General features: G+C 42.4%; 1 long non-coding RNA gene across 1 annotated transcript; it reads left to right on the forward strand.

The window, feature by feature from the left end:
• The first annotated feature begins 17883 nt into the window (after positions 1–17883).
• LOC115460136 lies at positions 17884–40972 on the forward strand. The gene is made up of 5 exons (XR_003940386.1): positions 17884–18116; positions 18878–18941; positions 27247–27310; positions 39427–39536; positions 40529–40972. It is a non-coding gene; the product is annotated as an uncharacterized LOC115460136 (long non-coding RNA).
• Positions 40973–72089: the final 31117 nt, after the last annotated feature.

Consider the following 72089-nt stretch of genomic DNA (forward strand, 5'->3'; position numbering starts at 1 on the left):
GGTAAATTTTAAAACGGCGCCATGGGTAGGCACCTACTTTAAAAAATAAAATAGTAACACACGTGGCAGACAGTGTGCCTTGAACGTTGGTTGGCATGATCACTTATATAAAGATGGTTTAAACAAAGGCATGTACTTTATTTATTTATTAGAACTTACAACCTGCATAGGCTGTCAAGTAGAGCTCAGTGGTTTACAGACTAAAAAATGTAAACATAAAAAAAGAGAACTACAAAATTGGATAAGAAAGATAGACAGACATTCACACACTAGAGAGGGTAGATATACAAGACAATCAGGGAACACTGCGCTGACAATCCTGTTCTCACTCAGGTTCGAAACACCTGCCAGAAAAGCCAGGTCTTAATAACAGTTTTGAATCATGGGAGCAAGCTCCAAAGTGCAGGAGCAGTAAAATAAAAAGCAGAGTGCCACTTGGATTCATGCTGGGCCACACGAAGTCTGGGCAATATCATGCGATGGTCATTTAAAGATCTAAGGACTCGGATTGGAGTGTAGGATATAGTTAAAAGGGAAAGGTATGCTGGAGCCCCAATCTTAAAGACCTTAAAGGCAAGGAACAAAATGTTAAATTGGATTCGATGTTCTACGGGGAGCCAGTGGTGGCTCTTCGGTAGCGGGGCCACACGCTCTGTTTATTTATGTATTTATTAGAACTTACTATACTGCATAGAACTACTATACTCAAGGCTCAGCAGTTTACAAACTAAAAAATGTAAACATATAAGAAAAAGAACTACTTTATGCACACATACACATAGATTAAGGTAATTCATAATGTATGCGCTAATTCCATTTATTCCCCACCCCAGCTCCACCTCTGTTCTCACCTACCATGCGCCATCATGTCATGGCGCACAGTTTTACACCACTCAGAAAGGTATATTATAAGGGATCATTTATGCACACATGCAGCCATACACTTGTGGCAATATCTGTATAAAATTGCCTCAAATCCAGCTTCACTAATCTACCAAAACATTCTGCTGAACAAACTAGGGCAAAGGGTACTATATGTTTATGGACGAGTAGCCTAATGATTAGTGCAATGGGCTGAGAACCTGGGGAACTGGGTTCAATTCCTACTGCAGCTCTGTGTGACCCTGGGCAAGTCACTCAAGCCTCCATTGCCCCAGGTACAAAAGACTTACATTGTGAGCCCACTAGGGACACAAAAAGCACCTGCATATAATATATGTGAACAGCTTTGGTCGTATCACAGAAAGCAGTATAACAAATCCACACTCTTTAACTATATAAGGAGGAAAAACTTGCCAAGCCTTAAAACTGACTGGTACTGCATACAGGCATGGAACAAGTCCTCAAGAGTCATTAAAGAAAAAAAATCCTTCTTAATTTCTATTTTCTTACTATGTGTATTTTTTGTATATTTATCAAAATATTTTCTGTGTAAATATCACTTTCCATATTCATAATAAGTTGCTTAACCGAATGGTAAATGAAGAAAGAAACTAGAACCCAATGGAAGCCATCATTTTACTCTATCACTAAGGGCCCCTTTTATTAAGGCACGTAACGGATTTAGCATGTGCTAAACACTAAGACGCCTATAGGAATATAATGGGTGTCTCAGCGTTTAGCACGCACTAATATTTAGCGCACACTAATCCCCCTGTTTACTAAGCCGTGCTAGCAGCTGCCACGAGGCAATGCTGACACAGCCCATTCAAAGTAAACAGGCTGTGTCAGCAGAGCACGGCTTAGTAAACAGGGGGGTAAATCTGTTAGTAAAGGCGGCCTAAGTTTCTTGAGGGTAACTACCTCAAGAAAATCAATGTAAATACGGAAGGGGTCATGCTTATACTAGTTTGTTCAGTAGAGGTTTTTGGTTCCTTAATAATATATTTCCTCCAGTAACTAAGCATGTGCGAGAAAGCCAGCATTGGCGGCCGAAGCGTGCCTGCTGAATGAAGTGCTTGCTGCTCGTTCAGCACAGGTGGAACTGTGCAGGAGACGTCTTCAGCTGGCAGTTTTGGCATCCCAGCCAGTAAAGGTAATATTTTATTGTGGTGGTGGTGGCGACGGCGATGACAAAGGGGGGGGGGGGGGATACTGAACCCTTTCAATCCACCTTTGAGAACCCCCAAAAATGAACTTCTGGCTACATTCCTGCAAATAATCAGGAAATCACATAGCCCTATCTCTTTTCAATAGTAAGAATGCATAATGTTTATTCACTGGATACAGGCTTTATTTTCCCTGATCGGGGATAAGGGAAGATGTTTCCAGAATTTGAGATTGGTGACAAGCCACACGTTCATGAATATTGACTCCTTTCCTTCACTAGCAAATAATAAAGCCACCTAGAATCACAGATAGTGTGGGATGTAATTTTTTTTTAATAAATAAAAGTGAAACCTTTAACTAATTACCATTATATGTTCTGCTATGCCACATATTGGATAAGATTTCTTTAAAAAGTAGGTTAAATTGATCCTCCATGCTACTGTTTCAGGCTGCTATAATTTGCCTGTGAATGGTGGCGTCTTTTTCATGCCATTGACTATTGACAGCAATGAACTCTGTGACATGAATTGCATCTGACTGATCACCTCAATTTCAGGGCAACCCTTTCATTCCAACAGCAAACACAGAAGTATATATTTAGCCTTGTGGAAGTTTATTAAATGCTACAAAAATTGTTTATATTATTTTTTTAACCTTATGAATATTAAGTCTAACTATACAGTATACGGAATTATGTAAGCCACATTGAGCCTGCAAATAGGTGGGAAAATGTGGGATACAAATGTTATAAATAAATAAATACAGGATGGAAAATCTTTCTGATTGGTTAAGAACACTTACTGATCACATATGTCAATCTCTACAACTGCACAGGCCTACTTTTAAATTACCATCCCTCACATTCAGCATTGGAGGCCCTAATAGTCAAAGCAGTAACCGATTATGGTGGCCAACCTTCTATCACAGAACATCCAGCAATCATCTTGGAAACCTATCTGCCTGAGGGGTCCTTTTGCCAAGCTGCGGTAAAAAACGCCCTGCGGTAGATGTTGTTTTTTTCCTGCGCATCAGGGCCCTTTTTACCATAGTGGGTAAAAAGTCACTAAAAGTAAAATGGCAATGTGGTAAGATTACTCTTACCGCATGGCCAGGAGGCGGGGAGCACTTACCGGTTTAGCGTCGCAGTACAAATAAAAAAATATGGCGCACTGGGCAAACGGTAGTTCCAGGTTGCTGCACGGCAACCCTTTCGTAAAAGAGCCCCTCAGAGAACAGTGCAAACAAAAACGGCTCTCTTTTTTAACATTTATTTACAATGTGATTTTCAACCTGTGCAGCTTAATTTCAAGTTCCTTTTCGGAGTGTTTTTTCAATGCACTGGGTCGTCATTAATTAACAATCTCTCCAAAGTAATTTCTCATGAAACATAATTGTGTATCACTGGGAAGCTGAAGCATATAGTTTCCAAATGATATGATATGTACACCTGAATGGCAAACAAGCCCTGAGAAACTGTCTTTGAAAATATCATGGTGAGATCAGAAATTACAGATACTGAAACAGAATGCACAGAGCTATCATCCAACACAGCCATTTTTAGGGGGGGGGGGGGGGGGGGGACTGAAGTATATGAGCTCTACTTTCTGGGTTAAATGGGAGGTGGAAAACCCTCACCTGGGAAAGTTTTACTTCAGTTAATAAATGTAGATGCTGATGGGAAAAATGGCTCTGTGAAAACACAGGGCAGGATGCTGTACATCACAGTTTATCCAGCAGTCTGGAAACAAACTGTTAAGAACAGCACACAGACGGTTCAGGCTTTAAAAAAAAAATCAAAGGTAAAAAATTAAGGGGGTCTTTTACTAAAGCTTAGCTTGAGTTATCTGCAGTAGGGCCCATAGGAATAAAATGGGCCCTGCTGCAGATAACTCGAGCTAAGCTTTAGTAAAAGACCCCCTAAAAATTAAAACACCAACTCTGTTGAGCTTAGGTTCCTCTTTGCTGACATTTGTTTAGGCAAAATGGAGGTCCACCATATAGCAACAGGATAATGTAACCATGAGTGAAACTGGAGTGAAATGATGGAAAAGACCATTTTTGAGTAGTTAGGTAGAACTCATAAGAGATTCAGCTAGGAGTAGCCTAGTGGTTAGAGCATCTTGACATCCAGAGGTGGCTGGTTCAAATCCAACTGCTGCTCCTTATGATCTTGGGCAAGTCACTTAACCCCCAGGTACAAACTTAGGGGTCCTTTTACAAAGGCCCACTGAAAAATGGCTTGCGGGTTTTGGCCGCGCACCGATCTATTTTTTAGTGTGCCTACAAAAAAAGGCCCTTTTTTTGCTGAAAATGGATGTGCGGCAAAATGAAAATTGCCGTGCATCTAATTTGGGTCTGAGACCTTACCGCCAGCCATTGACCTAGTGGTAAAGACTCACACGGTAACCGGGCGGTAATGACCTACATGCGCCAAATGCCACTTGGTGCGTGTCCGTTACGCTTGCCTGAAAATAAAAAATATTTTCAGACGCGCATATCGGACGCGCACCAAAAATGAAATTACTGCAAGAGCCACGTGGTAGTCGGGTGGTAACTCCATTTTGGCACGCATTGGGTGCGCATAGACACTTACACGGCTTAGTATAAGGGCCCCTTAATTGTGAGCCCTCCAGGGACACAAAAATACCCAGTGTACCTGAATGTAACTCACCTTAAGCTACTACAGAAAAAGTGTGAGCAAAATCCAAATAAATATATAAAAATAGTTGCACAGAGGTAGGCACAATCACACATGCACCTCAGCCCTTACAGTTAGCAACATCAGGAGCCAATTTAACATCTTTTTAAGCAAAAATGTCCATCACAAAGCAAAAATGTACATCACAAAGTAAAATACACGATGCTTTCCTATAGGTTAAAGGTTTCATTTTTGCTGCTCTCAAATGATGGAAGAAATGTCCCAAACTTACATCTTTGGCATCCCTAAGCTGTAGACAAACACCCCTCCAGATTTATAATTTATGGAACCCGTGCATTAATGCTTATCACAAACCAAAACCAGCATGCTCTGAACCATGGCCCTATTGTATGTGCCACACCAGGGTCAGAAGATGTTAGCAGGTATCTGCTAAAATTAGCATGTGCCCACATGTAAATTCAGCTTTAGTTGGTGCTCTGGGTGAAACGTATGCCTTCACCTGCTAATATGTGTGTGCTTGCTAAGGCCAAACATTTAACACCTGCTTCAGACCAAGTGTTAACTTTGTGTATGTGCACACCACTGAAAGGGCACAGCTGCCAGATGGCATTATTGTGGCTGAAAAATTTAGGTCATGCAAAAGACGACACTTTACCCACAGGCCCTTGAGCTAGAACACATTTTCCTGCACTTCTCTTTGGAAAATAAAAAGAATATCCTGCCTTGGCTTTTTTAATAACTTCCTACACAAAACCACATTTATGTACACCACAAAAATGTCTTTGTGAACAAATGGTTAACACATAACAACTGACGTTCAAACATTGCTCTACACCCCACAATTTAGAAGCCACAAGGGTTTCATTGTCTGTATTAATTTCCCAAGGTCACACAAATGGTAAGACTGTTATGAGCATTGCTGTTAGCCAACCTAGTTTGTTCAAAGACCACTGTAGGCATTCTAAGGCTTGACCCGAAACAGCATCTGAACCATATCAATGACCCAACCTTTCAAAGATGTGCGCATAACTCATAAGAACATAAGAATAGCCATACTGGGTCAGACCAGTGGTCCACCTAGCCCAGTATCCTGCTTCCAACAGTGGCCAATCCAGGTTACAAGTACCTAGCAGAAACCCAAATAGTAGCAGCATTCATGCTACCAATCCCAGGGCAACCAGTGGCTTCCCCATGGCTATCTCAATAGCAGACTATGGACTTTTCCTCGAGGAACTTGTACAAACCTTTGTTAAATCCAGATACTCTAACCGCTGTTACCACATCCTCCCGCAACAAGGAAGATGGATCTACATTCCCTCGATATTCTGACTGCTGCCATAGGGCACCCTAGGACTATAGCCAGCTTCAGTAACACTACAGGGAGTATGTAGAAGCAGTAGCATAGGTAGGTGGGGCGCAGGGGGAGCAGTCGCTCCCCCAAACAGATTTTTAGAAGAGATGGCACCTAAACGCCAAATGCCTGCAGTATGGCTTTCTCTGCCTCCTCCCCTCTACCGCATGAGTTTTACACGTACACCGAGTCCCGTCTGTTCCGCCCGCTCTCGCCCATCCACGTGGTCACTCGTTTTTAAAGCCCTGAGGCATTTTCCCTCCGACACCGGCGATTCACATAACCAGCCTTCTACCAGCATCGGGGCCTCTCCCTCAGACGCATCCCACCTCTGCGGAAGACAGAAAGTTGCACTGAGGAGGCGGGATGCGCCTGAGGACAGACCCCGATGCTGGCAGAAGGCTGGCTATGTGAATCTCCGGTGTTGGAGGGAGAACGCCTCAGGGCTTTAAAAATGAGCGACCACGCGGATGGGCGAGAGCAGGATGAACAGACGGGACTCGGAGTACGTGTAAGACTCACGCGGTAGAGGGGAGGAGTCAGAGAAAGCCATTGGCACTGCAGGCATTGTAATATATATGGTACTGTCTTTTCATAGGTAGGTTAGGGCTGTTATGGTGTGGTGAGTTTTGTGTTCTAGGGCAGTGTTTCCCAAATTAGTTCTAGAGTACCCCCTTGCCAGTCAGGTTTTCAGGCTATCCACAATAAATATGCATGACATTGGTTTGCATATACTGCGTCTATTACATGCAAATCTTTTTCATGCAGATTCATTGTGGATAACCTGAAAACCTGAATGGCAAGAGGGTGCTCCAGGACCACCTAGGGAAACACTTCTCTTGGTCCCACTGTAATATTTATAGCACCGTCTTTTCATACGTAGGTAAAGGCTGTTATGGTGTGGTAAGTTTTCAGTATAGGTTTTGGGTGTCTTTTTGCAGGGGTCTGTGTTATTTCACAAAGTGGCTTGCCCTATTTGAATGTAGGCTGTGGGGCAAGGGCCACCTTTGGTGGCCTTTGTCACCCAAAATAAAAATGCTCAAGACTAGTGTTCTTCACATCCTGTACAGTCACCTCACAAACAAAAGCACATTTGATTTAAACAAGGTGTCTAGCAGTGGAAGGAATGTGTGTGCTATTCCTGAGGTGATGGTCACGATTTGAATATTTTTACTTTGTAGTTAAAAAGGCAGGTTGCCTGCTCTGGCCAGTCCAGGGACCTCTTCTGCATCCTGCCTCCTGATGCTGTTTCCTTGTAGGCAGGACACAAGGGAGACAGCCTGTATTAATCCGTGCCTGATACAGCCCCTGAGCAACAACACAGACGCTGTTGTCTAGCTGATACCAACCGACGCCTATTTTATAAAACCCGTAATCTCCGCTCTCAAGACAAATCCCTCCTTTCAGTACCCTTCTCCACCACCGCCAACTCCAGGCTCCGCCCTTTCTGCCTCGCCTCACCCCATGCTTGGAACAAACTCCCTGAGCCCATACGCCAGGCCCCCTCCCTGCCCATCTTCAAATCATTGCTCAAAGCCCACCTCTTCAATGTCGCCTTCGGCACCTAACCACTACACCTTTACTCAGGAAATTTAGACTACCCCAACTTGACATTTCGTCCTTTAGATTGTAAGCTCCTTTGAGCAGGGACCGTCCTTCTTTGTTAATTTGTACAGCACTGCGTAACCCTAGTAGCGCTCTAGAAATGTTAAGTAGTAGTAGTCTAGCTGATACCAACCGGCGCCTATTTTATAAAAGTCTGATCCCCCTGAGATCAAAACCTGGCTACGCCTCTGTGTAGAAGGTGTAGAGTTGGATGGGGTGCTTCTCCGAGTCAAACCTGATGTCAATAGAATGGATGCTCTGTTGCAGGAATGCACTAGGTTTATACATGGAGTAGATCTGACTGTAGAAATTTGAGGAGTTATTGGAGATGCAGTGGATGGACATGGAGGAAATAGCAGAAGGGGAGAAAATTACAGAGAGACAGGAGGAGCAGCAGAGGAGAAACACCAGTACACGTTTGAGAATTTAATACAAATGTCTGCCACCATGCATGTTTGGGAGCTCATCATGCCTTTCTGGAAGCTGTCTGAGCTTTCATGGGGAGCAACTAAAATGTTAGTACCTTCTCCTAAGTCTCAAATGTTATGCCTTAGTGGGCAAGCTTGATATCAAGCATGGAGGATAACATATGCTATTTCATGCATTCCTGTATACAATGCATCATAATTTATAGGCAAGTAGGCAGAGAGTTTATCATATACCCAACTAAGATTTGTGAGAATGGTTGGTATGCACACTAAGTTTTATTGAATGAGTCCCTATGGGTCTTAAAGTCCTCTTTGCCTTTAATGCCTAGCTAACCCTAATGGCCAGTCAGACCTCATGCCTGGAACATGCTCAGTGGCACCATGACATTCTTAACATCCTTGGGGAATAGAAGGAAAGTTAAAGTGGGCAGAGAAAAGTGCTACTCTGAATTCTGTGCCTCTTGCTATTTTTATTTTTACTTCTTCAATTTAGAATTATTTTCAGTGTTTTCAAACTGCATAATCATTACAGCAGGTTAGCCAAAGAAGAGACTGATTCACCAGTAAAAAATATTCTATAATGTATCAATACTGATAGAAATGTATGTTACAGAGCCAACCCAAGAGATGCTTGCACACTGGGCCTCCATTTTCCACGTCCTGAGTGATCATTCCTAGATGATATGAGGGAAATCTTTCCACATACAAAAACCAGAGACCATATTTTATAGATTCTTCTCAGTTTAAGACCAGCAGAATCACAATACTTTGGATCCTGTTTTAAAAGGAATAATGGCTCAGGCTTAAGGCTTGTGGGGACTAACTCTTCCTATTCTTGTTTTGTTCTCATACCTCCTCCAGTTTTCTGTCCTGCTGGGCCCCAATCAGGGCCGAATGCTCCACTGCCTCACCGAGAAATAATCCACTCACCCAGCTAACCTATAAATTCCCATACTTAAACCAATGCCAGGCACTCCACTATAACATCTACCCAGCCCCCACTGCCATCCATATCTGTTTCAAACATATTTAAAGTTCACCCCCCTGTAGGCCATTCCAGACATTGTCACCTGAACCCATATGGCTTGATTTGATAAGCTTTTATCATCAAAGATAAAGAATGGGAAAGAAGGCTTTGTAAAGAGGGTTCTATTTTCTAAATGGGAGCACCACAATGATACTCAACCAAAGATGAAATGAACCTGCTTCGTTCACGATCAGTTCCAAGGTACGAGCTCGTTTTGTCAAATACTCCCACCCTCATCATCACAGCAGAACAAATTAACAGCGACAACTTAAGACAGGGCAAGGATGGCAACTGGGTTGTGCTGGGGAAGGGGGAGCACACAAAGGTATAAGAAAAATGAAAGATTGCTAGATGTTTATCTACATGTTAGAAACAGGTGTCATACAAAAGAAAAAAAAAAGAAGCAGCAAGTCAAAGATAAACTTTAACTTGCTAGAGCCCATCTGTCATGTCTGAATTCATACATAATAGATTGCATGGGGCTGCTGAATTCCATCTTTCTCTAGCTTCACACAGTTTTTCTAGATGCACGCCACGCAGGTACTAAATCATCCCCAAGCGCGACTAGGCTGCAAAGACAGCAGGGGAGTACGTGAAAAAAAATCTCTGCATGGAAAGTTGGCAAGACCTGGGAATAAAGCTGACCTGTGTTTAAGGGAGACAATTTTAATCATGTGCAGATTAAATATTCATGCTATTCTATTATTGTTATTACAGGGGTTAAGCAGGCTTCTCTGTGCTTCAGGAGAGGAGTACAAGCAAGGGTGGGGAAGAGTGTGAAGAGACACAAGGTGAGATGAGAGGAAGAGATAGAGAATGTGTCAACAATAAACAAGAGGAAACGATAAAGAAGGAAAAGAAGAAGGTGGAAATTAATCTCTATGTGTCACTACAACTGCCAGGGATCACTGGCAGAGCCCTGGCATCCTTTTATTTCAGTTTTAATCATTTCTGCATTTTAATGCCCTGCTCCTTTTGTAATTCTCCTGGCATTCCTCGGATGCAGCCATCCCGGCCAAAACACCAGTGCAAATTAAATGGCACACAAGCACATTGCTACTGCTGCTGCCCTTCTCCCAAAATGAGCTGATCAGTGACCAAAAGCAGGAAAGCAAGGTCTATCCTAGGTCTTTGTGGACCCATCGCTAACCCCCCCCCCCCCCACCCCCTCATTCCACCCATCCAGTGTCAACTGGGTGAGTTGACTTAGATTTCTTCACTCAGATATGGAAAAGAAGGCAACCGGCTAGGTAATGTTGAGTATCATTTTTTTTTAATGCAAAATTTAAAACAAGCCAGTTGTAATACAATAATCAGTGACCATCAGGGCCTGGAAAAATGAGTTTGCTCTCACTGGCACTAAGGAGCATCACATGATTATTTAATTACAGCTCTAATTTTTGTCTGGTGGATGGCAACATATCAACAATTAATAGGGCAAATAGAGGAGACTGCATTTTTAAAGAGACAGACCCCTGCTGGAATAGAGCTTGGAAGTACAGGATGTCAGTGCACAATGCCTCCATAGAGAGATATTGCTTTATACTGCACAAGTAGATCTGGTGAACGAAGGAACCAGGATTCTTAGTGACCTCCAGGTCTGTAACTTTAGTAAACAACATCATGTCCAGAGTGTCTTTTCTGATGTGAATAAATTACTAGCTGGCTGCTCTTCCGACCACGGCTCCCTACACTGCACATTTATAAGAATGGGTATTAAAAATGTCACTAGTGTAGAACAAGCACGACAATGTACAGACAAAATTATTACAGGCAGCTTGCTTAGATGGAAATGACAGCAGAAACCCAGAGACCGCGTGCACATTTGGTGTCGTTTGTAATGCTGGTCTGCATCAGTTTGTAGCTGTTGTTTGATGCCATTAAGAGGTATAACACTGTACATGCCAAGGGGATGTGTGTGTGATGAAAGTTAACGCAAAGGAATTAATATCCAGGAAAGAGAAACTTCACGTGTTCTCATGCAGTCAGCTAATACATTTGTGCAAATGCTATTGAATGCCTTAAACTATCCATAAATGAGCTGCACTAACAATTGAACCTGTTAAATACACCATGCCACACTTGCAAAGAAACCTTCACATTGGGTCCAGTTTGATCTGACTAATAACTAAAAGTCTGCCCTTCTAAAATTTGGAACAAACAGCTTACAATTGCTGTAGTAAATACCTACCACTGCCCCCCCCCCCCCCCCCCCCCCCCAACCACACACCTCTTTTTTCTCTTCCTTAGATATTGCAGGTGAAAGAGCAGCTATAATTGTAGAAAGTCAAGGGCAAGCTGACAGAGCAAACCTGTCTTGGATAGAATTCTTTGCAAATTCTGGACAGAAGGGCGACATAAGCTGCATTCTTACATGACAAGATAAAAAGGCTGGCAAGCAAGAGCCTGTTTATAAGCTTATATATAATGCTTTTTCATGCACCCTTAATATACATCCCATGTAAAATGTTTCAGAAAGGACTGTAATTAAGTGTATACTATACTAATAACACTAATAAGCGTACAGTATTATTATGTAACAATGAATCCTTAGAACTGAAAACTTCTAAGATAATGTTTTTCATTGTTCTTGGTTTTTTTTTTCTGTTTAGCTCAGGAAAAGAGAAACCCACCTATGAATATAGGTAGGTTAAAGAGTCACTTCCGCAGAGTGTTCTCCAACAGAAACTGCACTTCACTTTAGCGCCATAGGATTTATTTGCGTTCAACATTCCTCGCTCACTGGTATCCAAACATAATACTTACATTTTATCTACTCAAAACTCTCCGGTTGTGGTGGACCCCGAAAGCTGCAACTGCTCTGAAGCTCTCTCACTCATGGTTCTCAAAGGGTGGAATGTCCTTCCCTGAGGGTTTTGTCAGGTCAGAAGGCAGACTCCATCACCTTCTGGAAAAGGATTACGGCTTTCCTGTTTCCAGAGGATGAAACAGAATGGGTAGATGAGGATATAGGCTGATTATTTTGGGGTGGTAGTGGGTAATGAATTTTCATAGCATCCAGCCATCCTGGTTTTGCTTCCCCTTTGGACCTAAGGAATGTTTGATATGCATTGTGTATATTAATCGCATTGTTATGTATGTTTTATCTGTGAACCACCAACAGTGGCCTAGGGACAGACAGGTATGATAAACAGAAACAGGTAAACTTAGAGCTTGTTAATTATATGATTGGGGCAAGGCCTTCACAGTTTTAAGTTTCAGAAGGCATAGCATAACTGAAGGGAAGCAGGTCTCAGATTATGAATCCACTGGTCAGGGAGAGATTCTGCAGTTCAGTCCAAACTGGTATTATTAAATCTCTCTGTGTCTAGAATTGCTTGAAAACCCTGAACTCTGACAAAAGCCTGAAACACATGAAAACTATAGCTGGCCTGACAGGGAGTGTTGATACAGTGAATGCATCCTACAGAGGCATCAAACTGACAGGCTAAAATTCAAAGTGCAACCCAAATATGCAGGAACATTACCAAAGTGGCTTCAAGATGCTGGAACTACAATAAGATCACAGCCTGCTGAGTTGTACGCAGACAGTGTTGCTGGTATTAAAGTTACAATGCTTTGGCAAATAAACTTAAAAGCTCATCTGGATGTTACACCTTGCAATGTTTGTTTTAAAGGGGCAACACTGGCACGGATATCAAAGGGAACTTTGCAGTGACAGCTCATTGCAGCTTTCTTTACAAATGCTAGCAGTTTGGGAGAAGGCAAGGGGGCAGTTCAGGAGAAGTTTGAGTAGACAAACTATTCCAGTTTGAAAGCAGTGAGAGATATGTTGAATGCAGTTATGGAGAAGGCACGGGGCAGATCAGGAGAGAAACAGAATACAGCAAATCCGCAAAGGATCCTCAAGTTTACCTAACAGGAAACCTATCTCGATATGGATTTTTTTTTCCCCATAGGAACTCCATGTCAACCCAAGCTTTCCGAGCGCATAGACAAATCTACTGACAAATGATCATCCCACATGCTGGCAGGAGTTCCCTGCATATACACATCTTAAGTGGCATGCTAGGCATGAATTGTATAAATATGACTTTTTAAAGTTGCTTTTGCCTTTTGGTTCTAAACCCATGTGTGCAATGCACAAACAGCTACTATATCTTTAGAAAAAAAAAACTGGTTTGTGCATGTCACCCAGAGAGAGTTTAAAGTTCCTCTTACACTGGAATGAGTGGAGGAGTGGCCTAGTGGTTAGAGCACAGGTCTGGTAATCCAGAGGTGGCCAGTTCAAATCCCACTACTGCTCCTTGTGATCTTAGGCAAGTCACTTAACCCTCCATTGCCTCAGGTACAAACTTAAATTGTGAGCCCTCCTAGGACAGAGAAATATCCAGTGTACCTGAATGTAACTCACCTTGAGCTACTACTGAAAAAGGTGTGAGCAAAATCTAAAAAAATGATAACATGACTTTAAAAAAAAACCCCAAGGAAGAGTCAGCTGCTTAGATATCAGCACAGGTAGATATTAAGAGGGAGACAGAGCCATCATTTAGCGGCGACAGGAATATAGATGCATGCACAAACCTATAAACTAGTATTTACTTTGGGCAAGTAAGTAATATTTTTGCTCTGTTGCTGAGCTGTCGGTTTAATGCAGTGTAAATAAAATGGAAGTGCTTGATGGTTTCAGGTAGGAAGTACTCATTCCAGGAGAAGGACAGAGATTACTGGAGCCTGAAGCATAACATGGCAACCAGGCAACTTTATATCTGCCCGAAATATCATTTCTCCCATACTGACATCTGGGCAAATATTCACAGCACTGGGTGTCTATAGAATATCCAGTTCTGTTGCTAAACAGCTGAAATTAGAACTGCAAAATCTTACTATTTTTTTTTTGTTTTACAATTGTCTTCAGGAGGATTAAGGAAAGAATTATAGAAGCAACTGCGCATCTGTAATTTTATCACCATTTCGCTCTTAATGCAAACTTCATGTAATTATCTTAATCTGTCTTCAAAAGCTCAAATGATGTAGAGTTGTCAGTTTTTAGTCATCTCATTCTTGCTAGAAGTTACTGTATAGTCTTTGCTTAAAATATGTATATATTTCCTGTCAAAAGACCAAATACAGGGAAAACACTGCAAACCCTTCCCAAGAAATTAAATTCCATTCCCACAAAGAAGTGCACTCAAAAGACCGAATAACTATTGCCTGCAAAGCAAAGCAAAGCAAAAAAAAAAACGTATTTCAAATCACTGAGAAATCTCCTAAGAGACAAGTTTGCAAATGATACCTTCTAGGAAATGGAGCCCTTTTGAAACTAGAAGTGACAGATCTCCTTTGAAGAGAATCTACAGCAAATCCACTGCAGTGATGAGAGCCCTGTGAAATACTACAGCTGCCACTACCCTACCCTACATCTGCAGTGTACATGAGCTGAGGGGCCGGTCTGGATTTAACACCTATTGCACTTCCCCTAGGACATGAGGAGAAGTAGGAACCCATGTAGTCACCATCACAGCTTGCTCTGAACATGAGACAGCATCAACAAATAAAAAACGAAAGGCTTGAAATTAATCTTACAGTTTTCTGTCCAAGCAGTACATGGACGGTCACTGTTTTTACCTGGAAAATATAGAAAGTAGACACAGTTTCTTAAAGCTGCATTTTTTTCTAGAACACACTAGATGTAAGTTCTTACACTGGCAGCCAAACTCGGATGCATTTAATTCCTTTGGAGACCAAAATTATTAAGGCAGCTGAAGCTGTGGTTATTCAAAACTGCCTACGTGGAATAACCCCTTCTGTAGTTTCAGTAGGCACACCTGCCTATGACGCCATTTGAGATTTTTATTTTCTTAGTTTACATGATGAACAATTGTGCCTCTCTGAATCTATACACAGAGTATAGCATAATGGTGTTTGTAACCCAAAAACACCACTAAGATACAAGAACACATAAACCTGTCAGCTGTCCACACAGGCCCTGATTATATAAACCATTAAAAAAAAAACGTAGCCTACAATTCATTCAAAAGCCCACCTGTCTCTAATCAAGACCACACAACACAGGCAAAATTAACAACCATTTAACCCAAGTCGCTCCTGCAGCATCAGACTTCCTGTCAGCTCCCTGTTTCTGGGTTGTAAGGGGCAGGGGCCAAAAGTTACTAAAATAAGCCAGGAGAGGAAAAGTCCTGTCTGCAGTTAGCTAGCCACAAGTATTCCATAAAGCAACAGGACTAGCTATAAAAAGGAAAGAGTGTCATATTTTAAACACACAAGTAACAGCATTCCATTCAAATACTTTGGTTCCAGTGAATTCATTTTGCATACAAAGAACTATTATTTCACACATATTTCAACTTGTGGGAAAACAGAAGGAATGTACTGCTACTAGAACCGATTAGATTTAGACTGCTGGACTGACTTTGTTTTTTCTTATTCTATGTGGGTTTTCTTTCCCAGAATATTGTCATGCAACAAAAATATGACTTCTTCAATCAATCCTTTATCGTCTATATACAAGCGAGTGGGTTAAAAAAAAAGTGGGCAAGTAATTCTTCCACATACAACCTCTCTTTCTGCATGTTTCTTTATTCTGTATATACTGGATGTAAATACACACTGATGCACTTTAAAATATTGTGTTCAAAGAGAAATCATTTAAAAAATGAAACATTCTAGTGCTAAACTGAAATGAGAATACTGGGTATGAATACATTTTTAAGTCAGTATGTAAGCTTATATATTAGAAATGCACGCACTCATTTGTACTTTGCTACACTATACATACTGATTATAGTTTCTTATCAGATGCCTAAGTAAGCTAATTTTATATGCTTAGTGATTACTAAACATTTTAAGATATAACCAGTTCCTTATTCTCACTGCTGCTGAAATTATGCAGCTACTGCAACCTTTTCTAACAAAGCAACGCAGCACAGTGCATTAATATTAAGCTTGCTTCACAACACAAGCTTAAGGATTTTTTTTTCTTCATCTTATTTGTTAATATATTTAAAGGTGGCCATTCAGGCAAACTTCATCTGAACATCTGTCACAATGGAAAACTTGAATTCTGGCATTTTGCTAGCCGACAGAAGCTGGTAGTCCCCGAATTTTGCTAATAACACAACAGTTTACAATATTAATCAAGATGTATTGCTAAATCATATATTGTGCCTAATAATGACCATCACCATAAAGGCTCGCTTGAATCAAATTGGAATCGTGTTTTTTTAAAAAATATCCTTCGAAATGAAGCGATTCACTTGTATAGAACAAGCTGTCATCTAACGCATCTGACTGTTTACCCTCTCCGTTTTCTATTTAATTCAGTTTACATACTTGTGCAAAACAGTCTAGTTATGTTCACAGTGGGATACGTGTTTCTCTGTCAATAACAGAATATTTTATAGCCTCACTGATCTACCTTCGGAAAACCTGGCGCCCTTATCTGACGTTGTACTCCGAACTTGCCTTGTCCTCAGCACACACACAAAATAGATATACCCTAATTTGTTTTCTCTAAATACTCCCAGGACCCCCTCCATCACCAACCCTAGGCACCGATATTACAAAACTATGCTGGGAGAATAATCAATCCCCTTGATGGTGTAAATGATCTGACATTTGAGGTTCGGGAGGATTAGTGTGTGACGGTATGAGCTGAGGGATTGCCCTGGAAAGTAGTGTTTTTGGGAAGCTTTGCTTTCCCTTCCCAGGAGGGCACCTCTGAACTACCAACTTTCCAGGAATGAATCTTAGATCTCCGGGTCGGGTGTGAGAATAATAGTTGCAAGCCCCGCTGGATCTTCTCTGTCACGGCTGATACACGTTCTCTGGCAGCTCTCGAAACAGGAAAAACGAGAGACAGATCTCATTCAGGTGGCGAGATTACAAGCGCTAGGGCTGCCAGCCGTGAGTGACAAGCCAAGTGCCTTGAGGCTGGAGGCTGCAAGAGCTACTGTAAGTTCCTTTCAACTATCACCCTCAGAGTCATTCAACTGCAGCTTCCCCGCACCATCAGGTGGGGTTCATATATCTAAAGTTATCAACTCTTCCTGATGCTGGAAACCGAGCTGGGAAAGAATTTACAAGACACATAGTGCTAAATGAAGAATGCTAAAACAATTTAAAAAAAGGAAATCAAACGCTATGAACTTCTGAGAGAACTTTCTGTGGCTGGCATTTGCTCGCGTACAGCACTTCAACTTTCAGCAGCTTTCACTTCTTTCCGGTGCCCTAGCGCACCTCTATGCACTTGACTTGCTCTTATATCTTAACCGGGGGGGGGGGGGGGGGGCTGACCCCCTCCATCACCTCTGAATCTCTAGACCTGACCATCTCATCTAACAAGCGAGGGAGGCAAGGTGCTTTTGAATGGGGTTAGGGCAGTGACCCATCAAGAGCGTAATGGACCTCCCCCTCCCCCGCCCTAGATACATCAGTAAAAGTAATGAACATGAAAAGGCCGAAGGCGACTCAGGAGGAAGGGCCGGGGTGCAAAGGGGTCTCCGGCCGGCCGATCGGTCACTCATCATCATACTCTACCTTCAGCGCAGCCGCCGGCGCCTGACTCACTGGCACGCAACTTCCACGCGGTTCTCTTCTCTCATCAGAAGTGCGGGCTCCAAAAAGAAACAAAGAAAGAAAGAAGGAAACAAGCAAAAAAAAAAAAAAAAAAAGGAAGAAGAGGAAGGCAAGAGGAGAGAGACCCTCGATTAGCCCTCCCCAATCTCGGCTTCTAATCCCTGCCAGTGGGCGGGGGGTCGGTCATTCAAGCCCGAGCCGCTGGGTGTCTCCTGTGACTTAGCCGGCTGTGCGCGTACAGATAGATATACGCGTGTGTGTGTGTGTTAGGGGGGGGGGGGGGGGGGGCTGCGGCTTGCACCGCCCAGGATTTGCCTCTTGGCTTTCTGTGTGTCTGCGAGAGGGAGAGAGAGACGGCAGCAGAGCCAGAACCGCCGGGCATCAAGGGGGAGCGCTCTGCTTCTTCTCCCTTCTTCCCCTTCAGTTTGTGGGGCGCAAGTAAGTCTTTTTTTTCTCTCTTTTTCTTTTTCTCTCTGTTTCCCCCACCCCTCCCTCTTTCCTTCCTTCCTTCCTTTCTCGGAAGGAGGAAGTCAGGTGAGAGGCGGCGATGCCCTCCCAGCCCCTGCTTGTTGTTGTTTATACGATGCTGTTAGCTCTCAGGCGGCGCCTTGCCCTCCCCCTCCCCTCCCGTAGCCTGTAGATCGGGGGGGAGGAGGGGGAGGCACACAGCCCCCTCCCTCCACTTTATGATAATATTTATGCGCCACATGGCTTGCTGTCAACTAACTGCACACTGTGCCTAGAGTGAAGAAACAGTGAGGAGCTTCTAAAGCAAGACACCCCCCCCCCCCCCCCCCACACACACACACACACACACACACACACACACACACCTCCGCTCACCTGCAAAGCTCTGAAATACGCTGTCGGCCCTAAATTGGTACTGACAGTCCATATCTTTGCTTGCTTTGTAACTTCGTTGTTTTGCATCCTCACCCCCCGCCCTTGAGATCAGGGTTGTGGCGAGGCGCAGCACAGACTGAGGTTGTGGCCAGTGGGTGCCAGCATGTGGCATTCGAAGGTAATATAATTTTTCAAGCTGAATATGGAAATGTGAGCAAAGCCACAGTGCTCTGCAGTTTAGGACTAGTGAAATCCGCTGTTTCTGGTACTGCTGCTAGTACTCACTTGGCGCAGGCTTTTTTTCCGTCCCTACGATGTCACAGCACGCTTTATAATATTATGGTTTTGCATTACAGGAGTAGGTGTGGTGGTGTCGCCACTTGGGTGGTCTTTTTGGATGTTTATATTCTTTCAAAGCAGGTAAGAAACAGTATTAATACCTTGCCCCATCTAGCTAGATCTCATCTGCTAGATGGGCATTCTCTTGAAAGGTAGATGACATCTGGGCCACCAAGGCTACTAATAACATAGCCTTTATATATATTTGGACAAGTTGGACAGGGCCATTAAGCATGATTTAGCTGGATAGCGCTGGGCATCTCCACCTGCCACTTCTGAAGTGAAATGGGCTTTCCCATTTAGGACCAAGGAAACAATAGGGCAGATGATTCATAAAATCCAATATGCCAAGACAAAACAGCAGATCAGAATTACTTTCTTCAAAACTTTACCAATAGGTAAAGTACAGTCCATGCTCGATATTCATTACAGTATGGTTCTGCAAAAACGTTGCAAACCATGAAATTGCAAATACTGAAAAACCGTACTTATGGGAAATAGGGGTTAGGTTTCAGCAATACCAATTTTCCTTCAAAACAGTGAAAAGTGAATTTCATATCCCTATAGGAAATATAGGGTTTGGTTCCTGCATTGGACAACACATAACAATAACCAGAGAAACATGGTGTGTTGCAAAAATTATTTTTATTTGCTGAACCATTTACAGTATATAAGTATTGCCATACTGGGACAGACCAAAGGTCCATCAAGCCCAGCATCCCGTCTCCAACAGTGGCCAATCCAGGTCACAAATACCTGGCAAGATCCTAAAAAAGTACTAAACATTTTATACTGCTTATCCCAGAAATAGTGGATTTTCCCCAATTTAATACATACTGCAGTAACATTCTTCAATTAAAGAAATTACACAGAACAGTGCTGGAAAATAAATACTGTACCATGCAATGAAGAAAATCCCTCTTGGCTGCTCTAGGATGCTTGGTGGCAGTTTCCAGAAGCATACAAGCAAACGCCAAAACCGCAAAAGCAAAAGGTGCATGTCTGCAAATACGCGAACACAATGATGGCGAATGGCGGTTGCTATTTGCATCTCTGTGGATGAGCGAAATAGCGAATGCGCGAATAGTGCGGACTGTATCACTAAACAAGCCCAAGGGGCTGATCTGCTGTTTTCTACTGCCACTTTCCTATTTAGGATCCATACTGGTCCATTGTCAGGACAGGATGCTAAGTCAACAGGGTCTGACCCAACTTGCCACATTGTATATTCTCTCCAAAGTGCAAAATCAGGCACTCCTCTCTGCAGAAACCAATGCTTTTGCAAATCTTCCTTACCATTTATTTATTAGGATTTATTTACCACCTTTTTAAAATAATTCAGCGCAACAGGACACCTGTGAGAGGGTCTAATGAGAAATCAGAACAGCAAAGTTCTCCTGAGGTTTCACATGGAAAGACACGAAAATGCTCTGAAACATGAACAAAGAGCAAAATACTGCTGTGTGGAAGCCCCACTTGCAAATCCTGGAGAACATTTGGCCCTCGCAGTAGTAGATTTTCAAGCAGAGTCTGCTACCTGCAAAAGGTCTTTGAATTCATTTAATAGCCTTCTGTGATGCAAAAACATACAAAGTAGCTTATTAATAGTGCATTTTTTGAAAACAGGTGTGCAAAAACTTCCCATGATGATTTTCTTAAAAGATAATTACACCTCAGTGAAGAGTAGTTATCATTTTTTTTCAGACTTCGCCACAAAATTTCTTGGAAAAAATGCTACAAAACTCATTTGCATTTGTAACAAATGTTTGCAAATATGGTCCTCTAGCCTGCGGAAGATCCTGCAGGTCAGTACATTAAGACCACAAGATAGGCATTTTGTGGGGGAAAGGCTGCATGGCATTCTTTACAGGCAAAACTTTACAGGATGCAAAGTTATATTAGCCTCATAGATGCTGTAATAGAATTCAAATCACATGCGAAAATCTCTCGGTTTTGTAGGGGACAGTAGTAGGGAAACTTGTGTTTGATTAATATCTTATGAAACAAAGTTGTGAGTGCGAATTACACACTTAGAATATTTGTTAAATGTGATTGTCAAAAGCTATTCAATGAATTAAGGGTGAAAGCGTTTCAATTGTGCAGTGGAAACAAGGCAAATATTTCATTGCTCATGAAGGGGTCTGGAGAAAAAACTGCAGAGTAAAGGACAGCTCTGAGTATAAAACGACATGTATTCAATTTCAAAAGCTTTTCTCTATAAGAGCAGAATAAGAGAAATCTATTCTCCTACTTATCATTTCTTTAGTGCTACTAGACATACCCAGCGTTGTACACAAAACACATAAGAGACAATCTCTGTTCGACAGAGCTTACAATCTGTTCGACAGATAAACAGAACAAAGAAGGGATTAGGGAGTTACTTATTATGGGAATGATTAAAAACAAAAACAGGTACTAGACAGGTGAATAGGGGGTTAACAGTTAAAAGCAGCTTATTCAAAGCTAGGCTAAAAGCCCACCTTTTCGAGGCTATTTTTAACTCTTAACTCCCTGTTCACCTGTTCAGTACCCCAGTTTGTTCTAATCATTTCAATAATAAATAACCCCCTAATCCCTTTTTTGTCCTGTTTCATTGTCTTTCAGATCTAGCTCCCAGATTCTTTCCTAGGTCATTTTGTCTAGATATATTAATAGAAAGTAAAGACGGCCCCAGCTAATCTCAGATCAATATATTTTCCCTATGCAGGGGCACATGGTGAGGAACAATCTTAAGTACTTTTTACATTTTATCATGAATAATTATTTAACTCCATATCCACTCTTTAGTTTGCAGTGTGTGCTGGTACACAGGAATAAAAAATAGGTAACCAGTGTCAATGAAAACTTATACTGTTAAATCATTAAAAAAACAAACAAACTTGAACTTCTCATCTGTCTCCTGTGGGAACTAATGAACCAGAAAGGAACACTTTGAATGTGACTGACCTGGGTTGACTTCGATATGACACATTCAGTCATACATCCATCCAATTAGCTAAACTCTAATCTGTGACTCTTCCAAGCTGGTCCCAGAAAAGTCATTTTCATTTTATGCACTTATGTACTGCGTAGACCTAAGCAGTTTACAGTTTCATTTTAGAGGTACTGGGTCTGTCCCTAGTGGGTTCACAGTCTAAGTGGAACATTGTACTACTGTTGTACCTGGGGTAATGGAGGGTTTAATAACTTGCCCAGGGTCACATGGCGCTGCAGAGGGAATTGAACCTGGTTCCCCAGAATCTCAGCCCACTGCTGGCCATTAGGCAGCAATGAGAATCAAATGCAGTTCCCCAGGTCCACAGCCACTCCTAGGGGGTATTTTATATAGCCACTTTCTTGCATTCATGGCCTCTTATAAAACACTAACTAGCATAGAAGCACACACTTGACATGATGGCACATTCTTTGTAATAAGCATGTATGGGAGTGGAGTATGCATATGCATGTGTAAATTATAAAATACATTAATTTACATGCATATAATAGTGGTTGGATAATCGAAAAATTGGATAATACAAAAAAAGTGGATAAGGGATAAAAGAGAGGAATGTTGAAAGCATATTTTTAAAAAAAGAAGCATTAACAAGAGTTTACAAGCTTAGAGGTGAGTTCTCTAAATTGCGCCTAAAAAGTCGGCACTGAAAAAACCTGCTTAAGTCTGGGGGGTCACGCAAATATTTAGGCACGTCCATTTCCACCAAGGAAAACACGGTGCAAATGCCCCCACCTAAATTTACGCGCATGCATAATTGCATGCATAACCCATAATCACACCCACAATCCATCCCGAACCGCCCATGACCCTCCCATTTTCATGCCCCCTTTTTTGGGGGACATGCATAAAATTTAGGCATGGATCATGCACCTAAATATACACCATGCATACATTGATTCCAGTTAGCGCCAATAATTGCTTGTTAAAAAGCTAATTATGTCACTAATTGGCTCATTCAATTTAAATTGTGCATGCAAATTTGGGCACATGCACAATTTATGGTGACTTGAATGCAATGCCTAGAAAGAGAGAGAAATGATGCTGTGATGTCAGATAATCCAGAATGTTGGATAAGGGAAGGTTAGTTAAGTGAGACACTACTGTACTTAAAAATTATGGATGCAAATATTTGATTTCATAGAGACGAGACGCTGCTCTGTTCTTTTCTGCTTGACTTTGTTTCAAGCATTGTTTTACGCGATAGCATCAGGAAAGAGACACAGATATTCCTTCTACAATTTGGATAGTATAAGAAATCATCATACGGTGAGAAGACTCCTGACGCAGGCCTGTATGGCCGAAACACAGCTGTGTCGAGTCCCTTTCTCCCTGCTATCCTTTGGTTAATAAAGTTTATTTTTTAATTCTCACAACCAAAGTGTTGTCCCCCCTTTTTATATGATTTTTATTATATTTTTAAATACAAATTTGAAGATTTCTTATATATTTTTGTGTTTTTATTTTTTATTTTTATTTTTATTTTTGTCAGTCATCTTCGCTGTTTTGTTTGTTGCAAATATTCATACCAGCTGTAGGGTACAAGATAGAGAGAAGGATGACCAAATTAATAAAGGGGATCGGATGACTTCCCTATGAGGAAAGGCTAAGGCGGCTAGAGAGATGGCGCGGGGGGGGGGGGGGGAGGATATGATAGAGGTCTATAAAATACTGAGTGGAGTGGGATGGGTAAACGTGAATCGTTTGTTTACTCTTTCCAAAAATTCAAGGATTAGGGGGCATGCAATGAAGCTACTAAGTAGTAAATTTAAAACAAATCAGAGAAAATATTTCTTCACTGAGTGTGTTATTATGCTCTGGAATTTGTGGCTAGAGAATGGTAAAAGAGGTTAGCATAGCTGCATAAAAAAAAAATGTCCATAGACCATTAGTAGGGTAGATTTGAGGAAATCCACTGTTTATTCCTGGGATAAGCAGCATAAAATCTGTTTTAGTCTTTTGAGATCTTGTCAGGTACGTGTGACCTGGATTGGCCACTGTTGAAAACAGGATACTGGACATGATAGACTGAGTCTGTTCCAGGGCTGCAGTTCTTATGCATTTATGTACTTATATAGGGCAGGCATAAATGTCTGTGCTTATAGTGTAGGCCTAGATTTCTGCCACTTACTCTCGTATTTTAGAAAGACAAGCAGGCACCTACTGGTCTATATAAAATTGACCTAATATTAGCACCTGAAAATGCACTTACACCATGCACCTCCTTATAAGATTAGCCCTGGGCAGGGCAATTCTGTAACAGGGTGCTAGCAATTATGCACACGTAAGTGCTGAGATAGAACATGTGTAATTGCACTACATGCTATTCTTTAACCCCCCCTGTTTATCAAGCTGCGTGGCAATGCCAACACAGCTCATTCAAAATGAATGGGCTGTACTGACATTGCCACACTGATAGCCGCTAGAACTGCTTAGTAAACAGGGGGATAAGGTAGGACGAAACTGCAAGGGAGCATATATATATATAGGCAGAGCATGAGAGATTCGGTGAGAGTCCGCCAAGGCGGAGGAACGCCGAGATTTCAAAATGAAGCAACAGCATTAAAAAAGGAGTGGGAAATAGGCCAGGCTAACCAGAGATAAACAAGGAGACTTAATTTAGAACCCATGTGTTTTCTACTCTAAGGTCTTTTTAAAGACCACATTGTTCCATTCTATTTTGTCTACGTATATTGACCATTTGATGTTGTTACGTATTTTATTTAAAGACTCCTGATGCAGGCTACCAGCCAAAACACGGTACTGTGTTGAGTCTTCAACAATAAACTATCTACGATTGACTGAAGTCTCTTCGTTTGTCTATGGTTAGCCTGACCTATTTTCCACTCCTTTTTTATTGCTGGAGCATGAGAGAGGCATGGGCATGGCTCTAATTTACATGTTAAAAAAAAAAAGCTGATATACCCCCTTTGCAAAAACCAACCAAGGAGAAACAACAGAACAAAAAGGAGAACGACCAAAGAAATACCAAGCAAGGGATAGTTATTAAAAATCAAAAGACATACAGTCTAAGCAGATCTATAAAATCCATAAAAAATGGAATATCAAGACTCAATGCAGTCCTGTGTTTCAGCACGCAGTGCATCTACCTCAGGAGTCTCAACTTGTAAATCCCTTGAACTGTACAGAAACAGATATATGCACAACAAAATATGTGCTGTGGTGGCAAAAGGACACCAACTGCTGAAAGTAACACAGTTCTGTGGTTGACCTGGTGGGGCATTTTCAAATGGGGCTGGCCATCTCTAAGGGCGCCCATCTCCGAGGACGGCGCCGTGAAGGGGCGGGGCCAACCATATTTTTGAAACGAGATGGGCGTCCATCTTTCATTTCAAAAATATGGTTGGGGGCACCCAAATCTCAACATTCGGTTCAAATGCTGAGATCACCGGCTGTAGAGATGAGCGCCGTCGGTTTTCAGCCATAATGGACACCGAGGGCGCCCATCTCAAAAATGAACAACTCCAAGGCATTTGGTCATGGGAGGGGCCAGGATTCATAGCGCTCTGGTTCCCCTCACATGCTAGGACACCAACCGGGCACCCTAGTGGGCACTTCTACAAATTAAAAAAAAATTGCTCCCAAGTGCATAGCTCCCTTACCTTGGGTGCTGAGCCCTCCAAAACCCACCAAAAACCCACTCCCCACAACTATACATCACTACCATAGCCCTAAGGGGTGAAGGGGGGCACCCACATGTGGGTACAGTGGGTTTCTGATGGGTTTTGAAGGGCTCCCATTTTCCACCACAAGTGTAACAGGTGGGGGGGGGGGCCTGGGTCCGCCTGCCTGAGGTGTACTGCACCCACTAAAACTGCTCCAGGGACCTGCATACTGCTGTGATGGACCGGAGTATGACATTTGAGGGTGGCATAGAGGCTGGCAAAAAAAGTTTTTGTTAGGGTGGGAGGGGGTTAGTGACCACTGGGGGAGTCAGGGGAGGTCATCCTCAATTCCCTCCGGTGGTCATCTGGGCAGTTCATGCACTTTTTTGTGAATTGGACCTTAAAAAAAAGGGACCAAATAAAGGGGACCAAATTCTCGCCAGGGACGCCCTTCTTTTTTCCATTATCGGCCGAAGCCGGCCATCTCTTAACCACGCCCGGCACGCCCCTGTCCCACCTCTGCTACCCTTCTGACACGCCCCCGGGAACTTCAGCCGTCCCGACGAAGGAAAGCAGTTGGGGACACCCAAAATCAGCTTTCGATTATGCCGATTCTGGCGCCCCTGAGATTTGTGTCGAAAGATGGGCGCCCTTCTCTTTCGAAAATGAGCTGGCTGGTGTAAATGGTCGCACCTAAATATAAGTCCACCAATTCTTGGTGCACAGGTGCTGTTATACATTTGGCGCTCAGCATGCGGCATTGGCGTGCCTAATTTAAGGCACCGAGTTATAGGATTGCCCCCTTAGGACCAGATTCTATATATGGCACCTAAAAAAAAAAATCGATGCCGAAAAAAATGTGCATAGTGCTAGTCTATAAACCTCACCTAAAGTTAGGCGCAGTTTATAGAATATGCATAGCACCTGTTCCTGTGACTAAAATTTAGGTGATTAAGTAAAACCCAGTATAAATGCCTGCACCTATCTTAGGCGCGGATTGGACACATTCTATAACATTGCGTGTAATTTTTAGGAACGCCCATGCCCCTCCCAAGGCCACACCCCTTTCGAGATCCACATATTAGAATTTATGAGCATCACTTTACAGAAGACGCTTAGAAATTCTAATTAGTGCCAATTGCTCGTTAGTAGGCAATCATCAGTCCTGATTGGCTTGTTAATTACGTTGCATACATGATTTGTCCACGTGGCCAGCTCATTAGACGTTTATAGAATCCATCCCTTAATGCCTAATCCCATGTATTTATGAAGTCGTGCACAGTACATACAGGGGCAGGTCTTCCTTTTTCCAAACTAATTCATTTAACTTGGAAAATAAATTCTTCTCTCTGATTTCCTGGTGGTGTATTATGCTGTAAGTTTCCTGAAAAGCATACCTGGCACAGGGTTACTGTACCTTTCTCCTGGAATCTAAGACAAGTTTTGTTTTTTTTGTAATTTATTTTTAAATGTAATTTTGTTTGCCTGAAGGGCAAACCTTTTCTTTAGTATCAGTCAGTGGCAGGTTTTATCACTAAAGCCCCAGCAATAAACAAACCAACACATTTCTTGTTTAAGTTCCAAGTGTTTGGAATGAGGAAGGGGAGCTGATCACAGCAGTGCAAGTCAAATCAGCTTAAATAGTGGAGTTTTCTTCTAAAGGACACAAGGTTATTGAAATCTCAATGTTTTGGACTGATTTTTGTTTTGTTCTTGAGGAGATGGAGGAATAAAGGGTGACAACTAAGGTGATGTCTCTTTATTGCAGGGATGGGCAGCCTGCGGCCTGAATGTGGTGCACCATTACATTGTATGCAGCCCATGAGACCAGGGTAAGTATACACTGAAAATGTCATTAACTAGAGTTTGGGTGATTGGGTGATTTATATTTTGTAAATATTTTCAGAGAAGCCACTCTAGCAGTTCGTTTCCATCGTTTAGTTAAATTTTTACTTATTTATCAGAGGTCTATGGAGTGCTGTGCATTTCCAGTTCCAACATTACTACTACTACTAATAGCATTTATATAGCGCTACCAAACGCACGCAGCGCTGAACATTACATATTGTTGCAGCCTGCCAGGGATAGTACTGACATTCATGCGGTTCTCTGTGTATAAAGGTTGCCCTCCTTTACCTTACTGTAATGTCATTCACGTACAGAGCTCTGCTTTTTTCATTAGGTCAGATAGGAGGTTACCTGAATACAAAAGTGAATTATAGGTCAGATGACAATGGTGGCATGATGGTATTTGTTTTCAAAAACTGGAAAGAGCTAGACAGGAAAAGGGTGATGGCTTGGAAGGTGTGAAAAGGGACAGAACAAGACAGCAGGAACTGCAGCTGCAGGAGCAGTATCCCCTAAATTCTATATATCGCATCTTGATTTCTGTGAAGGAATTGAAGCATATTCTATAAGAATGCGCATAACTTGGCTAACTAGCTAATCAGCATTGTTAATTGGATGTAAACAAGTAATTATCAGCACTAATTGGCATTAATTGAGATTTACGTGCACAACTCACTAAGCATATACTGTAACATGGTGCGCCTAAATTCTAAGTCATGTAGTTGAAAAGAGGGCGTGGCCATAGGCGGGGCATGGGCATTTCTACAATTTATGCATATTATTACGGAATACACCCGCTGCGTGCCTAATTTAGGTGCCAGGATTTACACCAAGTAAAACATGGCCTAAATGGACGTGACCATATTTGGTCACATGGAGAGGTGCTAACTGCTGTTACTACATCTTCCAGAGCTTAACTATTTGTTCAGGTGGTCTTTTACAAAGGTGCACTAATGATTAGCACACGCTAAACACCAGAGACAACCATAGCGTGCCTTTGTAAAAGGACCCCTGAGTCAGCCTCCTATTTATTTTAAAAGTGTTTCTATGTAACTTCATCGAGTGCCCCTAGTCTTTCTACTTTTTGAAAGAGTAAAAAATCAAATCACTTCTACTCATTCTACACCACTCAGGATTTTGTAGACCTCAGTTATATCTCCCCTCAGCCATCTCTTTTCCAAGCTGAAGAGCCCTAAACTCTTTAGCCTTTCCTCATATGAGAACAGTTCCATCCCCTTTATCATTTTGGTCGCTCTTCTTTGAAACTTTTCTAATTCCGCTATATATTTTTAAAAATATGGTGACCAGAACTGAATGCAGTATTCTAGGTGAGGTCGCATCATAGCGATACAGAGGAATTATAGTATTCTTGGTCTTATTTACCATCCCTTTCCTAATAATTCCTAGCATCCTGTTTGCTTTTTTGACCACTGCCGCACACTACTACTACTACTATTTAACATTTCTAGAGCGCTACTAGGGTTACGCAGTGCTGTACAAATTAACAAAGAAGGACGGTCCCTGCTCAAAGGAGCTTACAATCTAAAGGACGAAATGTCAAGTTGGGGCAGTCTAAATTTCCTGAGAAGAGGTGTAGTGGTTAGGTGCCGAAAGCGACATTGAAGAGGTGGGCTTTGAGCAAGGACTTGAAGATGGGCAGGGAGGGGGCCTGGTGTATGGGCTCAGGGAGTTTGTTCCAAACATGGGGTGAGGCGAGGCAGAAAGGGCGGAGCCTGGAGTTGGCAGTGGTGGAGAAGGGTACTGAAAGGAGGGATTTGTCTTGGGAGCAGAGGTTACGGGTAGGAACGTAGGGGGAGATGAGGTTAGAGAAGTAAGGAGGGGCTGCAGATCGAGTGCATTTGTAGGTTAGTAGGAGAAGCTTGAACTGTATGCAGTACCTGATCGGAAGCCAGTGAAGTGACTTGAGGAGAGGGTTGATATGAGTATATCGGTCGAGGCGGAAGATAAGACGTGCAGCAGAGTTCTGAACGGACTGAAGGGGGGATAGATGGCTAAGTGGGAGGCCAGTGAGGAGTAGGTTGCAGTAATCAAGGTGAGAGGTTATGAGAGAGTGGATGAGAGTTCGAGTGGTGTGCTCAGAGAGGAAAGGGGGAATTTTGCTAATGTTATAGAGGAAGAAGTGACAGGTCTTGGCTATCTGCTGGATATGCGCAGAGAAAGAGAGGGAGGACTCAAAGATGACTTCGAGGTTGCGGGCAGATGAGACGGGGATGATGAGGGTGTTATCAACTGAGATAGAGAGTGGAGGGAGAGGAGAAGTGGGTTTGGGTGGGAAGACAATAAGTTCGGTCTTGGCCATGTTCAGTTTCAGGTGGCGGTTGGACATCCAGGCAGCAATGTCGGATAAGCAGGCCGATACTTTGGCCTGGGTTTCCGCAGCGATGTCTGGTGAGGAGAGATAAAGCTGGGTGTCGTCAGCATAAAGATGATAGTGGAAACCATGCCATGAGATCAGGGAGCCCAGGGAAGAGGTGTAGATTGAAAAAAGAAGGGGTCCAAGGACAGATCCCTGAGGAACTCCAACAGAGTGCGGGATTGGGGTGGAGGACGATCCATGAGAGTGTACTCTGAAGGTACGATGGGAGAGATAAGAGGAGAACCAGGAGAGGACAGAGCCGTGGAACCCAAAAGAGGACACTGGGCAGAAGATTTCAGCCCATTGTCTACAACAACACCTAGATCTTTTTCTTGGGTGCTGACCTCAAAGCTAGACCCATAGCATCAGGTAATTATGATCCGGGTTATTCTTCCCAATGTGCATCACTTTGCATTTGTCCACATTAAATTTCATCCGCCATTTGGATGTCCAGTCTTCCAGTTTCCTAAGGTCTTCCTGCAATTTTTCACAGTCCATATGCGTTTTAACAACTTTGAATAGTTTTGTGTCATTTGCAAATTTAATCACCTCACTTGTCATTCTGGTTTCCAGATCATTGATAAATATGTTAAATAGCACCGGTCCCAGTTGAGATCTCTGCAGCACTCCATATTCACCCTCCTCCATTGAGAGAAATGGTCATTTAACCCTACCCTCTGTATCCACAATAGAACATTGCTTCCTATCTCATGACTCTTTAATTTTCTCAGGAGTCTCTCATGAGGAACGTTGTCAGAAGCTTTCTGAAAATCTAGATACAGTACATCAACCATCTCATCTTTATCCACATATGTATTTACATCTTTAAAAAAAATGAAGCAATTGGTGAGGCAAGACTTCCCTTGGCTGAAGCCATGCTGACTCTGTCCCATTAAACCATGTTTGTCTAAGTGTTCCATAATTTTATTCTTTGTAATAGTTTCCACTCATTTGAAGTTTCTCACTCTATGAACCCCTTCTCTCATTCATTAGAACCTTAGTGCCAGTGCTGTGATCTTGTGTTTTCTCATTTTTGATGCCCCCTATATGGGGTACCCCAGAGCTTCCCCTTATTCCCTATTTTATGTACTATTTTTATGTGCTCACTGAATTCTGTGGTTTTGGACGAGGGAGAGTATCTATACTCTTATGCAGATGATATTTTTATCTTATTGACGATACCTAACTGTTACAATGGGAATATTTGGGCTGATTTACCAAGATAAGTTACTGGACAAGCTAAAATACGCTAAAGCTGAATCCTGCAAAAAACTAAAATGTTATGGTTTGGAGATTATTCATTAGCTGCCCCTTTCAGTCATTTGTTTAAACAATAATGATTATTTTACTATCAATAATACAGCCAGAGTTTTGGGCTTTATTTTAAATTCATCTTTAATTTTTGAATTTCAAATGAACAATCTATGGGGCCCTTTTACAAAGGCATGGTAGGGGTACTGCGTTGGTAGCACAAGGTAAAACAGCACTACTGCCAGGCACCCTGCGGTAGTTTTCTTTTGCCGTATGCTGTTTCCTGCGTTAGAAAATCATTTAGGGCCCTGTTTACTAAGCTGGCCTAAAGGCATGCTAGCGTTTTAATCTCATGCTAAAAATTAGGACGCACTAATGCTAGAGACACCTATAGGAATATATGGATGTCTCTAGCATAAAACATTAGCACACCTTAGTAAACAGTGCCCTTATGTTTTCTAGCGTGGGGTCGGGGAGTAGGCATGCCCTGTGGTAATTGAGCAGCGCGGGCACATTGCTGGGCACTGCCCGATTGCCAAGCAAGTAGCACGTGAGCCCTTACCGCCTTCTAAATAGGAGATGGTAAGGGACCAGGTGGTGCTGGCCATGTGCTAATTTGGAAATTAGTGCGTGACCATTAATGGCAGAAATAGAAATTTGGCCATTTTAGAGCCATGGTAAGAAGTGAGTGGGAAACCCACACATTAAAACTACCGCCGGCCACTTTTTAGCACGGCTTAGTAAAAAGAGCCCGTTATATGAAGTGTTCACCCCTGTTTTCACGAAAATCGGTTTGTTTTGCCAGTTGAAGGCCATGATTTTTATCCGATTTGGATTATTTCAACTCTTTATATGCTGGGATTACGGATTTTCTTCTGAATAAAAAATTCCAAGTTTTACAAAACCCTGCAGCTAGATTAATTTTCAAAAAGAAATTCAATCATGTTTCTCTTTTGCTGATCGAACTTCACTGGCTCTGTGAATGTAATCAAGCATGGATTGCCTTTAAAATGGCCCGCTTTGTTTTAAAAATCTTAGAGGGCTTTAGACTGGTGCTCTAACCACTAGGCCACTCCTCCACTCCCACACCTTTTTCAGTAGTAGCTCAAGGTGAGTTATATTAGAATTAGAATCCTACGTTCATGAGAGGCAGGCCTAAGGGGCCCTTTTACTAATCCATTGTAGGGCTAACAAGCGGGTAGTGCTCGCCAAATTGACACTACCACCAGGGTAGTGTGGGCACCCGGTGGTAATTGCAAAGTTGGCGCACGCAGTTTCCCCCGGTAGAAAATAATTTTCTATTTTCTACCATAGGGGGCATTCCCGGTGGTAATCGGCAGCACTGCCACATTGGCGCGTGCTGCCTGATTACCGCACAAGTAGCGAGTGAGCCGTTTGCTCCAAGTAAATAGGTGGCGTTAAGGGCTCAGGCAGTAAATTGCAACACACTACTTTCCTTATTAGCGCCCAACCATTTACTGCCCCATTAAAAAAAGGCCTTTTTCCCAGCCGTGGGGAAAAATGGCACAGGTGCGAAAATTTCTCACATCCAAACTGGCGCAGGACACTTTTTACTGCAGCTTAGTAAAATGGTCCCTAAGAAAAGAAAAGCCAAGTGAGCATATCTTCCTATATACTACCTCCACCCTTTTCTGTGTACCAACAAGTACATGTGCTCTGAAACCCATGCACCTACTTTAGGGGGTCTTTTACTAAAGATTAGCTTGAGCTATCTGCAGCAGAGCCCATAGGAAGAAAATGGGCCCTGCTGTAGCTAACTCAAGCTAATCTTTAGTAAAAGACCCCCTTAATGACTGAACCATTGATCCTATATAGCGCACCTTCTACGCTGAAATCCAAGCATATTCTATAATAATGCACGTAACTTAATTGGCTTAACAAGTTAATCAGTGTTAAGCAATAATGACCACTAATTAGCAATATTTAGAATTTATGTGCATAACTCGCTAAGCCTGTTCTGTAAAGCACTGCACCTAAATTCTAATGCACACAGGCGAAAAGGGACATGGTTATGGGTGGGGAAATGGGCATTTCATTGTTGTTCCAAAATTTACATGCACTGTTATAGAATATGGCCCAGTGCGTGTAAATCTACGCACCGGGATTTATACCACAAATTCATTGGTGTAAATGGAGGCACGTAGTTGTAGGCACTGGAATATCAACTAAGCATATTCTACATACCGTGCCTAAATCTAGGCACAGCTTAGAGAATACGCTGAGTCAGAAATGTTTCCCACGTAGGGTTTTAGGCACCATCTATAGAATCTGGCTCTGAGTTGAGAAAAAATTTCAGTGCAGAGAACCAACTAATACTGATTTTACTCTGTGTCCTTTCAGTGTTTGTTGGAACTGTGGGGATTTGACATGGACATTTTTGTGTGGTTTTTTGAAGACTAAACTAGACCGTACGGCTTTTAGCTATTTTTCTCTGGGTTTTTGGTGAGCAGAGTTTTCTCCAGTTTTGGAGTGTTTTTGTTGCTCTCTTTTTTTCTGTAGATAGATAATTTAGGGGTCCTTTTACAAAGGCATGCTAGCATTTTTTATCATGCAGTAAAAATAAGCGTGCACTAAGGACCCCTTTTACCAAGCTGCGGCAAAAGGGGGCCTGTGCTGGCATTGGTGCATATTTTTCACGTGTGCTGTGGCCCCCTTTCATCGCAGCGAATAAAAGGAAAGTCTAACTTTCCTGCAGGAAATGGCCTTGCAGCAAGTAAAGCACTTGGCATGTGGCCATTTCAGTGTGGGGGAGCCCTTACTGCCACACATTGAAGTGGCAGTAAGGGCTCCCGCCCTGACCTGGTGGTAACCGGATAGTGCGCAGCACTACCCGATTACCGCTGGGTACACTCCGGCACTACAAAAATAAATACATTTTTGTAGTGCCAGAAATGATGGCTCACTAGGGATGGGAAGTACCGACGGACTGCTGCGGTAGCCCAGTGGTACTTCCTGTTTAGAGAGCAGTAAGCCCGAGTTGGGCATACCACCACTTAGTAAAAGGAGCCCTAAATGCTAGAGACGCCTATATATTCCCATAGGCATCTCTAGCATTTAGCTCGCACTAATCATTAGCACATGCTAAAAGCACTAACACGCCTTTGTAAAAGACCCCCTGTATGAGGTAATCGATAATACCTAAGAATCCCTTTGGGAAAGACTGACACGTTTGGTCAGGCCAATGCTATTTGAGCTTTGAGGCCTCGTTTATTTAGGTTTAGAGAGTTTTTATAGGCCCCCTTCCCCCCACACACAGTCTGTGTTAGCCATCTTGTTAGCAAACTGCATGTTTCATGCTTCTTTGGTGGGGGCGGGGGGGGGGGGGGGTCTTTTTTGCAGAGCAATATTACACTAGGCCTCGATTCTGTAAATGGTGTCCAAATTTGGGCACCGAAAAAATGAGCGCTGAGCACTATTCTATAAATGGTGCTCTGAGTTGGGTGCCATTTATAGAACAGCGCACAGCACCAGGATCCATGTCCAACTTTGGGCACGAAGATTTACACCAATTGACACCTGGTATAAATCATTGCACGTAAATTAGGCATGGATCCCTGAATTCTATAATAGTGCATGCATTTTTAGTGAGCGCCCCTGTCTTGCCCTTGCTCCTTCCAAGGCCATGCCCCCTTTTCAGTTGCGTGCTAAAAGATTTGCACGGGCATCTTTATAGAATATGGCTTATCAAGATGTGGACATAAATCCAAAGTGTGGCCAATTAGCGGCAATAATTGATTGTTAGTGCCCAATTATTGGCTCATTACTCAACTAAATTGTGCGTGCAATATGGTTTCTAGAAGTTTTCCTAGTTATGACTCCAGAGCTTCCATTGATGTGTGCTTGAATGTTCATATATTATATATGTTATTTTTCTTTTCTCTTGCTCTATTTAAACATATTTTCTTTGTGATTTCTTTGTTTTAAATATTTATAAGTTAAAAAAGAAATTGTGCATGCACCTAAATTTGCATGCACAATTTTGAGCACCATATATAGAATCAGGGTGATAACTCGTGGAAGATTTATACCCTGGGCACATTGTGTGAAAAATCTCTCTTTAGGGGTGGTTTACCTGTGGTATTTCTACTTTCTACATGCTTTCAGATGTATTTGGATACTTGGCTCATACCACAGAATGTACATTCCACTGGTTATGACCAGAGTCAGGTATACCTTCTACCAGCTACTGCCAGTTGGTTGCCATCACTGTATGGAAAGAGTGGCATTTGTTCTGCTTAGGTTTTAGGAATGATATTAAGGATAAGCTGGCCCATGTGGCACCTTCCCTCCTCCCTCACAAAACTTAGATATCTTCACTGATCTCTGTATTAAATTCAGCACTCAATTAACTCTGTATCATTTGAAGGAAAGAGAGGAATCAGGCTTACCCTGACCCCTGTTATGAAGCCCATTTTTAAAAGGACACATACCCCAGCTTGGAACCCATGAAGGTAGTCCTGTCTTAGCAAATGTTGTCATCTGAGGAAGAGGAGCTTATAAACAAAAAGTGGAGATGGCCAGGGGATTGATGATGTCACTAGAGCCACACTCTGGTTAGTAATTTTATTGTTGACCTGACATGGCTGTGTTTTGTCAAGTGTCTTCATCAGGGGTCCATACTCACTCGTTCATGATATGCATAAGCAAAGCATTTTTTTTGTTGTTGCTTGTGCAATATGGCATATCTGGTCAACAATAAAATGAATAACCAGAGTGTGGCTCCAAGTGACATCCTTATCCCCCCTAGCCATCTCTGCTTTTTACTATTTCTGTTCTCTGCAGAATGTTTTTGTTCCTCTCGTTTCTCTTCTGAATCTAGGCTTATGCTATCAGGTCTGGGGAATTGTGTAAAGATGAGGCCTTGGAAATGCGTAGGTAGGACTCTGTCAGGGTTGCCGAGAGACAGGGCCTGGGGCAGGGCCACAGCAGCCACCACCACCCTCCCCACTCAGGCCGCAGCTACTGCTCCCCCCCCCCCCCCCCCCCCCCCCCCCCCCCCCCCACCTTCCTGTGTCTGCTCCTCCCTTGGCCTATCACTCTCCTGCTCCTGTCTGCTGGGATCGAGTTATCGTGTTAATGCAATCACCCGGGTCCCGGCACACAGGAGCAGCAGAGAGATATACCCCAGTGCCAGGCCCCCCTTGGAGGCCCAAGGAATCTTGCCCCCTCCCCCCAGTCAGCAGCCCTCGGCTCAGGCAGGAAACATCAGGATCTGGGCTCCAACCAGGGCCTGCTGGGTCACTCCATCAGTACACAGTGCCCCTGGTTCTAGTAGGCACATAATGTCATTCACTCTGGAAGACATGAAATATGATTAACGATCAAAGAGAAATGTTAGTGATCATTAAAGCTGAGCTGACAAAAGACCAAGCTCAATGGAATAAAGAAAAATAAAAAATCCATATAATACAAGAACAAAGTGAAAGAGATTACGAGGCATTTTCAGATGATTACAGAATGAAACTGAATGAAGTGCTTGCATCAGTCCCAAAAGACTTTGAAAGACAGACAGAAGAATAACTCAATCAAAAGGAAAGAGCGGATGTGCAGAACAGTAGTTCCCAAACCTGTCTTGGGGGACTCAAGGCAATCTGGTTTTTAGATATGCAGTGCTTCCATTGCATGCAAATTTATCTCATACATATTCATTGTTGGTATCCCAAAACCTGAGGGGTCCTTTTACAAAGGCACGCTGAAAAATGGCTTGCGGTAGTGTAGGCACAGGTTTTGGGTGCACGCTGATGCATTTTTTAGCGCGCCTGTAAGAAAGGCCTGTTTTTTAAAAGAAAATGGACGTGCGACAAAATCAAAATTGCCACGCATCCATTTTGGGTCTGAGACCTTACCGCCAGTCATTGACTTTAGCGGTAAAGAATCTGGGTGGTAATGACCTACATGCATCCAATGCCACTTGGCGCACATCTGTTACATGTGCCCAAAATTAAAAGATATTTTTCAGACATGCGTATCAGATGCGCGCCAAAAATGAAATTACCGCACGAGCTACGTGGTGGTCGGGCGGTAACTCCATTTTGGCACATGTTGGGTGTGCGTAGACGCTTACGCAGCTTAGTAAAAGGGCTCCTCAGTTGGCTGTTGTAACTAGTGGTCTTGAACATAACTGAGAAGAATGGATGGTCCAGGAAACCAAAATTCTGCAAACCAAAGAAGAGCAGCATGAAAAAAAAAAATGTTAACCGACCTTAAGTGCATCTGGAATGAGCATCATGTAGATCTGGTTAAAGGAACCTAATTCATAAAGAGCTTCTTTTACCAAGATGCGGTAAAAGGGGCCCTGTGGTGACTCACTGGCTTGCCGCATACCAAGGCCCCCCTTTTACCACCACCCAGAAAAAGGAAATTCTGGGTGGGGGACACGCTTGCCGTGCGGCCATTTCCCTGTGGAACCCTTACTCCCACCTATTTAGGAGGCGGTAAGGGCTCCTGTTCTACTCCGGTGGTAGCGGGCAGTGAGTGGAACTGCTCGATTACTGCCAGGTAAGCCCACAGTGCAAACCTTTTTTTAAAACTCTGACGCACTGGAAATGGAACATATTGGGGGCAGGCATTACTGCTGGGGTCCTAGTGCCTTATTGGCATGTGGCAAAGCAGCAGTTTGGTACCATAATTTTGTAAAAGGAGCCCAAAGTGCCATAGACAAATGACCTGATACACCCTGAAAAATGAATATACATGGCCAAAACAGTTCAGTATTTTCTATGTTTATTTTTCTGAAAAGTTTTTCAAATGTTTAGTGTTTTATTTTTCTTCATTTCACGCATTCATTTTAATAAACTTTTTTTGAATGTATGTTAAAACTTCTTAGCACATACTAATTGTTTGCACATGCATTAATTTGTAGGTTTACGTGCGCAGAATCGATTTTCTATACACTAAAAGTTTTAAGGCACCTAGTATGCACTAATGAATGCACATCCCTCATGGACATTCTATATCAGAAAAGCCTAGGAGATACATTTTCAGTGTGGAACAGAGTCCCTGAATTAGAATAAGTACCAGTCTGATTTCCAGTTCCTAGGTCTGTGGCCTACTGCTGAAACCCCCTAGGAGGATTATGCCTTTAAAAAGGACTAATAAAGCCCATAGAAAGACTAGCCCTCTAATGAGCTTGACTTATCTTCTGGACATGACATTAGACATAAATGACTGAATGAGTTGAAAGCTATTATAATTGAAAAAGAGGGGAAAAAGAGATTTGTTTATCAACTCATGGCTTGCAGTATCCCCACACTGATGTCTTCATTGGTAAATTCTCTTGTAAAGATAAAGGGATCCTTTTACAAAACTGCGTTACTGATTAAGGCACGCTGAATGCGAAGAAGCCCATGGGAATAGAATGGGCTTCTCATTCAGCACGCTGCTAATCAGTAGCGCAGCTTTATAAAAGGAGCTCAAAGTCTGAGAGGAATATCTGCTGCTGTGTTAAAGTGTTGTGGATTGTACTGCCTTCACTGTGAATTCCCTGTAAAATAGCTACTCCTGTGAATGTAACAGAGCTCCATCCCTGTTTCTAGTCTGAATTGATTGCCTAGGACCCAGTGGCGTAGCAAGGGCAGGGCAGTGGGGGCGGTCTGCCCCGGGTGTCAACGGGTGGGGGGGGGGTGCTATGCTCTGTCCATCCACCCCCCCTTGGCATGGAACTGCCTCCCCCCCCCCCGACGCAGTCCCCACCTGCCAACCAGGTTCCAGCTCCGTCTACCCCCAGCGTGGCACCGCCTCCCCCCCCACGCAGTCCTCACCTGCCAACCAGGTTCCAGCTCCGTCCACCCCAGTGTGGCGCCTCACATCTGCAGCGCTGCTGTAAAAAGAAGAAAATCGCCTCGTCGTCGGCCCTTCCCTCACTGTGTCCCGCCCTCGAGGAAATAGGAAGTTATGTCAGAGGGTGGGACACAGTGAGGGAAGGGCCGACGACGAGGCGGTTTTCTTCTTTTTACAGCAGCGCTGCAGATGCGAGGTGCCACGCTGGGGTGGACGGAGCTGGAACTTGGAAGGCAAGTGGGGACTGTGGGTGGTGCCGTGTTGCCCTGTACCCGGGGGGGGGGGGGGGGAGCAGTGGCGATCCGCCCTGGGTGTCAGGCAACCACAGAACGCCACTGCTAGGACCTGATTTCTTGGTAAGAAGATTTTCTAGTGGTCCTGTTAGCAGTGAGATTAAAATCTGAACTAACAAGGGAGCTATTCCCACACAGAGGGGTCTCAAACCTACACAGTTCAGGTTTTATCTCAAGTGGTCCACTACACCATCTGTTCAGCCATAACTATATGGGAATTCAGTAACCCAGGAGGGGTTTTGAACCAGATATGAGAGAAGAGTTTCAAATAATATTGCTGATGGGTTAGTAGGGAAATCATTATCTTTTGGAAGATAATGCTAATGTAACCCTTTTATGCAATTTACTTTATTGTGCTCATGGTTAATTGTTGTTTCAGAAGTTAGGATGCTGGAGAACGGACATCAGAGTTAACCACGTTTTACCAGCAGTTGAAGACTTATCCTGAAGGTGTGAAGAATTTAGCTGCAGCTACAGGAGGTATGTAGGGTCAGTATATTTCACAAACATGCAAAGGCTTGTTTGTGTAGGCATGTATATGGGTATTGGGGAAGTGGGTTGATGGGTGGGGGAGGGGGGGTCAGCTTTTAGTATACTTTCTAATTTTTGTACAATTGGTAAGCTTTGTTTAAATCAGAAATTCTCAACCTTCTGTTGTGACACACCTGACAAACAAGGTTCATGTATATGTCACACTGAACACTAATTCACAACTGAATAAAAATCGTCTAAATATTTCATTTTTGTTAAAAGTGAATCAAGGGAAATATAAAACATTCTTAAACAGAATTTATTTATTTATTTTATAACCTGTTAAAATTTAATATTGATTTTTTTCAATCAAAAAAGTTTTAATCTACACTTGCTTTATCAGTGAGAAATCTGGGACTGATGTGTTGTATACATTTTTTCGATATGGAATTGAATGGTAGGCAAATTCATACTACACTGTCAACATCAAGAAACTTTGTACCATTCTAGAGTCTTTACAGAGCAGAGAGCTCTGCCCCTCACAGCTTGTCATACAAAACAAATATGTATTCAAATTTTGGTATCACCTCAGAAACAGTAACACAGAATCCCTCCACTGCCAGATACTGTGAAGTAACACAAAACCCTGTAAATATGCTACTCAGAAACTATGTACCAAACAGAACCTATGGACAGCAGACCTGCAAAATTTCTAGTTGGGGGCTGGCTGAAGAAACAAGTTAAAAAGCAATGAAGAAGTGCATGCGCTTAATGTGGCCTTCCTTTCCATGACATACAATTCAACCTTTTCTATAGCAGGCAACAGACTCTAGAAAAAGCTTCTAACTTTGCTTAGAACGTTGCAAGATCATCTTCCATGTAAAAGAACTTGAAGTAATGTTTGTCTACACGGCTATTTGAGGATGTGGTTTAATTATGTTCAGTTGTATTGTTTGATTTTATGTACCTGTATATTAATTGTTTTATGTTTTTAACACTTTGATCCACAGAGAACTGTTTAGGACCAAATTTGTGGAATATGAATGAATAAATGATAATGATGATGATGGTGATCACATCGGCGGGAGCTCACCAGTTTAGTGTCCTTCCTTCTTTTCTGAAAAGAATCTTGTCGGGAAACTCACATCTTAAACTCAGAAATTCTAAGAGTATCCAGTACAGGTCTACTGTGGAGTAGAGGTGACAGGCATATTGGAACACCTTTGCCTGGCCTATGCAGTAAGGAAGACTGCTTCAAATTTTCTTGTCCAGGAAAGAGAAAAAGAAGTGACTGCACAGTGAACACAGAGCACAGTGGAGGTGTGAATGTAGATATTGCACTAAGCATCAGCTGAATTAGTAGTTGGGAAAAAATAACTCCATTTCCATGTTGTACATTTTCACAGTGGCTTTTATACTTATTGATGTTTTTCTGTCCCTCCTATTATTGTATTTCCTACGGTTTAGTTAATTCAAACTTTTGTATTTCCATAAGTAAAAGTTTTGTTAACTATTACTTGACTGTACTTGATTGTTTACATATTAAGGGCTAGATTTTCTCTGGCAGTCAGAACACACAGTGCTTTATCCTTTTCGCAGCACAGCTTAGTTGAATACAAGATTCTTCAAATACATATTCAGGACCGTATAGTACCAACATACACTACCGGTACTTTGACCCTGAAGCAGGCTCACACACCGAAACACAGCTGTGTTGGGTCCTTGATGTGTTGGATTTTCTCATCAAATTAAAGGTCCTATATTGACTTTTTTGAATCCTCATTTTCCTTTCCTCACTTACTTTGCATTGCTCTACATGTTCTTGAGGTTTGGTTTTTCTCCTTCTTGTGTTTTCCAGTGCTTTCTTTATCCAGATTGTTCTTTCCTCTAAACATTTAGCTGGTAATATGCTAGATTTGATTTTTTTTTTTACCTCCAGCACTAACACAAGAGGTAAGTCAGTCCCCTATGGTAGTTTTATGGGGTGGTCTGACCATGCATTGATTATGTGTAGTTTACGTTTTAGTGAATGTGGGGGAATGTTTGGCAAGATATTGAAGATGGGTCAGGTAAGATCAGATTTTGAAGTGCAGGATTTGAAAACTGAATAGCTTCCATCTTTTCATGTAGGTGATCAGTGTTCTTTGGATGAGGCTGTTGTTAAATGGTATTCCTCTACAGAATGCACTTGATATAGTAGCACCGATGAAGGATGTTGTTTTTAGAGAGGGTTGTAAACCGTGCCTATAGAATACTCAATGGATGCTTCAACAGAGGAAAGAATTTCATAGGAGTGAGAGAATTTGGAGGAAGTCTGGGGATGTGGATGACTATGGGTATAAGTTGAAATTGAAGGAATATTTATAGAGTTATGAGGAAGAGAGGAATAACTTTTATAAAATGAAAGTTAATTCAGCCTTGAATAGGCTTAGGGAATTGTTTCATACTGTAAAGCAGCTAGTGCATGGGTATGAGGCTAAAAATAATGTGGGAGGACTTGATGCTAGTGAGTTTGCACAATTTTTGGTTCAGAAGATGGAAAGATTGGATTTTTTTGTTTGATCAAGGTTTGGTGGGGAAAGTAGAGGAAGGAGAGGATAATGTGATGGAGTGGTCTGATTTTAGGTTGGCAATAGAAGAGGAGATTAGGTCAATAATGAGTTCTCTTACTCCAATAAAATCTTTGGTTGACCCATGCACTTCCTCTGTTGTTAGATGTTTAGTGACTGATGTAGCCCGTGTTAACGTTGATTGTTACTAAGTCTTTGAGTTTGGGAACAGTGCCTGAGAAGTGTGAAGTGGCAACTGTGAAGCCCTTGTTGAAGCATCATGACACTTTGGATGTTGCAGTTTCGGGAAATTATAGGCCTATCTCAGTAATTCCTGTACTGTTGAAGATAATTGAAAAAGTGGTACTGAAGCAATTGGTGGATTTTGTTGATGATGAGGAGTGTTTGGATAACCATTAGTATGGTTTTTGGGCGGGACATGGGGTCGAAACGTTGCTATTATTCTCTTTGGATGTTATTCGACAAGGGATGGATGGATAGAGGACAGATGCTCTGTCATGTCTTTGGACATTGCATCAGCCTTTGATATAGTGGATTTGGATTTATTATTGGAGAAATTAAGAAAGTATGGTATTAAGGGGCTGGTGTGGAGTTGGTTTCAGTCATTATTGAAAGATCGCTGTATGCAGGTTTATAGTGGAGGGAACGTTTCTCCAGTTGCCTCAGTATCTAGAAGGATCATGCAGGGCTTGGCATTATCTGTCTTATTATTCAAATTCTGTATGGCTTCATTAAGGAAGGTTTTTGAGAATCTGAAAGTAGGTGAGTGAAAAACTGAAAAATTGTATGGATGTAAATTGCTGCTTAGATGGAGAGAAATCAGCTAACCTTAAATTTACAAAATAAAGTTGATGTTTATTGGGAAGGATGAAGAGTTCATCCAATTGAAGGGTATATGGTTGGGTGATGTGGTGTTGCCTTTCAAAGATAGGATCTATGTTTTGGATAACTGTTTATCAATGCAGGATCAAATTTTGAGTGTTGTAAGTTCCTCTTTTTTTCAGCTGCATTTATTATCTAAATTAAGTAGAGCGGTGTGGTAGCTGTGGTAGTCCACTTTTGATGGTAATCAATAGAAATAAAACAAAATAAAACATGGAAAAGAAGGTAAGATGAAATGTATTAAGTTATGTCCAATAAAAAAGGTATCTTATTTTCTATGTTTTATTTTTATTGATTATCTAAATTGAAACCAATGTTATCTGGATTTGATTTCTGTTCAGCAGTGCAAAGTTTAGTTTTTTTGAAGATTGATTTTTTGTTACATTTGTACCCTGTGCTTTCCCACTCATGGCAGGCTCAATGCAGTTTATATGGGCAATGGAGGGTTAAGTGACTTGCCCAGAGTCACAAGGAGCTGCCTGTGCCTGAAGTGGGAATTGAACTCAGTTCCTCAGGACCAAAGTCCACCACCCTAACCACTAGGCCACTCCTCCACTCAAATGCATTATGGGCCTTGTTTATTATGGTGCACTAGTGTTTTTAGCACATGCTAAAATTAGCGCATTCTAAATGCTAGAGACACCCATATATTCCTATGTGTGTCATTAGCATTAACATGCACTAAAAACGCTAGCACGCCTATAGCACAGCTTAGTAGACAGGGCCCTATATTGGGGAATTGCAAAATCTAGCGTTACAGACCATTCAGAATGCTGCAACTAGATTGATACCTGGCGTGTCGAGGTTTGAGCATGTATCACATTTGCTGAAATGATTACATTGGCTGCCAATAATATATTGGGTACAGTATAAGATTGTAAGGATTATTCATCTGTACTATGGGATTTTAGACAAGTGATATGGGATTTTAGACAAGTGATTTCTGTTTATCGGCCATCATGGGCTTAACGATCTAAAACATCTATGCAGATTTCAACTGAAAGATTAATGTCTGTAAAGTATGCTGAGATGTGTGCAACAGCATTCTCTATCACAGGGCCTGTGCTTTAAAAAGGTTTACCTGGCTATTTGAGAGCATGTGGAAGTGTGGAAGAGTTAAAGAAACACTTGAAAGCACATTTTTATGTTGAAGTATGGGGTTGAGTTTCCTGTCATGATATTGATTTGAAGATGAACAGTCTGTTGTGATGTTTTGCTTTATTTATGTTTTTTTAAACTGTACTCTGCTTAGTTGTATGTGGGTTATACATATTTAAATAAATACAATTAATCCATATTTGTCATCATTTTAGTCCTGTTGTGACTCTGTTATCAAATGTCTGCCAGAAAATCATCTGGTTTTCAATCCCTAAGTCACTAGGCTGCTGGATATTTGACAGACAAATATCTCCATCTATTTTGCCCTCTCTGGTTGGTATTGCAATACTGAAAGTTGATTCATTTTTCTGCCTAGGTGTTATTTAGATCAATATTTGACATTTAATTCTTAGATTACAAATGTAGTTTGTTCTTTTTGATCTTTACAACAGTTCAGATCCATACAGTCAGAGCTTGATGACTCATCGCAGGTAACTTTTGTATGAACTGAGATTGCATCAGGACTCCTCTACTAGTACTACTTACCATTTCTATAGCGCTACTAGACGCATGCAGTTCTGTACATTTGAACATGAAGAGACCGTCCCTGCTCGACAGAGCTTACAATCTAATTAGGACAGACAAACAGGACAAATAAGAGATAAGGGAATTGAACCTGTCGATGGGTGGGAATAATGTGGGATATAAATGCCATAAATAAATAAATAAGGTGGGGATGATAAAATAAGGGTTCTGAACAAGTGAATAAGGGTTAGGAGTTAAAAACAGCATCAAAAAGGTGGGCTTTTAGCTTAGATTTGAAGACGGCCAGAGATGGAGCTTGACGTACCGGCTCAGGAAGTCTATTCCAGGCATATGGTGCAGCAAGATAAAAGGAACAGAGTCTGGAGTTAGTGGTGGAGGAGAAGGGTGCAGATAAGAGAGATTTACCCAGTGAATGGAGTTCCCGGGGAGGAGTGTAAGGAGAGGTACTGAGGAGCTGCAGAGTGAATGCACTTGTAAGTCAATTAAAGGAGTTTGAACTGTATGCGGAAATGGATAAGGAGCCAATGAAGTGACTTGAGGAGAGGGCTAATATGAGCATAGTGACACACTGGCAGAATATAAGTCGTGCAGCAGAATTTTGAACAGGTTGATGGGATACCTTTGCAGTTGGGGGTCCTTAACCCCCGCCAGCCGGTCTTTGGTGCCGGTCGACTGGCGCCTTCGCTGTTGATCTGTTTCTGACTCGTGACATACTACTATTACTACTACTTGACATTTCTAAAGCATCCTCCGTGCATGTCTTGTATGTAGCCCCGTGCAGGACGTGCACGCAGGACGTTGGGAGTCAGAAACAGATTAGTGAAGGCGCCGGAGTCGACCGGCGCTGAAGAAGACTTCGGCTGGCAGGGGTTGGGGACCCCTGCCGGCAAAGGTACCTGGCGGCAGCGGGGGAGGGTCAGCAGCAGCGGGGGGGGGGGGGTCCAAAGTAGAGGGGGCCAGGGCTTAATCTGTGGGGGCCCATGGCCCCACCTAGCTACGCTCCTGGCCTAATGGTTAAAGCAATTGGGCTGAAAATCAGGGGTCTCAAGTTCAAATTTCACTTCAGCTGTTTGTGAATTATACTTTTAATTGTGAGCTCTCTCAGAAACAGAACAATACCTACTGTACTTGAATGTACACCACATCATAACCTTCAGGCTTGCAGGTGTCTTATATATTAAAGGTACAGTAAGTATTTTTCTGTCCCTGTAGGCTCATCTTTTAAAAAACTGTTTGTCAAAGTTCAACATCACTGGCTTCCTACCTATCATAGAATTCAATACAAGATTCTTGTACTTACACATAAGGCCTTACACACTGATTCTCCACTTTATGTATCCTTTATTTTCCTTTCCTCCCTACATCAACCTGGATCCTGCGCACATTCCACGGCGGACATCTCTCTGTTCCCCCAGTGCAATCTGCCCACTTAGATTCCATGTGTCACAGGGCATTTTTCTATGCTGTGCCCTCTCTTTGGAATTCACTCCCCCTACCTCTTAGAATGGAACTCTTATTTCCCAAATTCTAAGTGGCTCTAAAAATTTACTTCTTCAGTAGGCGTTACCCCTCTTATTGTTAGATCCAATGTGACATGCACTCCACTGTCAGTCTGCTCACTGATTATACATCATCTATATTATCGTTTATTTTCTAGAACTCCTCTTTCTTTAATCCTCCCTTCTTTGATTACTGACTTATGTTGTGTATTTTAATTTCGTTTGTACACGGCCTTGTTATTTTACAAGGAAAGGCGGTATAGTAAGTCAAGTAAACTATAAACGATCTCCTCATGGAGTTCTCTCTTATCATGGTGCTCCTCTCCACCCCCAGCAGCTCCTCTTCCTGCTTTCATTGGCTGAGTCTCCTTTCCTTTGCCTGCAACATCCATTCATCTTCTGCTGTAGCAATAGCAGAGACAGGGAAGCAGGAAGAGAAAGACAATAGAGAAGTGTCAGCTGCTGGCCAGGTTTACACTAGAGAAGAGGGTTCCGGAGAGCCATCACATCCAAATACCTTAAGGAGGCAACTTTGACCTGGAGAACAGACATCTCAGATTTCCAAGTACTTTTTACCCACCAATTTTACATCACAGGGAAAAATGTTCCTATGAAAATTGACTTGGAAAAAATAATGCACATATTTTTAGAAAATTTAAAAAAGTATGCATATAGTGCAAACTCCACCCATATCCATGGATACAATTTTGCACTTTATTTATTTAGATTTTGCTTACACCTTTTTCAGTAGTAGCTCAAGGTGAGTTACATTCAGGTACTTTGGATATTTTTCTGTAGCAGGAGGGCTTACACTCTAAGTTTTTACCTGAGACAACGGAGGGTTAAGTGACTTGCCCATGATCACAAGGAGCAATAGTGGGATTTGAACAGCACCTCTGGATTGCAAGACCAGTGCGCTAACCACTAGGCCACTCCTCCACTTTGGTGGGCTAGACACATAATTATATCTGGAGCGACGGTGTACCCTAGTAATTAGGGCACCATTGTGACGACCAGGGGAAGTAACAGTTCAAATTCCATGGTGCTTCTTGTGGTCTTGGGCAAGTCACTTATTCCTCCATTGCTTCAGGTACAAAATTTAATTGTGAGCCCTCCAGGGACAGGGAAATACCTAGTGTACCTGAATGTAACTCATCTCAAGTTACTACTGGAAAAGTGGTGAGCTACAATCCAAATAAATAAGTATATTTGATGATTTCTGATTGTGATAGTCTAAGCACCGATTTTGATAGGGGGACTCTTATCTTTGGTTTTACTTGTTATTTTCATCTGCTTTTGACATGTTCATCATGGGTTATTAATTAAAAGGCTGGAATTCTTGGGGATTTAAGGGAAGGTTCTGACCTGCTTCTTTTCCTTTCTTAATGACTAGTAAAAGAGGCCCGTTTCAGAGCAAATGAAACGGGCGCTAACAAGGTTTTTGTCGGCAACACCCCCCCCCCCCCTCCCTGGCCAACCCCTTCGTTGTTCTGCCATTGCTCCGCCCCCAACGTCATGACGTTTGACGTGAGGGTGGGGCCCGGAGCGATTCCCCCCCCCCCCGCCTCCCTGCCTCCCTCCCTGCCAACCCCTTCGTTGTTCTGCCATTGCCCCGCCCTCAAGGGCGGGGCCCGGAGCAATTTTGATGGCTTCACCACCACGAACCTTCGAACCTTTTTGAAGGAAGTCAGGGCTTGGCTTCACTGACGTCAGTGTCCTCAGAACGTTGAGGGTGAGTTTTATTATAGTAGATAGGTTCTATCATGTTGAGGTATAGCAAGATGTTTCCACATGAATTGAGTTTGTTTCAGGGGTTCCACAAGGGTCAGCGCTATCCCTAGTGCTTTTTAAAATCTATATGTTTTCTTCTTGTAAACGTTTGGCAGGATTGGGGTTAATGTTAATTGATGACGTTCATTTTTTTCCCCCTATCTCTATTTCTTTTGATAGAACATTGGAATTTTTGTGGTTTTGTCTATAGATATATAATACTTGGATGAATGCTAACAGATTGAAACTGAATGTCTCTAAAACACAATTGTTAGTGCTTTTGTACTTCTCCCCAGTGGAGTTTCCAGTTGATTTTAAGAAAGGTGATAATACTGTTCAGATTCAACGTGAGATTTAATATCTAGGTACTACAATAGACTCTACCTTGTCGTTTCAGTCACGTATAAAAACCTTGGTGAAAAAGATCTTTTTTAAGCTAAAAGTGGTTGAAGGACCTTCTTTCTAGTGAGAATTTTAGAACAGTCCTACAGTCTTTAGTGACCCCTTTATTTGAATATTATAATTCAGTGTTTTGGGGTTTACCTTTATATTTGTTGAGACTTTTAAAGATGGCCCAAAATAGGACAGCTCGACTTATTTCTGGGATGTCCAGGTTTGAACATATTTATCCATTATTGCAAAATCTCCACTGGTTACCTATAAAATGAAGAATACTGTTTAAGATTTTGAGTTTCATTATTGTTCACCTTGGCTGCTAAGATCTAGTGACAAAATGTTATTAAATGTTCCTTCTTACAAACAGATTAGTCTGTTTTATATAGAAGGTGCATGTTTATGGAACATCCTTCCAGATGAACTGTGAAAGATTAAGAGCTTCTTCAGTTCAGGAAACTACTCAAGGCTTATTTTTTCTCTCAGTCTTTTTGTTAGTGAGATGCCTATTTTTAGAATTGATTTTATTGTATTGCCTGTATTGTCTTGAGCTTTGAATTTTATTGTGAATGTTTTCTACTCTAAAAACAGCCTAAGACCTACAATAATGTGGTCTATAAAGTGTGTTATAAAATAAAATATCTGCAGATAAGCTATGCAATTTTCAAAAAGTCCATTTATCTGTAGGAATGTGTGGGAATGCCTTTGAAACTGTCCATAAAGGCATAAATAATGCATAAAAAATAAACCTTTTTTGGTGGAAAGGAAGTTGTAGAAGGCCAAGAATGTCACAAGGCTCAACACAGGCTAGAGTGCAACGTAATACTGGGAAGTAATTCTTCTGAGAAATGGTGGTGGATATATGTAATAGCAACAAAATTCCAGAAAGAAATGGGGAAGCACAGCAAATTCAAAAAAGTGACAGGGAAACCACTACTACTAATCATTTCTATAGTGCTACTAGATGTACGCAGTGCTGTACACATTGCTTGCAGGTACTTCTGTCCCTAGAGGGCTCACACTCTAAGTTTTTGGTAGCTGGGGAAATGGTGGATTAAGTGACTTGCCCAAAGTCATAAAGAGCTGCAGTGGGAATTGAACCCAGTGTGCCAGGATCAAAGTCTGCAACACTAACCATCCTACTGTGGCAACACATGTTCATATGTGCAGAATAATGGATAGGTGGAACTTTGCAACTATTCTAATTATCTAATTGACCCAAAACTGTGAGTGTGTACTTTATAGAATAGCTCTCCTATATGTTTCCCAGAGGAAGATGAACATGACCAAACTCTCTATAAGTTCAGAAGTAACTATTCACTGTCATTAAATCCTCTTCTGGCTACACTAATATGATTAATGAGTTACCTGAAAACAATGCAATCAGCTACCACATGCAAAGATACATTTTTCTTCTCTGCCTACTTCTTTTGTGTCTCTGTACCTATCCCTGATCTAGTTTTTACACCATAGAACCAGGACCCAAAAGCTGTAGAGTTCATTTTCCATCCACTTTTATGTATTTTATTTATTTATTTGTTACATTTGTATCCAAAAGGCTTTGGGAGCAACTCCGCTAAATTATATATGATAAGAACTAAAGAAGTAGCGGATAATCACGATAAATTGTGAGATATATATATTAATCAAGGAGGGGGAGAGGACCTCAGACTTGTGACAGCTTCTGATCAATCAGATCATATCAATATGGTCACCTCAATGTAATCACTGATCCTCTACCAACCTCCTCCCTAGATGTTTCATTCTTGCGCTTCTAATATCTGTAATTGCATAGGCGGTCGGTGGTCCAACTGTTTGGGGAGGCTAAAGGGGGCGGGGTTAGGGGTGGGGCCAGGGGTGGAGCTTAAATCCATAATTGTCTGATAACACACAGAAAAAAAAATAAAAATAAAAGTCACAATACCTTTTATTAAATTTAGATATTAGATATCTATCATATGTCAAAGCATAAAGTGGTTGCTCAAAGCATATTCTAACCACAATCGCTCAACTGCAAAACACTATGCACAACTTTGTGCAAAAACACACTCATAACCTTACTGTACCATAAATATTACACGGGGCAGAACCTAATACACCAATATACCACCCATACGGAAAATGCAGACCATCAACAATATTATACAGGATCATGTCACAATTCTCATGTACAGCCACAAAACATCCTTTTAGGGTGGATAGTATTCACAATGAGCTCCTTTTATTAACGACCAGATAGAGATAAGAGTTTTCAAATTTCAATTTTGGCACAGTATAAGTCATCTTTATGACTACTGATGCACTCAAGCTTGCAAGTAATTAATTAAAGCCACAGTCTCACACTACCTGTGTATAAAACAGGATACAGGACCAAGTTATCACCCACAGTTAAATGTGAATCTTTCAGCATATAGAGTGGAGAAAAAAAGGGGGGGTTCAGTTACGCCACCCAGCCAGCCCAAGATGATCGAACTATAAGGCGTAGGCCCGGCGCAACATCATCTAGCACCCCAAAAAACTCCACACTATCAAATGTCCAAAATATCAAAAATGGATTTGAAATGTCCTGCTGAGGGTTAATAATGGACAAATTCCTGTATCCACAAAGTTGAGATGAGATCACAGAGTCATCACAAACAAAATATAGGAAAACCAAAAGCATTAGGGGCTTATAGCCCATTTAGTTAGTTATGTTTAAACAAAAGAGATCTGCATGAAACAAAATATTTATTTTTTTGTTTTGACTTAAAACCTTCAGAGTCAGCACCTACCTCTCCTGAAATCCAACGTGCGCTGCTGCATGCCACAATTTCTGGGTCTGGGAAGGAAGTGGGAACAACTCCAAAAACATCCCTGGTGGTACATGTAGGCCACCTGGACCTCCCACCCTCCAACACCTCAAATTACCATGATAGCCCACTCCTGGCCCGGGCCCCCAGACCCCACCCGTTTTCCCACACACCTTTAAGTTGGAAGGGAGGAGTAATGCCATGCCCACTTGATCTTTCCCTGCAACATCATCTTAATTGAAAAACACCGTGACCTGCCCAGAATCAGTCAGTCTAGTGAATTTATCAATAAAGTGCTGTTCTGTTCCAAGCAAGAAGCAAGCAGCAGACAGCAGTGCAGTTTAATCTAGGAGTAGTAGAGCAGTGTGTGCAGCAAAACCAGGTCACTTTCTTACTTACCAGCCTTCAGTTCAGCTTCAGCCTTGAGTCTTCTTCTTAATCTTCCCTACAATAACGGCCCCTCCCGCATGTTCCCGCCTATGCAGAACAGGAAGTGTTGCATTGCATCACGGACGGGAGGCGGGACTCAGGAGCTCTCGTAGCAGGGAAGGCTGAGGCGCTGAGCCTAACTACTGGCTGAGCGGGCCTTAGACAATCGGTGACGTAACGTTGCAAGCCCGAACCAAACCGAAGGTGGATCGGCGGTGTACAGTGGAGGCAAAAAGAGGAGGACTGGAGGAGGAGGAGGGACACGGCGCGCCGCTGGTGACACACTGACGAGTAGCCCCGGGTGGGCGGAACTGGGCATGGGCATGGCGGCGCTCAGCGGTGACGGCGGCAGCACTGTCTGCAAAGAAGACAAGTCAGATTCAGGACCGCTCCCGACTCGGAGAAAAACAGCTGATCCAACCATCCGCCGCAGCTGGGGAGGCTTAGCCTCCCCAAGCCTCTTATACCGGGCGCCTATGTGTAATTGCCATACATCACAGCCAAAAACAGAAACCACAGCTACTTAGCTTATTGCTGCTTAATTAAGGGCCTCCCCAATGGTCCCGTTTCGCCAACTGGGGCTTCATCAGGGAAAGAGGACCCAGCAACACCAGACTGTTGGTGAAAACCCAGCGAGCTGTTCATGCCTATTTGTAGGCTCAATGTGGCTTACACAGTACTGGAGAGGCATTTGCAGACTCCGGTGAGAAGAAATACAAAGTGATGTTGTGGTAAGATGAAGTTCATGTGGCATAGCCACATTCGGGAAACATACAACGGAAGAGTTGTGTTTTGTCCATTACATACTTTAGTTTTGTTGTGTTGCAGGTGATCAGGCATTTAAGTTGGATCAGTGAGGTATGCCTTTTGAACAGGTTAGTTTTTAGTGATTTCCGGAAGTTAGGTGGTCATACGTCAATTTCAAGGCTTTTGGCAATGCGTTCCATAGTTGTGTGCTTATGTAGAAGAAGCTGGATGTGTAAGTTGATTTGTATTTAAGTCCTTTGCAGCTTGGGTAGTGCAGATTTAGATATGATCTTGTTGATTCTGATGTGTTTCTGGTTGGTAAGTCGATCAAGTCTGTCATGTATCCCGGGGCTTCACCGTAGATAACCTGGTGGACCAGGGTACAGATTTTGAAGGCAATACATTCTTTGATTGGGAGTCAGTGCAGTTTTTCGTGGAGGGGTTTTGCGCTTTCAAATCGCGTTTTTCTGAATATAAGCCTAGCTGCTGTGTTTTGAGCGGTCTGGAGTTTCTTTAAGGTTTGTTCTTTGCATCCTGCATAAATTCCATTGCAGTAGTCTACGTGGCTTAGCACCATTGATTGTATCAGGTTGCGGAATGTTTCCCTCGGGAAGAATTGTTTAAGGCGTTTGAGTTTCCACATTGAGTGAACATTTTCTTTGTTGTGGTTGCCGCTTGGCTCTCTAGTGTTAGGTTGCGGTCTATTGTAATGCCAAGGATTTTCAGGCTGTCTGATATAGGAAGGGTGTAGTCTGGGGTGTTGATACTTGTGGGATTGTCCGCGCTGCGTTGGGATGAGAGGATGAGACAATGAGTTTTTTCTTTATTGAGTTTTAGTTGAAATGCATTTGCCCATGAGTCCATGATGTTCAAGCTGAGCTTGATTTCATTGATTTCTGTCAGTTTGGTATTGTACGGAATGTATATTATGACATCGTCTGCATATATGGAAGGGTTAAGGCCTTGGTTGGATAAGGATTTTGCTAGTGGAGTCATCATTACATTGAAGAGTATCGGTGATAGCGGTGATCCTTGCAGTACTTCACAGTCTGCTTTCCACGGTGGTGATATGCTCGAGTTTGATTTTACGGTATATTCTTGTGGTTAGAAGCCCTTGATCCAGCTAAGTATGTTTCCACCAATTCTGAGTTTGTCTAGTAATCTTATTAATATATTATGGTTTACCATGTCGAATGCACTGGACATATCAAATTGGAGGAGGAGGATATTTTTGCCTGTTTGAATTTGGCAAGGAGAGTGATTAGTACTGTTTCAGTACTGTGGAGGGGGCGAAAGCCTGACTGTGATTCAAGTAGTATTGAATGTTTATGTAATTTGTAAGTTATTTGGTTACCATGCTTTTCATCAGTTTGACTGCCAACGGGATCAATGCTACTGGACGGTAGTTAGTGATTTCATTTGGGGTTTTTTTGGTATCTTTTGGTATCGGGGTGAGTAAGATATTGCCATTTTCCTTAGGGGAAGAGACCTTGCTGAAGCATGTAGTTCAGGTGGGATGTGAGGTCTCCTATGAAGTGATTAGGGGCAGATTTCATTAGGTAGCTGGGACAGATATCCAGTTTACAGTGTGTGTTGGAGAACCTGCTGATCGCCTGGGTAACTGATTCGGCGGTAAGGAGGGTGAAGTTTAACCAGGTCTGGTCAGCCGGGTATTCTCCAGTGGTTGTGTCCAGCTCATTAAGAAAGTTTCGATGTCAGTGGTGTCCTGAGGTAGGGTGTTGCATAGTTTTACAATTTTTCATTGAAAGACTTAGCAAGTTCATCTGCAGATTTGGGATATCTGTATTCATTGTAGTGACCGGGTTGGCGTCTAGGAGCTGTGTTCACCAGTTGGTATAGTTTTCTTTGTGTCTTTGTAATCTGTCCCTATTTTAGTTTTATAGAATGATCTTTTGGTCTGTCTTATTGCGTATTTGTATTTTCTTTGTATTTGTTTCCAGGTGTTAAGTGTATGTTCATCTTTTGTTTTTTCCCATGCTCATTCGAGTTTCCTGGTGTGTGTTTTAGCTTTTCAATTCATCGTTGAACCATGGTATCAATTTATGCTTGCGTGAGGGTTCTAGTTTCGTAAGGGTGCTAGTTTGTCTAGTATGCTTTTGCATCTTTTATCCCATTCTATGAGGTAGTAAATGGAGTCTGTCTGTGTTGACCATTCGTTATTGTATATTAGTTGCCAGAATGTTTTCATGTCTACTTGACCTCTTGTGCTGTAGGATGTGTGTTATTGTGTTCGTTGTGAACCCTTCTTCCGCCAATGTAGGGACAGATTTAGTTTGTAGTGGTCGGTCCATGGGGTTTCTGTCCATTTGATATCAGTTATTATTAAGTTTTGGTTTGATGAGAGTTTGTGTGAGATGAGATCGAGTGTGTGCCCTTTTTCGTGGGTTGCTTGCATTTGCGGCCATTTGAGATCCCATAAGCGGAGGAATTCCTTACATTCTCGTGCATTGGTAGAGTTTGGGTCTTCTAAGTGAAGGTTGATGTCTCCTAATACTATATATTGGAGTTGGTTACACATGTGTTTGAGATGAAGTCCATGAAGTTAGTCTGGCCTTCGTTGCAATTATCTGGAGGTCTGTAAAACAGGACACAGTTCAAGTGATCGTGCAGGGTATTGTTGTGGATTCTAATTGAGGCTATTTCTAGTTGAGGTGTTATGGACTTGGCAGTGGATTTGGTGGTAAAATGGGACCAGTGGATTAGTGCTATGCCTCCGCCTCTTTTTTTTTTTTCCTGGTCCAATGTGTGATTTTGTATCCTGGGGGGGCACAGGTCTAGGATTATAGGGTTCTTTTGGTCATGGATCCAGGTTTCAGTAATGAAGAGTAGGTTAAGGTTTTCTGACATGATCCAGTCTGTTAGTATTGCTGTTTTGTTTACCGCGGATCTGGCGTTGATGTAGCCCACTTGGATTGTTTGGAATGGATCTGCTGTGTTTGGTAATGTGTGTACTTTTAATAGTTGGTGTTTCTTTGTTAAGGTGAGTTTGTTTGGACCCTTCTTTCCCTTCTGTTGTGATTGTCTGCATGTTAGTGTTCTTCTTTTATTCATGTTGTCGGTTTGATGAGGTGGGGTGTGTCTGATTGATCTTTGATGATTGTGTAGTATGGGTATGATATTACTTTCTGCAAGTGGGGTGGTCAGTGTTAGGTGGATCAGTGTTAAGGAGTAGGTTATTAGGAGTAGTTTAGGGGTATTCATTTTGGTTTCTATTCCCTGTGGCTACTACTAGGATGTCATACCCTGTTCTGATTTTGGGCCTCTTTTATTAAACCATGCTAGCGATTCCCAGTGCAGCAAATGCGCTACAACTCATTCATTTCGAAAGGGCTGCATTGCATTTGTCATGCGGCAATTGCTAGCGTGGTTTAGTAAAAGAGGCCCTTTCTGTATTATACACCTAGTTTACTTGGGGGAAAAAACTCCCCATCATTGTAGGGGTACCACTTCCTGGTTAAAGCACTGGGTCCAAAACTCTTCTTGTCTGACTATAGAAACCATATTTTTGTCTTTTGAGAGTGGATACAAATGAGTGCTACTCTAATGACAATAATTTCTTTAACCATAGATACAGAAAACAGGATTGGCAGACTTTTTGCAGCTTAGAATCGTGCCCTCAGCACCCACACTTGATGTACAAACATGGTCTCTTGGCTGCTTACTCTCATGGCCATCTGTGTGCTTGGCATGTGGCCCGCTAACAAGTTACTTCAATCCTTTCATTATGGTATAGAATAGATGCCAAGCAAACATAGGTTTAGATAGTTTGTGTGTGTAACCTTGAAAGTGCCATCTCTTCTGCTTCATGTTGTTTTTTTTTCTGATAATACAACATGCCTTTTTGAGTGGTTCACAGAGGCTCACAGATAGGTATTCAGTGCATTCTGTATTACCACTAGTAGTCAATTCACATATTGCTCCATGAGGAAACTTTTCTCTAAATGCACTGTGATTATGTGATGGCTGTGGAAGATATAAAGACAGCTGTGAACCACAGACATTCAAGCAGACACAAGAAAATTGGCTTTCAAGTAACTTTTTTCCTCTCAGTATCACAGCTAGTTATCTTAAACCAGGGCAGGATTAATGATCAGGCATACTAGGCAGTTGCCTAGGGCAGCAGCTAGGGAGGGGGGGAAGGGCAGCAAAGGACAGCTGCATCAGAACAACACAGTAGATTATGAGACCCATACTAGCACAGGGGCCCTTTTACAAAGGCGCGGTAGGCTTTGTGCGCGTGCAGCAAAATGAGACTGCCACCAGGCTAGCACACCCCCTGGTGATAATTTTGGACTTGATGCAGGCTCATACCGCTGGGATTAATTATTTTTTTATTTCCTACTGCATGCGGCGTTTCTGACATTAATTAGCAGTTGGCGCGCACTGACTGGTCACCGCATGTGTAGCGTGTGAACCCTTACCACTAATGGGTGGCGGTAAGAGCTCAGGCTGTAAATAGGCACGCGCTGATTTCAATTTTACCGCAGATCCTTTTCCCGGCCCATTGAAAAAAAAAAGCCCTTTTTAACAGGCGCGGTAAAAACTGGCCCAGAACGTGCCAAAAACACGCCCACACTACCACAGGCCACTTTTTTTTTGCCACGGCTTAGTAAAAGGTCCCCTCAAAGAACCATTGGTCCATTTTTTTCATCTGCAGGAAAGTAGGCAGTTTTCAAAAAACCCATTTGACCAGGTATTGTACAGCGCTGCGTAACCCTAGTAGCGCTTTAGAAATGTTAAAAAGTAGTAGTAGTAGTAGTATGTGACTTTTGAAATTTTCCCTCACTATAAATTCATATATATAAAACTAAGGTTAATATTTCTATGCATAATGTCCAATTATGTGTTTATACAGGATTATTTTAGAAGGGATAATGTGGATATCGTGATTGTAGATTTAACAAAATCTCAGATGGGGGGGGGGGGGGGGGGGGCCCAAAAGTTGATAATGATATGTGCATTGTAAACATTTTGGTTTGTTTGGGATCTTTCCCAATGTTCAGGTATTTTTGTGACACTTGTTTTAATGACAAATGTTTAATATATTTTGAAACTTTTTAATGCACATTAACCCCTTAATTCTATAAATTTGTGTGCTCAAATTTAGGCTTAGCCTGCAAATTTGCACATGCAACTTATAGAATAAGGTCAGTATGTGCACAACATAATTTAATAATTGGCTCCTAATTGGAGATAGCAGCCAATTATTGGCTTTAATCTGTGTTAATTGTTGCTAATTGACACCAATTAGCAGTTGCATGCGTAACTGCCCTTAGTTGCTATTAACATAAGAACATAAATACATAAGCATTGCCATACTGGGACAGACCAAAGGTACATCGAGTCTAGTATCCTGTTTCCAACAGCGGCCAATCCAGGTCACAAGTACCTGGCAAGATCCCAAAACAGTACAATACATTTTATGCTGCTTATCCTAGAAATAAGCAGTGGATTTTCTCGAGTCCATCTTAATAATGGGGAAGGGACTTGTACATCAAGCTAACTATTATACGGGGATGGGACTTGATATACTGTCTTTCTGTGGTTACAATGGTGTGGTGTGGTAGCCGTGTTAGTCCACTTTTAAAGGTAATAAATAGAAATAAATCAACACCTAGAAAAGAACATAGGATGATTCCTTTTTTATTGGACTAACAATACATTTTTGATTAGCTTTCAAAGGTAAACCTCCTTCAGATTGGAAATAAACAAATGTTGAGAAATAACAGAAGATATAAATGAAACAAAAGTATTCAAATGACAGTCATAAGAACATAAGAGTAAACATACTGGGTTAGACCAATGGTCCATGTAGCCCAGTATCCTGTTTTCTAAACAGTGGCCAAGCCAGGTCACAAGTACCTGGCAGAAACCCAAATCATGGCAACACTCTATACTACAAATTCCAGGGCAAGCAGTTGCTTCCCATGTCTGTCTCAATAGCGGACTATGGACTTTTCCTCCAGAAATTTGTCCAAACCTTTTTTAAACTCATATACGCTAACTACTATTACCACGTCCTCTGGCAGAGAGTTCCAGAGCTTAACTATTAGTTGAGTGAAACTATATTTCCTCCTATTTGTTTTAAAAGTATTTCTATGTAACTTCCTTGAGTGTCCCCTAGTCTTTGTACTTTTGGAACGAGTCAAAATCGATTTACTTCTACTCACAGGAAGAAGGGAGGGGGTGGTTACAATCAAAGCAGTTTACATATTATATACAGGTACTTATTTTGTACCTGGGGTAATGGAGGGTTAAGTCACTTGCCCAGAGTCACAAGGAGCTACACTGTGAATTGAGCACCATTCCCAGGCCACTGCACTAACCATGAGGCTACTCCCCCACTCTCGAGCAACAGCCTCATTGTAAGGAAGGATGGTTTTGATACATTGACCTCTGGGTTATGAGCCCAGCACGCTCCCAATGTGCCACTCTGCTCTGCAGAAGCTGTGCATGTAAATTCTATCACATGCAACTTCTAGGGGTGTGTGGATGTGGGAGGAGCATAGGCAGGTCTGAGGTGTGCCTAGGAGTTAGATGTGCAGATTATAGAATACTAGTAAAAAAAGGCCCGTTTCTGTTTTAAAGGAAACGGGCGCTAGCAAGGTTTTCCTCGGAGTGTGTATGTTGAGAGTGTGAATGTGCGAGTGTGTGTGTGTGTGACAGAGAGAGAGTGAGACTGGGCGCGAGTGTGTGTGTGAGAATGAGAGTATGTGCCAGGGTCCCCCCTCTCTCCTAGTTCCAGGATCGTCCACTCCCCCCGGTATGTCTCCCATTTGCAGGGGTGTCCCCCTCCCTCCCTCCCTTCCTCTCAGTTGCAGGGTCCCCCTCCTCCCATCCTCCCTTTTTCCCAGTTGCAGGGTCCTCCCTCCCTTTTTCCCAGTTGCAGGGTCATAAGTACATAAGTAATGCCATACTGGGAAAAGACCAAGGGTCCATCGAGCCCAGCATCTTGTCCACGACAGCGGCCAATCCAGGCGAAGGGCACCTGGCAAGCTTCCCAAATGTACAAACATTCTATACATGTTATTCCTGGGATTTTGGATTTTTCCAAGTCTGTTTGGTAGCGGTTTATGGACTTGTCCTTTAGGAAACCGTCCAACCCCTTTTTAAACTCTGCTAAGCTAACCGCCTTCACCACATTTTCCGGCAATGAATTCCAGAGTTTAATTACACGTTGGGTGAAGAAACATTTTCTCCGATTTGTTTTAAATTTACTACACTGTAGTTTAATCGCATGCCCCCTAGTCCTAGTATTTTTGGAAAGCATGAACAGACGCTTCACATCCACCTGTTCCACTCCACTCATTATTTTATATACCTCTATCATGTCTCCCCTCAGCCGTCTCTTCTCTAAGCTGAATAGCCCTAGCCTCCTTAGTCTTTCTTCATAGGGAAGTCGTCCCATCCCCGCTATCATTTTAGTCGCCCTTCGCTGCACCTTTTCCAATTCTACTATATCTTTCTTGAGATGCGGCGACCAGAATTGAACACAATACTCAAGGTGCGGTCGCACCATGGAGCGATACAACGGCATTATAACATCCTCACACCTGTTTTCCATACCTTTCCTAATAATACCCAACATTCTATTTGCTTTCCTAGCCGCAGCAGCAAACTGAGCAGAAGGTTTCAGTGTGTTATCGACGACGACACCCAGATCCCTTTCTTAGTCCGTAACTCCTAACGTGGAACCTTGCATGACGTAGCTATAATTCGGGTTCTTTTTTCCCCACATGCATCACCTTGCACATGCTCACATTAAACGTCATCTGCCATTTAGCCGCCCAGTCTCCCAGTCTCGTAAGGTCCTCTTGTAATTTTTCACAATCCTGTCGCGAGTTAACGACTTTGAATAACTTTGTGTCATCAGCAAATTTAATTACCTCGCTAGTTACTCCCATCTCTAAATCATTTATAAATATATTAAAAAGCAGCGGTCCTAGCACAGACCCCTGAGGAACCCCACTAACTACCCTTCTCCATTGTGAATACTGCCCATTTAACCCACTCTCTGTTTCCTATCCTTCAACCAGTTTTAATCCACAATAGGACATTTACTCCTATCCCATGACCCTCTAATTTCCTCTGTAGCCTTTCATGAGGTACCTTGTCAAACGCCTTTTGAAAATCCAGATACATAATATCAACTGGCTCCCCTTTGTCCACATGTTTGTTTACTCCTTCAAAGAATTGAAGTAAATTGGTCAGGCAAGATTTCCCCACACAAAGCCGTGCTGACTCGGTCTCAGTAATCCATGTCCTCGGATGTGCTCTGTAATTTTGTTTTTAATAATAGCCTCTACCATTTTCCCCGGCACTGACATCAGACACACCGCTCTAAAATTTCCTGGATCTCCCTTGGAGCCTTTTTTAAAAATGGGCGTTACATTGGCCACCCTCCAATCTTCCGGTACCACGCTCGATTTTAAGGATAAGTTTCATATCACTAGCAGTAGCTCCGCAAGCTCATTTTTCAGTTCTATCAGTACTCTAGGATGAATACCATCTGGTCCAGGAGATTTGCTACTTTTCAGTTTGCCGAACTGCCCCATTACATCCTCCAGGTTTATCGTGAAGTCAGTAAGTTTCTCCGACTCGTCCGCTTGAAATACCATTTCCGACACCGGTATCCCACCCAAATCTTCCTCGGTGAAGACCGAAGCAAAGAATTCATTCAGTCTCTCCGCTACGTCTTTGTCTTCCTTGATCGCCCCTTTTACCCCCTCGGTCATCCAGCGGGCCCAACCGATTCTTTTGCCGGCTTCCTGCTTTTAATATACCGAAAAATTTTTTTACTATTTTTTTTGCCTCTAATGCTATCTTTTTTTCGTAATCCCTCTTGGCCTTCTTTATCTGCGCCTTGCATTTGCTTTGACACTCCTTATGCTGCTTCTTGTTATTTTCAGACGGTTCCTTCTTCCATTTTCTGAAGGCGTTTCTTTAGCCCCTCCCCCTCCCAGTTGCAGGGTCTGAGTGTCGTTCCCCCCCTCCTTTTGTCCAGTAGAAACAGCTGTAAAAACGGCAATGAGAAGCAGCTCCTAGGTTTTCTTTTTTTTTTTTTTTTGAGTGTATAGGAATGACGGCTGCTTTGGGGAGTGGAATCAGAGATTAACCAATGGGCTTCTTTGCTTACCGTGGACTTGTTTTGTTCACTTCCACTCCTGTCTATTGAACGTCCTGCAGCATTTCATAGCAGCCAATCAGTGGCACTTCAGGAATGACATCACTTTTATCTACTCCACTTTCCTGAGCAGCTCTGGCTGGAATCCACGGTTCCAGGCAGCCTCAGAACGTTGGAGGTGAGAATTATTATATAGGACTAGCAGCTGCATGCCTAACTGCCTTCAGTTACACAAGGATTTAAATGGCAGAAGTGCTCATAGCTAAAGTTAGGTGTGAAACTATAGCAAGTATTATATACCGTCAGTTTTGCATGGAACTACTGTTATAGAATTCACTCTTAGTGCACATGATCCCAGTTGCCTAAATTTTGGTGTTCTGTCTTGAATCTACCCCATTGACTTAATATACATAAATTCATGGAGGAGTGGCCTAGTGGTTAGGGTGGTGGACTTTGGTCCTGAGGAACTGAGTTCAATTCCCACTTCAGGAACAGGCAGCTCCTTTGTGACTCTGGGCAAGTCACTTAACCCTCCATTACCACAGGTACAAATAAGTACCTGTATACAATATATAAGCCACATTGAGCCTGCCATGAGTGGGAAAACGCAGGGTACAAATGTAACAAAAAAATCAATTTAGCACAGAGTACATTTTTTTAAGGTGCACAAAGAAACTGACTGTATATCCCAATTAACTGAGGGGAGAGTAATTAATTTGGACATTTATATTATGTTTAACCATTAATACAAAAGAGGAACCCAATTGACAATCAAGGAAATAGTCTAACAGTTCCATAAACTCCCATAAATGATATCAATGATTAACTCATACAAGTAAAGGTTCACCTAGAGCACCTAATACCTCTAGACAGAAGTATTTGAGAAGGCAGTAGAGGGGGCATCAGGTATGAGGAGGGGGGGGGCAAGCCAAAGTGACATTTCTGCACATCACACCTCACCCCTCCCCCACATTTAAATTAGCTGTAAATGATACTATAACAAAACCACGACTCAATTTCAGTAAAACTGTCATTCGGAGTGAAGCCTGGAGTCTACATAGATTGAAACTAAATCTCAGTAAAAGCCCCATAACTCTCAGTTTTGTAACATACTCTCCATGTTCCCCCAACAATGTACCTGGTACATTTCCCCTTACAACCCACCATACAACATATATATGTAGAGATTGCTAAGGTTCTACAGTCTTCAGCACTCTGCCAGAATAAACTCATTTTGACCTTTTCCTAATCCCACTCTTTCCAGAAAAGGGGTTGTGGTTTCTATCCTGACTGACAGAGAGGGAGGAGACAGCCCTTGGAGGGAAAAACTGGACTCATATTAAATACCCAGCCCAGGGGGAGGGTCTTTGTTTTTGGTATCTAATTCCCAGCCCAACAACTTCAAAGATAAGGGAGCAGGATTTGGCTTATAGCCTCAAGCCAGTCTTTTACCATCAATGCAACACGAGGCTAAAATAATTGTTAATGTGTCCCCCCCCCCACCCCCCACACATCTGCAGTATCGTCTCATCCACCAGGGAGCAGGCATTTGAGTTACCCAGTCACTGACCCTGATGAGCCTGGAGTGGGAACCTGCCTCAGAGCCTGCACAGCTGCTGGAGGGATCCTGACCTTCCACCACTGCTGGGGGGAAGCAGAACAGGAACTATGGAGAAGAAATGCAACAAGATCCAGCTGGAGTAACAAGGTACATCTTTACTCTGAGGATTAAAATTAAGAAGGAGAATCTGGAAAACAATACACATAAGGGGGAAATTATATAAATGGTGCTCAAATTTTGGCACTGGAAAAAAGTCTGCACTATGCAGGATTCTATGAAGGGCACGTGCCCTTTATAGAATTGTGTTTAGCACCAATTCCTGTGCATAACTAACTTTGCACAACGGTGAGAGCTCCAAACAAAGTTTATTGGGACCCAACACGGTCCGTGTTTCAGCAAAAAGCCTTCCTAGGAGTCGATAGATCCTCTGCAGAACGTATAATCGACTGTGCATGCTAGGACTTTTTGCACTGGCAGCGTTCATTTCCACGGACTTCAGTGGCATTATATTTGTGCTATGCTAGCACGCACAGTCGATTATACGTTCTGCAGAGGATCTATCGACCCCTAGGAAGGCTTTTTGCCGAAACACGGACCAATAAACTTTGTTTGGAGCTCTCACCGTTGTGTTTTGCTGCTCACTTGGATTTGTTTTTTCTTCCACTCTGTGTTGTTTTCTGCTTATGTGATTGTGGAAGGAGCAGACTCCCCTTTCTTGTACTTTCCATAACTAACTTTGGGCATCAGAGTACTTAAGCCTGCTGAAACCTGGTGTAAATGCTGGCGCCCGAGTTAAGCGTGCTGAGGCTGTATTCTGTAATTACATGTGTGACTTTTTGGAATGTCCCTGACAGGCCCAAGGCCCCATCTCCTTTTGAGTTACCTGCAAGTAGAGGTAGACGCCATGCCTTATAGAATAGCATGCTTCCAGATGTGCGTGCTAATTTTAATGGGTGCCAATTAACTTCAATAATTTGGTTGTTAGCACCCAATCGTTAGCCAATTAATTTGCACACACATCTTGAGAGCATGCCTAAATTTTGGCATGCAAATCTAGGTGCCATATATAGAATCTGGGGGAAACTGTGTTATCTTGTGTAGTTATTCCACCTGGGATGTACTAGCCCTCTATATAGTTGAAGGAACTGTACCCCAGTTTTGGCTATACACAAGTTAAACCTTTCACAGCTAGAAGCATTACTGAGTATAAGGTATGTTAGGAAGCCTTCTAGCTATGCTAGCCCCAGCTCTGTCCTCACACCAGTCCAATATAAATACATCTGTATAATCCATCTGATGCTCATACTCAGCATCAGGGTTACATATAAGTATTAAAAACATGGTATAGGAACAACACTTAGGAGGTATTTCTATAAACTGGCACCTAGATGTACATGCCACTTACTTGCATCATAGATGCCAACAATTGGTAGCTATGTGTGAAAGCGCATTAGGTGCTTGTGATACGATGAGTGAGGGTTGAGGGTGGGCCTGCACAATAACACAGCCGGACAAAAGTGTAATAATGAAACAAGTGCTTTATTAACAGAAATCTGAGGCCTGTTATGTCACAGGGCCGGGAACAAAAGATGAAATCTTCTTGTAGTTCAGATAATACCACCTTAACCAGGGCCTGGGGCTGACAGGGCCCAAAGCACAGTCTGTGGCTGTTGACTGCCACGCCTCAAACACAGCCTGTAAATTATTCTCTCTCTCTCTCTCTCTCTCTCTCAGTCTGGCTCCAGCCAGAGCACAGAACAGGGCTTACAATTCTCAAATCCAAAAGTTGGCTTACCTCAGCCAGGTCACGCTCGCTAGACATAGGTTGTAAAGGCGTATGCTGGGGCTTCAGTTTTTCCTTCCCTGGGCCTCCTTAGGGTTATCATATGGCTCCAGAAAAAGGAGGACAAAAAGAACCAGTCCAGGTTTGCAATGGAAGTAAAACCCGGACTGGCTCAATCTGTCCTCTTTTTTTCTGGGGCCATATGTAACCCTATCCTTAACCCCACTCTGGCCCTGCCTTTTATACTTCCTGTTTCTGACTCCACCCATCCTGTTTCACTTCTTTCCTGGGCGGGACTAGTGGTTTTATGGTTGCTCAGGCTATATGAGGGACTATTCTTAAGGGTGAGGGGCAGTGTATTCTATGTAGCCCCTCACAGTGCTGTTCTAGAACATAGTGTCTAAGTTTTATAGTGCGTAACTGCAGTGGAGCATATATGTGGGTGGTGAATGGGTTGGACATTGGCATGTCTTCAAGTGACGTGCAACTTACATCACTCAGCTCAGTGTCACTTATGTAAATCAGTTGGCACATGTAGGTATGCCCATTTACACCTGCCATTGACATAGCATAAATGATCATGCCTATACTTAGGTGCACCCATGCCGACCTATGCTAATATTCTATAATGATATCTTAGTGCACAGATGCTGTTATAGAATTGGCACCCAGCCCTTACTGTCAGCACCCCATAAACATTGCACTGGGCACTTGAATATCAACACACCTAATGGAAATCTAAACAAGCCTGATTACTACAGATCGATCTTACAGACATTCAGTGCTAACAGAATACCTGGTCTCTTCCACACACACAGAACACAGATAGACACTCACCAGATATAAGTAAGCATAAGTAAAAATAGAAATATGTTTTCAAATTAAACTGAACTCTGAAGAAGCCAGACACTGCATAGAATGCAACAACCATACAAAAAGAAGCAGTGATACATGCTCTCCCCCCCCCTCCCCCCCATCCTATGCAAAATATAAAGACAGCAGGTATAAATTTCAAAACTGACATATTCCGGTCACTACATTACAAATTAAGAAATAATAATAATTTAAAAAAAAAAGAAAATAAGGTGATACCTTTTTATTGGACTAACTTGATACACTAACTTTTGGAGCCCAAAAACCTTCCTCAGGTCAGGACAATGTGGTATACTATCTCTAGAGCCATCTTACCAAATGGAGCCACTAGGGCAGGAGAGAGTGGGGATTGCTCCTGCTTGAGCTATCCCACAAGACTACCAGGGATGTAAGGTAGGCTCTGGGGGGTTGGGAGGGGGGTCAGAACATATTTGGGGGGGTGGGAAAGAGTCTGATCTCAGGGGGGGGGGATTGGTAGAGGGGATCTGTTTGAGGGTGGGGATCACAAAAGGGGATCAGAATCAGCAGGGGGGATGAAGGAAAATGACAGATGCACTTATGCGGGTCCCAGCTGATATTTAGCTACAACTTGCACTGTATAAGTTCGGGCAGCCAGAAGCAGTCCAGGCAGACCTGGATAATCAAAGCCAATGGCCCAGCATGGCGACATTCAGTGTTTCAAAAAATAAAAAATAAAAAACACTGACCACTACAGGCTGACTGTTGACCAGAAAAATCTTTTTTTCTACTTTTGTTGTCTGGACATTTCATTTTTTTAAATTGTGTTGGTCCCAGTCTTTAGTTTCTGCTTTCTTCTGTCTTCACTTAACTATCTTGACGCGTTTCCTGTCCTTTTGTCCTTTTTTTCTTCTGTCTTCTTCACTTTTTACTTTGGATCCTGTCCAACACTAATCTTTTCCTTTTATCTTTCTTCCATTTATTTTCTGATCCTTCCTCTTATTACCCAGTCTTTCACTAACTCTATCCTACCCCCCTTTTATTTAGCATCTCACCTCTTTACTCTATCCCACTTCCATCCAGCATCTACATCCCTTTCCACCTTCCATCTAGCATGTCTTCTCTCCCCAATCACATCAGACATCTTCTGAGCCCTTTTCCCACCTTCTCCTCTTCCCATTCCATCCAGCATCTGCCCTTTCTTTAACCCCTTCCATCTAGCATTTCTCCTCTTTCATCCCTCTTCCATCCAGCATCTCCCTCCCTCTCTCTCCCCCTTCCATCTGGCATCCCCCTCTCATCACCCTTTTATCTATCATCTCTCCTCTCTATCTTGCCCTTTTGCATCCAGCATATTCTCTTTCTCTGTGCTCTTTCCATCCAGCATGTCTCCTCTCATCCCTCTTCCATCCAGTATCTGCCCTCTTTTCCCTTTTCTTGCCACATGTCCCCTCTCTACTCCCCTTTCCATCCAGCATCTCCCCTCTCTCTCCCTCTACCCCTTTCCTTCCAGCATCTCCTCCTATCTTTCTAATCTCTTCAGCCAGTACATCCCCCTCTCTCCTCTTTCCAGCCAGCATTTCTCATCTCTTCCCTCTTCCATTCAGTGTTTCATTCTCCCCCACTTTCCATGCAGCATATCCTCCTCTCTTTCCACCCTTTCCATGCATCTCCCCCTTTATTTCTACCCTTAACATTCAGCATCTCCCTGCTCTCTCTTTACCCTTTCCATTCAGCATTTCTTCCATCTTTCTTCCTCTTCCAGCCAGTATCTCCCTCCCATCTCTCGTTACCTCCTTACAGCCAGTGTCTCTTCTCTCCCCATCCTCCCCTCTGCATCCCAACTACTGCTGTTTCTCAGGAGTACCAGTGGCAACATAAAAAAAAAAGGCATGGAACCTCTGCCTCCATATGTACGGCTGCTATTGCCAGTCCGGCCTTCTCCAGAACAGGAAGTTGATGTTGGAGGGGCATAAGTGGCAGAGCCAGCAGCTACACACATAGAGGTGTGGCCCCACACCTCTTTTGTTTTGTTTTGCCACTGCTGCTGCTGGTCTTGAAAAGCAGCAGGGGCAGTAGAGGTGTCAGCGAGAGGGAGGTAGGGAAGGACATGCCTAGGGTTGCCTCCCCAAGCCTCTTATACTGGGCACCTATATCATTTTCACTGTCACTCAGCACCTTCAGAAATCCATCCCTTTCCTTTCTCATACCCCTCCTTAGGATATTCATCCCTTTTCAATTCCTCTCATCCTCTCTCCTGCCTTCCAAGTCATTCACACCAGGTCTCTCCCCACATTTTATCCTCTTTTTCTTACCTCCATTTCCCTCCCTCACTCATATTCTCAACCCATCAACCCCCCCCCCCCCACACACACTCATACCTACTAATTCTCGGATTCTCACTATCCCCTCCAAATTCTCAGTCTCTCCCATCCATAATTCCCTGTTCTGCTTCCTACCATTCTCCCAATCAATCACCATATCTCAGTCATCTTTTGCTCTGTCTCACCTAGTCCCCATGTCCCATCCACCTGCTCTGTTCCCCTCCTCCCATATCCTGTCCATCTTCTGTTCTGCCTCCCCTCTCCCGCCCTAGTCTCCAAGTTCCCAAACCCATCCTTGGCCCAGCACCTGTAAAATAATCTGTCTGAAGCTGTGGTTTTGGTGTCAGCAACAGATCACTTGGCCCCTCTTTCTATCCTTCTTAAAGGGTCCAAGCTATGCAATTTAAATCAGCTTACAGGTGCTGTCTGGTTCTCTTTGGGGTGGTAAACCATTCTGTAACTACTCCTATGGCCTTCCAGCAGCCCTGTTTTGAAATAGTGTTAATTAAGATAACTGACATCTTAGAGATGGGCTGTCAAACTGAGATTTATTATTGTGAACAAAGCTTTGCCCATATTCCCCGATATTTCTCAGTATCTGGAGTTTAGTAGATTTGCATCCTAAATCAGACTAAAGCAACTTGAAAAAATTGGAATATAAATGATTTGGTCACCAATTATATCCTTTGAACTTTGTCCAAAGGAAATATCTGGCTCTGGGAAAGAACGTAAGTGTTCTATTGTGGCACATTAATTTCTTTCTTTTTTAAAAAAAGTGTTCTTTTTATTTATTATTTCAGGTAAAAATGTCTGCTCTGTCTTCAAATAAGTATTAAATGTTTCTGAACAAAATCAAACATGAGGACTCCTGAGCAGGTGTCAAAATCTTTCAATCTTCGGAGCAATACCATGACATGTATGTTTTTACTATGAAGGTGCGATCAGAATGTGAGGTTGTTCTTTTCATTTCAAGACACTTTTTTAGATTAACATTGAAAAGTAATTGTATAGTATTTTATATAGCTGCACAATAATAGAATGAATGAGAGACTGAAACTGAAAAGCATTATGGGGCTGATCAAGAATTGAAATACCAGATCTTGCAATGATTAGAATTAGCATAATGTTGACATTTGTGTGTATAAATGGATTCTGAGGGCACCTTCTTGGTGTCTGGTCCATGCCTGGAAGTGCATGTGAGGGAGAGTAGGTGGGATGAACTGGGATGCACACGTTCCTACTTCTGCCACTGATGGTTATCATGGCCTTTGGCAGATCATTCCATGCCCCATTAACCCACTTAGGAGGGAAGTTATCAACATGGATTACTGTTAAAATGGGTTATTTTACTATTAACATGCCATTGTAGCACAGGTCCCATTTTATACAACAAGACCTAGTTACTAATAACCCATGTTAACAGTAAAACAACCCATCTTAACAGTGGCCCACATTGATAACTCCCTCCACCCTCACCTCCCAGGGTGGTAGCTTTCTGGGATAGGGACTTAGTGAGCTCTGTATAGGGTACTGGGGTTTGATATACCACCTTTCTATGGTACAACCAAAGCGGTTTACATATTATATACAGATACTTTCTCAGTCCCTAGTGAGCTTATAATGTAATGTAGACCATGGTGTGTGTTATTGCCTACAGGTAGATCTCTTCCTAGTTTCTTGTTTGGCAAAATGCATTTAATTTAACTTCTCAAAATAAGTTCATTTTTCTTGAGAGTACAATGCAGGAGAACGTGTCATGTACCACTGCCTTCTCATGAAAGCTCTGTGAGGAATTCGTGGATAAGCAGAACTTTTTTTTTTGGATGTTGCAGACAATAATAATTCTTGATCTCTGCTACCTCTTGTGGCCACAGCTAGTAGAGGAAGAAAAGAAAGCATGCTACCTTATTAATGCTGAGGTACTCCCGCCCTTACAATTCCTTGCCTCTGGCTTTGTTCAGAAGCTTGTTAAAATTCTACTAGAATTAGCAGAGTGTTACTATCATAGGATGTGACTTGCTTTCTTGTGTTTCCAAGAATGAATAAACACACTGGTAATCACAGACAATTCCAAAGATGAAATATAATTAAATATATTTAAATTTAAAATTGAATCTTTGCAAGAACTTCAAAACCTTTAAGGATGGGATAGCAGATCTGACCAGTGCCTACAACAGCTCTCTGAAACATTTTGATGCTGTCAGATGGTAACTTGAATATGCAGCTTGGAGACTATTCCCTCCGCTATATGGTTTATCCTTCTGTATTGATTCTTTTCAAACCAGTTGCATTCTAAATTCAAGGATTTTTTCCCTGTGGGCTTTGGGTAAATGAACTGTCACATACATTCCCTTTCCCCATCTTTTCCCCACCTTGTTAGGATGTAGTTGTCACTTGTGCATTAGAGATGATGATTGTATTTGGGGGGCCCCGAGATGCTTTTTTGTTTTGCTTGTCATGTACAGTATCAGCAGAGGGCAGCACATCGGGAAGCATGGAGCAGTAGAGTCCTGTCTATCACATACAAGGGCATCAGCACTGCATCAGCTACCCATCATCCCTCATAGCTGTGCAAAAATAGAGGAGTCCAGTCTACAAATTCTACTCTTGCCAGCCCCTGTTACCTTGTACACCATATCCATCACATGTACTAGAATGGGTATGGTATAACAATTGTGATTTGTGGCATATAAATACTTTAAAATAAAAAGCATTCTCTGTTGTAGAGTTCACTGCATGCTCTGTTATACATGGATGTGATTATCCTTGAGCACTCAAGTAAATACCTCACTGTTCATGCCCCTCCCCTAAAAACTGCCGTTTGCTGTGAGAAACTGAGTACAGGATTCTTTTCTTCTGTGACAGGTACATTGATACCACATTAACCGTGCATTCTCGGAACTGCAAAATAAAAGTGTCCAGTTGTAGAATTGCCTCCCTCCCCCCCCCCCTTCCATGTATAAATTTACACATACTCAGCAGTTTGTTTAAATTTACGTGCATCAAGTACAAGCATATGTATACATTGTGACTTCATCTACTTTTTTTTTTTTTAGTATCAGTCAAATACTAGATGGAGCTCCAGCGCTGGTTGCAGAGATCTGAAAAAAGTGAACCCATGGGAACACCGGAGGTTGTAGTTCGTGGGAGTCTTGAATTGACAGGAAGTGAGCTAACAGAGACAAACATGCTCAGCCCATGAGCAAGTATAACTAGGCACCTGCAGCTAAATAAGCAGCCTGCTGATGAGTACAACAGGGGAAAGGGAAATGGGACTTGATATACTGCCTTTCTGTGGTATTTTGCAACTACATTCAAGGCAGTTTACATATATATAGGTACTTATTTTGTACCTGGGACATTGAAGGGTTAAGTGACTTGCCTACAATCACAAAGAGCTGCAGTGGGAATTGAACCCAGTTCCCCAGGATCAAAGCCCACTGCATTAACCAGTAGGCTGCTCCTCCACAAAAGAAAGCCAGCTCACAAAAAGGAACACAGGCAGAGAACAGGCAAAAGGAGCTTAGCATGGACATTTCCCATAGTTGAGCCAGAAAAATGGTTTAGAAGGAAAACCATAGATGGGAAATACCTGAGGATTAGTGGTCAGAAACTAAAAGTGGTAGGAACTTAGACGCTGTTCTAGGTTTATGTTTAAAGAATCCAGAACTGTCAGTGTTCTAGAATAGCGCCAATGTGTTTGCTGTGTGATGTGTTATGACTTGAAGCCATGGCACCAATTGGCACTAATTTTCAGTTACACACATGAATTATGACCCTGTTTTATAAAACACAATAATGCGGGGTAATAAGAAAAACCCAATAGGCCACAGCTACCAAACTAAATATCCAAAAGGTACGTGGGTAGTAGCACAAATTGCACACTCTTATACTTATTTTTCATTTGCACACAAGGAGTACCAGAATTTTAAGTTCAGCCTTTAACAGGTTATTGGACCTCTAGTCACCTTATTTTCGAACTCTTACTCTCTTACCAATCTATATGTTCCATCTTGCTTATAGCCTACACTATCAATTAAAATGTTCTATTACTTATTGTGTTGACATTGTAAGTAGTATACTATCCAGCTTATTTTCGAAATAGAAAAACGCCTATAGTGCGACCTAAATCGGGAGATAGACATTTGTCTCGCAAAGGCGCCCAAATCGGTATAATCGAAAGCCGATTTTGGGCGTTTCCAAC

Source organism: Microcaecilia unicolor, chromosome 1 (assembly GCF_901765095.1).
Source record: "Microcaecilia unicolor chromosome 1, aMicUni1.1, whole genome shotgun sequence".
In the NCBI taxonomy this organism is placed as follows: Eukaryota; Metazoa; Chordata; class Amphibia; order Gymnophiona; family Siphonopidae; genus Microcaecilia; species Microcaecilia unicolor.